This window comes from Mobula hypostoma, chromosome 20 (genome assembly GCF_963921235.1).
Source record: "Mobula hypostoma chromosome 20, sMobHyp1.1, whole genome shotgun sequence".
NCBI classification, from domain to species: Eukaryota; Metazoa; Chordata; class Chondrichthyes; order Myliobatiformes; family Myliobatidae; genus Mobula; species Mobula hypostoma.
The window spans coordinates 10,824,550-10,896,638 of record NC_086116.1 but is presented as its reverse complement, the minus strand read 5'-3'; the positions used below and the strand labels follow the sequence as shown (position 1 = coordinate 10,896,638).

The following is a 72,089-nucleotide window of genomic DNA, read 5'->3' as shown; positions in this document are numbered from 1 at the left end:
GGATCAGCTTTATTTACCATATACACGTATTAGGTATTTGCTGTGGTGTGTTGGCACCACATTCATCATAAAGCAACAACATTCAACAACTACAGTACAAAGCATAAAGAATTATATAAGATAAAGTGGGAGATATGGAATAAAATGTGCATAAATCCATACACACAGGCATGTATTTACATGTAAGCAACATTATAAAAAGTAGTTTAAAGTGCTTGCAGTGCGGTGACAGAGGTAATAGACACGGTGTGGGGGGACATGGGGGGGCAGGGAGCGGGGAAAGAGTTGATCAGATTAAATGCCTGTGGAAAGAAACTTGTAAGGTGGTGTGAAGTCTTTGTTTTGTAACACAATGGCACTTTCCGGAGAGGAACATTTCGAAAAAGCAGTTTTCTCCTCATAACCTGTAACCCCTTTACCGATCAAGAATGTATCAATCTCTGCCTTAAATATACCCAATGACTTGGCCTCCACGATCCTCTGTGGCAACGAATTCCATAGATTCACCACCCTCATCGAGTCGCTTTTAAACAGACACCCCTTTATTCTGAAGCTGTGTTCTCTGATCCTAGACTGTCCTACCAAATGGAAAATTCCGCTCCAAAACCATTCTATCCTGATACTTCAAACTCTGGTTTTAATGAGGTTCCTTCTCCGACCCGCAACATCATTCTGAACGAGGTGGGCGTGCACGGGCAAGATGGGCCGAATGCCCTGTTTCCATGGCGCATTCTTTATGGCATTATGAACTGCGAAGTAAAACATGATGCTTTAAATCATTCCTCTGTCTTCTCTCGGATGTCCCATAACCGGACAATAGCAACAGTGGGCCTGTAATTTAATGAGATCGGGGTGGGAAACTTGAGTTTGTCCATTTGCTTGCATCATCCCTTTTGAGTTTTCTTTATGATGGTGTCATCCTCTCAACTTCAGTCGTTGTAAACTCCACAAAGTGATTGTTGACTACAGTGGCGGCGCCAGATATTTTTTCTTGTTGGTGCTACGGAGGGGCAAAATGATTCAGTGATGAATCCCTTCAGTGCTGAGAGATGCACTGTATGGTAATATATATTCGCAAGGCCAGACGTGGCATTAAAAATTCAGTTTCAAGCATTATGTGCCTACTATAAATGCCTCTGTTGATTCACAAGCAACAGCAATTGATAGGTCTAATATAGAAGTGAACTGTTACAGCGTCAACGGCATCAGAGACAACCTGGGCTACACGGAGCGTAAACAAACAGAGCATCCGAGCAACAGCGGACAACGTGAATCACGCAGCAATCCCGCAATCAGTGTCAAATGCGTGCTTTTGAACTGATAAACACAACACGAACCCACTGCTATTCGCATTACATAGACAGCAATGCCAAAAGATACACCGTTATTAAAGTCAAATAAGGCAAACAACAGATGCAAGGCTTTACCAGGAGTTGGACAAATCATACTCAGACCATGTAATACCTCAATTAATTGAATTTGAAACAAAAATAAACAGAATCACCATTTGGAAGTCTAAGCAAAACCAGTAGGCTTAATAGCAGTAAATGTAATGTTTTAGGATTTGCAGGAAACATAAGGACTATGGGGTATCCACCACAAAATATTAATAACAATAATCAGCATTAGTCTTGGCCCAAGTTTTTAAAAAATCAATTTCACTCACCATTAATGTTTTCAGAGAAGCACAATCCGTCTGTTGTTGTGATTGGTGGTAAAAGCCTCAATAATTTTCTGGATGTCAAGTGCTTTGGCCCTCTGGCTGTTTATGGCCAACAGGGCCAAGTTGCTGCTCCGAGCATCGCCGCTGCTATTCCTTAAGTAGTTTTTGACACGTCTGAGGCAAGAGAAACTCTGTTCGCATGAGGATCTATACTGACTTATACACACGTTCTTATCAATAACACACTGGGCGAGTGTCTGTCCAATGCTTTTAAGAAGCGACTCTGCATCCAACCCTTCTGCTGGAGTGAAGTGCAAGAATTCTTCAAGCACTGTTTCATTATTCAAATACCGCGCCACCACTGATATTTGCTCCTTTTTACTCAAGTCTTTACTTTCATCCACCATGATGGCAAAATATCCAGCCTCCTTGATTTCTGCACTTATTTGACGTCTGACCATATTTGCCATAATACCCATAATTTCCTTTTGGATATCGTGATAGGTGTTTTTTGCATTTCCAGGATTGTCCTCTATATTTTTAGCTACAGTCTTATCTAACTTCCCAATTACACTGAACAACTCAACAAAGTTTCCCCTATTGCCAGATCCATCATTCTCCCGGTGTCCTCGCTGGGCAATGCCTTGGCACACAGTATAGCGTAGAGACTCAACCACTGCTCTCATATACTCACCATTTTCTTGGACAACCTTTGCATGTCCTTTATCAAGCATATTTCCCAATCTTGAACCACCTTGTTTTCTCAATCTGAATTCGGCCCGTGCCTCCATCGCAAACTTATGAGCTGCACTTACATGGTGGGTTTTGAAAGCTGTTGTAGCTTTCCACCAGTTGCGGTAACCGGTGACAGTGAAGGTAGACTCAGAATGGAACCCATGTCCTCCACGCAGGAAATGCCTGCATGCGAAGCAGAATGTAGCATCTTTTGTGATTGAATATTCCAGCCAGGAGTACAGGTCAAACCAGACACGAATAAAACTCCTTTGCTGATTGCCAAACTGTTGCGAAGGGTACTTTTTCAATGCTGGTCGATGGAGTCCTTCCTCAGGCTGCCGGCTAACATCGCTAACAGTATTCCCACTCGCACCAAGAGCAGCTTCATCCACGTTCTCTTCCTAGTCTCGCTTCATTTCTTGTTCCTCTACTTCGCCCTCACACTCCTTCGATGAACTGCTATCGTCCTCATCCCCACTTATTCCTTTCTGCATGTCATTTTCAATTAAGACATGCTCAGGCTGAAACACCACTGATTCCTCTGGATGAGGTCGTTTTCTGACTAAAAATCGATCCATTTTTCACGCCCGCCAAAATAATGCACGTGCCAGGTCGACGCCAGCTTGTAAAAGCACAATGTGTGCGTGTGTGGCATCCGTTAGTCTCGCGAGACCACGGATCTGCGCCTGGATGTATACTATCAATCTCTCGCGTGAGTGAGAGTAAGTGACATCACCACCTTAAGTGATCTTGGATCAGCTTAACTGATCTGAGGACAGCAACGCCAAGACATTGACAACGAACGAATAAGCAGAAGTGTAGGGTGGATCTGACAGAGTTTATAACTTTATTGCTGCGTGGGTGCTATAGTAATTGGGGGCGCTGTTTCACTAGATCAGCTGGAGAAATAAGCTGTATTCAAAACTATACAGAGAAAGCAAAGCAGCTGCATTTAATTTCTTGGTGGTGCTATGGTGGGGCTATTGCAATTTCTGCTGGGGCTATAGCCCCAGCTAGCACCACCTTAGCTCCGCCCCTGGTTGTGGTTGGCTATGAATCAAGTACCTAACTCTGCCGTTGCCACAACTGTTGAATCTCCGGATTTGACCAAGACATTTAGACTGGTGCAGTACAGCCCATCTGCAGGTGCCGCTATTGAGTTGACACCTGCACTTCAACCAGGGCACTGACTGCTGCTTTTAACAAGTTCCCTCACTGGGTGTCTCTTCATCTGGCTGACATTAAAATAACACCGAGAGGTGCCAGGCTTTAAAAGACCCGAAGCAGTCGCCAGCAATGAGAAACAAGACAAAAGAGCAGTAGTTTTCAGCTTGCTGTCATTCGGGAGTGTCTGAATGCTAGTTGATGCTGCTCCCTATATAAGTAGCTAACACATCTCACTCCAAACTGAACTCCCTCTCAAAATGCCCACCTCTATTCAGATTCAGTCCAGTTCCCATCTCCCTTGTTCTAAAATCCAGATACTCAGAATGAATGATCCTAGCTACGATGAAAACGTTAATGATCTTTTTTGTTTATGGACATTTGTTAGTGGATGTTAAAGAAAATGCATTTCATTGTATATTCTACAATACAGCGGTCTGAAGAATTACTATTTAAAATTATTGCAGATGGGAAATATCGCAAAATAACGCAAACATTCAATGCTTACGGCTGAAATCCGAATTATAACCCGTTTCTTCGCCTTTACCAGTAACCTGGGTGCGGTAGGAGTTGTTCCAGCACAAGTTAAGGAGGGTTGCAGTCTGTCGCTGAAAGTTTCTCCTAACATCTTCCTGCTTGTTTGTAACTCCGCATTTTAATCATGAACTGTCTGAAACTCTTCACCGTCCTCGTTGTCGCCTTTGTGTTCCACCTCAGCTCGCTGGACGGAGTACGGGCTATCCCAAGCAGGTCTGTGTATCATTACCACTTTCCCTGGATTATGTATTGATCGATGATGCTTAACATGAATACAATGCAGGTATTGATAATCACACAGTAATGGTAACTTATTTATAGAGCGCTTTTCATACAGACGGTGTAGTTCAAAGTGTTTTACAATGAAATAAAGTGCAAAGGACTAAAAATAAAGATAAAAATGAAAGACAAAATGATGTTAGTTAAAAGCAAGGTTAAATACATAAGTTTTGAGCTTCCATTAGAAAGAGTCAGCTGTGTCTGCACCCCACATAGTTTTAGGTATTGAACTTCATAGTTTAGGAGCATAGTTCAAAAAAGCTCACCTGCCAATTATCTTTCGAGAGAGTCCGACAGAAAAAGACTTGAGAACTGGAGCAGGATTATAAAACGAAAACGATTCTGTGATGCACTCCGGTCACATTGACAGCTTTCAAAAGAAGTAAAGGAACTTTAAAATCAACTTTAAATGTTACAGGAAGCCAAATGCGGAATAGCTAGGATGCTATATTAGTATATGCTATCGATGTTTTCAATGATGTAAATACTTGGCCATTGCCGATACAAATTATCAATAAATCATTTTCTTGTTAGCAGTGGGAGTACTGGTAGCCAACAAAGGATTGCGAGAATTTAGCAGCAAGTTAATTGTACTTTCTGTGATCACTCCAGGACAGAGTCCCAGGAATGTCCGTCACACACAATATAGTAATTATATTGTGAGATTGTAGTTACGTTGTTCTTATGGGTTTTGTTTCTTTTAAATTGGTGCAAAGGTCTTCAGAGAAATGGAAGTGTTAGCAAGGATCTTAATAATATCAATTAATTCAATATCAGGCAGATATACAGGGGAACCTATGTCTTATTTTCCTTACCATCTCTATTAAGAGTCATTATCTGCCTGTAACCCTCTTACTTTCTTCTTATTTTGACTGGAATTATTACTGCACTTAAACTTGAAGCAAAGCTTTATGGGCATTTACAGGAAAACGAGTTTGGTTTACTGGTTTAAAATAAATGAGGGGTCACAAGTACCGCAAAGATGGATGTTTTCCTGGAGATGCTTCCTGGTACTGTGTTACTACGAAATTTGCTCTTCATTTACAATGCCATTATATCCAACTTTCTCCTTGGATCTATGCTAGCTTTCCCTCAGTGTTAGCATTGGTTCACTCTGTTTCTGACTAACACTCACACTCTCCCTGGTGATGAATTGTCTCTCTCTCTTTCATTCTCACCTAATTGCCTATTGGGATATTTAAACCACTGCAAAATAATTTCATGTGTAGATCTGGTGATTTTCTGGTCCACATGTTATTTTAGGAATCCAGGAATGAGTAAAACTTGTTGCTTTATGATCATTTATTTGAAGCTTAGAGAAGCTTTCCCTTCACCACTTACACCTCAGACTTCAACTACTGCACAGAGTCTTGTCATCTTCAGAAGTTTTCTGATGACTCTGCCATAGCTGAATGCATCAGCAAGGGAGCTGAGGCTGAGTACAGGGCTATGGTAGGAAACTTTGTCACATGGTCTGAGCAGAATTATCTGCAGCTTAATGTGAAAAAGACCAAGGAGCTGGTGGTAGACCTGAGGAGATCTAAAGTACTGGTGACTCCTGTTTCCATCCAGGGGGTCAGGGTGGACATGGTGGAGGATTACAAATACCTGGGGATACGAATTGACAATAAACTGGACTGGTCAAAGAACACTGAGGTTGTCTACAAGAAGGGTCAGAGCCGTCTCTATTTCCTGAGGAGGCTGAGGTCCTTTAACATCTGCCGGATGATGCTGAGGATGTTCTACGAGTCTGTGGTGGCCAGTGCTATCATGTTTGCTGTTGTGTGCTGGGGCAGCAGGCTGAGGATAGCAGACACCAACAGAATCAACAAACTTATTCGTAAGACCAGTGATGTTGTGGGGATGGAACTGGACTCTCTGACGGTGGTGTCTGAAAAGAGGATGCTGTCCAAGTTGCATGCCATCTTGGACAATGTCTCCCATCCACTACATAATGTACTGGGTGGGCACAGGAGTACATTCAGCCAGAGACTCATTCCACCGAGATGCAACACAGAGAGTCATAGGAAGTCATTCCTGCCTGTGGCCATCAAACTTTACAACTCCTCCCTTGGAGGGTCAGACACCCTGAGCCAATAGGCTGGTCCTGGACTTATTTACTGGCATAATTTACATATTACTATTTAACTATTTATGGTTTTATTACTATTTAATTATTTATGGTGCAACTGTAACAAAAACCAATTTCCCCGGGATCAATAAAGTATGACTTATGACTATGAAAGGAACAGAGACAGAGCTTATGAAACTGGAATGAAGATAAAGGCGAAGACAAATACAAGATGGCAATTTATGCAGAGACTGCCACTTTTTTGCTGTGTTAAGGCCACATTCCTGAGATAAATGAAGGGCCAATCAAAAGGTAGAGTAGCACAGCAAATGTGTCATGTGCTATCACCTAGCCAATGAAAAATGAAAAAGTTATCAACAGTTATGTAACTGCTATACCACTTTGCCACCAGTTGGCAGAGACTAACACCACAAATTGTGAAAATATACACGTTTAAAACACACAAACTGCTGGAATAACTCAAAAGCGATATCCCTGTTCACACCATCCAGAACTGCTCACCAAACTTCCTCTCAGGCTGCTTTGTAACTCGATACAGACATATTCAATAAGGGCATCATACTGTTTTCGCACTCACTCATTTAACAGAGATTCAACTGCTAAACGTTTATTGTCTTTACCGCACCGTCCCTTCAGCATTTCTTCCTTCTCCTCCAATTGATTTAGTTAGATTATTTACTCGTTCGGTGCTCAATTCACACAACTCTGTGTTATCATGTTTAGATTCATTCGTGGCTTGGCATGCTTACTTTTTATAGCTCTGATAATACTGCAAGCATCCAGCCAGATATGTTTATTTCTCGGCAGCATCTTCTGAATCTTTTTCCCTATCTTCTCAACTTTGGCCATTGTTTTCAGTTCAATTTTAATGAGTACTCTTCACTTTAGACGTCAATCAGAATAATTAGAAAATGTAATTACAGAGTTATAACCCAAATAATGCCTGCAGCATGGTTTAATAGAGCCTACAGCCATCTGTGCCTGAAAACTTAATAGAAACAACCCAAAATATTTTTAATAGAGGAAGCCCATAAATATCTTTTAATAGAGCTGTGCCTAAAATAGATCACAACCCAGAATATTTAACATGGATCTTTCACAAATGACAGTAAAAGATAGTTTTCTTCTCACTCTGAAACTTCCTTTAGATGGAATACTGAAGAAGATTCAGACGATTTCTCTGACTATTCAGTTACAGAGGAAGTTTTTATCTCCTGTGAGGTGTGCACTAAAAGTTTCTTCTTTGTCCGAGGAATTTTCCATAAGGCAATAAGATATAGGAGCAGAAGTAGGCCATTTGGCCCACCAAGTCTGCTCCGCCATTCAACCATGAGCTGGTCCAATTCTTCCAGTCATCCCCACTCCCCTGCTTTCACCCCATACCCTTCGATGCCCTGGCTAATCAAGAACCTATCTATCTCTGCCTTAAACACATCCAATGACTTGGCCTCCACAGCTGCTCGTGGCAACAAATTCCACAGATTTACCACCTTCTGACTGAAGTAATTTCTCTGCATCTCAGTTCTAAAAGGACATCCTTCAATCCTGAAGATGTGCCCTCTTGTCCTGGGATCTCCTACCATGGGAAATAACTTTGCCAGATCTAATCTGTTCAGCCCTTTTAACATTTGGAATGTTTCTGTGAGGTCCCCCTACATTCTCCTGAACTCCAGGAGATACAGCCCAAGAGTCGCCAGACATTCCTCATACAGTAACCCTTTCATTCCAAGAATCATTCTTGTGAATCTTCTCTGAACCCTCTTCAATGTCAGTATATCCTTTCTAAAATAAGGCGCCCAAAACTGCACACAGTACTCCGTGTGGTATCACAAGTGCCTTAAAGAGCCTCATCCCTGCTCTTAAATTCCATACCTCTAAAACTGAATGTCAACATAGCATTCGCCTTCTTCACAACCGACTCAATCTGGAGGTTAACCTTTAGGGTATGTTGCACAAGGACTCCCAAGTCCCTTTGCATCTCTGCATTTTGAATTCTCTCCCCATCTAAATAATAGTCTGCCCATTTATTTCTTCCACCAATGTGCATGACCATACACTTTTCAACATTGTATTTCATTTGCCACTTCTTTGCCCATTCCCCTAAGCTATCTAAGTCTCTCTTCAGTGCTACCCGCTCCTCCACCTATCTTTGTATCATCAACAAATTTATCCACAAGTCCATTAATACCATAGTCCAAATCACTGAATTACATCATAAAAAGCAGCGGTCCCAATACTGACCCCGGTGGTACCCCAGTGGCAGCCAGCCAGAATAGGATCCCTTTATTCCCAGTCTCTGCTTTCTGCCGATCAGCCAATGCTCCACCCACGCTAGTAACTTCCCTGTATTTCCATGGGCTTTTATCTTGCTAAGCAGCCTCATGTGCGGCACCTTGTCAAAGGCCTTCTGAAAATCCAAGTACACCATATCTACTGCATCTCTTTTGTCTACCCTGCTTGTAATTTCCTCAAAGAATTGCAGTAGATTTGTCAGGCAGGATTTTCCTTTCAGGAAACCATGCTGGTTTTGGCCTATCTTGTCATGTGATTTCAGGTACTCCATAATCTCGTCCCTAACAATCGATTCCAACAACTTCCCAACCACTGATGTCAGACTAACAGGTCTACAGTTTCCTTTCTGCTGCCTCCCACCCTTCTTAAGTAGCAGAATAACATTTGCAATTTTCCAAACATCCTGTACAATGCCAGAATCTATTGATTCTTGAAAGATCATTGTTAATGCCTCCACAATCTCTCCAGCTACTTCCTTCAGAACCGGAAGGTGCATTCCATCAGGTCCAGGAGATTTATCCACCCTCAGACCATTAAGCTTCCTGAGCACCTTCTCAGTCGTAATTTTCACTGCACAAACTTCACTTCCCTGACATTCTTGAATGTCCGGTATACTGCAGATGTCTTCCACGATGAGAACTGATGCAAAATAAGCACTCAGTTCTTCTGTCATCTCTGCATCTCTCATTATAATATCTCCAGCGTCATTTTCTATTGGTCCTATATCTACCCTTGACTCTCTTTTACCCTTTATATATGTAAATAAGCTTTTAGTATCTTCTTTGATATTAGTAGCCAGCTTCCTTCCATAATTCATCTTTTCTTTCCTAATGACCTTCTTAGTTTCCTTCTGCAGGTCTTTAAAAGCTTCCCAATCATCTATCTTACCACTAGCTCTGGCTTCCTTGTATGCCCTCTCTTTTGCTTTTACTTTGGCTCTGACTTCACTTGTCAGCCACGGTAGCATCCTTCTTCCCTTTGAAAATTTCTTCTTATTTGGAATATACCTGTCTTGCACTCCCCTCATTTTTCACAGAAACTCCCGCCATTGTTGCTCTACTGTCCTTCCTGTCCCTTTTCAGTCAACTTCAGCCAGTTCCCTCTCATGCCATTATAATTTCCTTTATTCCACTAAAATACCAACACATTGGATTTTATTTTCTCCCTCTCAAATTTCAATGTGAACTCGATCATATTGTGATCACTGTTCCCTAAGGGTTCTTTCACCTTGAGCTCTCTGATCACCTCTGGATCATTGCACAACACCCAATTCAGCACAGCCGATCCCCTAGTGGGCTCAGCAACAAGCTGTTCTATAAAGCCATCCCTTAGACAGTCTTCAAATTCTCTCTTTTGAGGTCCAGTACTGACCTGGTTTGCCCAATCCACTTTCATGTTAAAATCCCCAACGATTATCATGACATTGCCTTTCTGACACGCCTTTTCTATCTCCTGCTGTAAGTTGTAATCCACATCCCAGCTGTTGTTTGGAGACCTGTATACAACTGCCATTAGGGTCCTTTTACCCTTGCCATTTCTTAACTCAACCCATAGAGACTCTACACCTTCTGATCCTATGTCATCCCTTTCTAATGATTTAATATTATTTCTTATACACAGAGCCACACCACCTCCTCTGCCTACTAACCTACCTTTCCGATGCACCTGGGACATTCAGCTCCCAATGGCAGCCATCTTTATTAGCCACGTTTCAGAGATGGTCACAATGTCATACTTGCCAATCTATAGCTGAATTTCAAGATCGTCCATTTTATTCCTTATGCTTGTGTGCATTGAAATAGAACACTTTCAGTCCAGTATTTGTCGCTTTCTGTTTTAACTGCATCACGCCTCTATTGCCCTGTAACTCGTGCCACTGGCTGTGATTAGAGCTCATGTCCTGCCTGTTCTTTCTATAATCTCTGTTGCACGTTATCTATGATTTATTTCTGTTTTCCCCTTCCTCAACCCTATCACTCTGGTTCCCATCCCCCTGCCAAATTAGTTTAAACCCTCCCTGACAGCTCTACTAAATGTGCCCACTAGGATATTGGACCCCTTTGGGTTCAGGCGTAACCCGCCCTTTTTGTACAGGCCGTACCTCCCCCCAGAAGGTGCCCCAATGATTCAGGAATCTGAAGCCCTGCCCCCTACACCAGTCTCTCAGCCACACATTAATACGCCTGACCTTACTATTCTTGCACTCGCTAGCACATGGGACTAGCAACAATCCTGGGATTACTACCCTGGAGGTCCTGCTTTTCAAGTTCCTACCTATCTCTCTGAATTCTCTCTTCAGCTCCTCCTCCCTTTTTCTACCTATGTCATTGGTACCATAGACTTCTGGCTGTTCACCCCCTCCCTTCAGAATACTCTGCACCCGATCTGAGACATCCCGTACCCTGGCACCCACCATGTGGGTACCTCCATCAGGCTGACAGAACCTCCTGTCTGTTCCTCTCACTATGGAATACCCTAAGACTACCACATTCCTCATGTTCCTCTTTCTCTTCTGCACCACAGAACCAGGCTCAGTGCCAGAGACCCGACTGCCATGGTCGTCCTCTGTCGTCACCTCCTTCAACCGTATCCACAATGAGATAAGGATTACTGAGGGGGATGGCCACAGGGTGCTCCCTACTATCTGAGCTCCTCCTTTCCCCTCCCTGACAGTCTAACTCCTCCAGCTTCAGGGTGACTAGCTCCCTGTAGCACCTCCCTATCTACTGTTCACTGTCCCCAATAAGCTGTAGGTCATCGAGCCGCTGCTCCAGATCCCTCACACGGTCTCTCAGGAGCTGCATCTCGGCGCACCTGGCGCAGATGTGGCCATCCGGGAAACTGGAAGATTCCCAGTATTCCTCTGAAACCCTGAGTGAAATACTAACGCTAGCAACATGTTTTCCATTCTTCAAAAAAAAATGCAAAAAGAAACCAAAAATGAAGTCCACCTACCCACTTACCTAGCCGAAGCCTGAATGAGCCAAAGCCTGTCTCTTCTATTCTCAGCACTGGCCTACTCCCGACAATGGCCGCTCCGCTTATCCCTTCTGTACTTTTCTTTAGTTCTTCGAGCTCTGTTGCTGCCGCTGCTAGGACCCGCAGAAAGGACTAATGCCCACGAAGCTCTTGTTTTACATAACTGCCTCTGACCTGCGAGAAGCACTCCTTCGTCGAGCTCATTTGCGGCCGCCGCAAAGAGTTTTCAAACTCTTGTTTTCATAACCATCCTGTTTGCGACACCAAAATTGTGTGATCTCGTGATTCTCCAACCCATGGGCTCTTTTAAGAGTCCAAAACTGAGTGAAAACTAGTTGTTTTAAGTTTAAACAACGGAACAGATACAGATCACATGAAAATAAAAAGAACATGTAAGATGAAGACAAAGGTAGGATGGTGATTTTGCAGAGACTCACACTTTTATACTGAGTCAAGGCCACATTCCTAAGATAAGTGAAGGCCCAATCAAAAGATACACTGACACAGCATATGGATCATGTGCTAACACTGACAGATAAAGAGGAGAAAACCGTTATGTAACTGCTATACCGCATTGCCACCAGTAGGTGGAGGCAAACACCACATATTATGAAAAATATACAGGTTAAAATATTAGTAAAATGAAGTTCAAAGTAAAATTTATTATCAGAGTATATACATGTCACTATATACAACCCTGAGATTCCTTTTTCTGCGGGTATATTTAGCTGAACTATAGAACAGTAACAGTAAAGAGGATCAGTGGACAATAAACAGTGCAAATGCAGATATAAATAAATAGCAATAAATAATGAGCATGAAATAACAAGATAAAAGAGTCCTTAAATAAGTGTGCAGTAGTTCAAGAGCCTGATGGTTGAGGGGTAGTTTCTGTTCTTGAACCTGGTGGTGTGAGTCCTGAGGCTCCCGTACCTTCTATCTGATGGCAGCAGCAAGAAAAGAGCATGGCCTGGGTGGTGAGGATCTTTGATGATGGATGCTGCTTTTCTCTGGCAACGTTTCATGTTGATGTGTTCAATGGTTGGGAGGGTTTTACCCGTGATGTACTGGGCCAAATTCACTGCCTTTTATAGGATTTTCCATTCAAAGGCATTGGTGTTCCCATACCAGGCCGTAATGCAGCCAGTCAGAACACTTTCCACCACACATCTATCGAAGTTTGCCAAGGTTTTCGATGACATGCCAAATCTCCACAGACTCTTGAGAAAATAGAGGCACTGTCGTCTAATATTCTATTAAAAGCATAAAAAAACAGCCGGTTCTAACACATGTAAGAATGTAAATTGGGCAGCAAATCTGACTCTGACAGTCCCTAGACAGGGGCATTAGGTTAACGTCTCTTCAGTGGTTTTTATTATTTCACACTGCTTGTCAAAAGTGAGAGAATAATGGCTCTCTGAAGTTTATTAACTGTGCTGACAATGTTACTATGGAGCCGGGTTTATTCAGCACACATTGGGGAAGGTGTTTGTGCCGGGACTGTGTGGAATGAATGAGTTCCATTTCTTGGGCTGGACGGACCATTAGACGTCAGGGTCCTGAACAGGAATGGACGACAGTCTCCAAGCCTGACATGAGGCTCATCAGTATTCATCTATTATAATATCAGGTCTGCTTGTAAAATTACTGAAGGACATCATCAATTATCTACTGCTGTTTGGTTAGGCTTTGATCATGAAAGATATGCATGCCTTTATAAAAGGACATTATTGTTAATAAGATTCCGCAGTCAGAAGCAACAACAGCAAAATGGGCGGAATGGACTTGGAAAATATGACTGAGTTTTTACTTAGTGATAAATGCACGCATTGTGTGAATTCCATAAAGCTATTTTATTCTCTGTTGTAAAAAACATATACATCGCTGCTTTATTTTACTTAGAGATACAGCACAGAACAGCCACTTCTGCGGCAACAAGCCTTGCCAACCAGCAACTCACCCATTTAACACTAGTCACAGGACAATTTACAAATGGTGTGTCTTTCCACTGTTTGAAAAGACAAGAGTACCTGGAGGAAACCCATGCGGACACAGAGTGAACAGAAAACTTCCTTACAGAGACATCAGCAAATGTAGATTAAAGCTGGTGTAAAAGATGTGGATTTTTTTTTACATCTAGGGGAATAGAATGGAAAAGCAAAGAGATAGAAATATAGTGTCAACGGAAAAAGTGCAGTGCGTTGGGGGTAAGACCCTGATGTCTATCGATAAGGAATGGCACAGGATTGGGTGAACCTGCAGGAAGTTGTAACCTCAGTCATCTCGATCATGGGCTCTGGCTCCCCCAGCATCATGGACACCTTAAAACAGCGTCATCCATCACTGAGAACCACCAAGCAAGGGCAAGGCATACCATTTCCTCATTACTACCATCAGGGAGCAGATACAGGAACTTGAAGGCACACGCAGTTTTAGCAGCAGCTTCTTCCCCTCCACCATCAGAGTTCTGAACAGTTCATAAACCCATGGACACTACCTTACTATTTTTGCTCTCTTTTGTATAAATACATTCCTTAGTGTCTTTTATGGTATATTTTATGTATTGCAATTTACTGCCAGCATAAAACAACAAATTTCACAAAATATGTCCATGTTAGTAAACCTGATTCTTATTCTGAGTTGGGAGTCAATCAGTATGTACTCAAAGTGTGAGGTCCTGACCACTGATCTCCCCTACCTGTCTCCATTCCAGTACAATGTTTTCATATACGTGTAAATGACGACTGAATGAACACAACTGCATTTGCAAGTTTGGCTGAAGACATCAAGCAAGTGACGATAGCTAACAGTTATAAAGTGCCATTGATGGATTTAATGAGTGCCACGTAGTGTTCAGTGTGGGAAAGAGTGACATCGTCCACTTGAGGGGTAAGAATGGCGGAGCTCTGAATGAAGAGACAATGTAATGGGCCCAAGTATTTTAATAAGTAAAAGTCAGTGGCAGGTGAAAGCAAGTTTTAAAGGAAAATGGAATGCCAGGCCAAGTGCCGTAAAATGGAAAGGTTTGGAATTGCATCTTATTGTTTTCTACAATTCTGTTTAGAACACATTTAGTGACATCTCCATTTTTGTCACCACATATCAGCAGACAAATTTACCCAGAATATTAAAATTAGAAACCAGACTACTTTTCTTTAAGTCTAACAGATTTTATGATCCATGTAAAAAAAACATTATAACCATTTAATAATTCTGTAACTACTATGTCCTCTGATTAGAGAACCAAGAACAAGGACAGGTGGACAAACATACTGGATCTAATACTAGGCAGTGTACCTGGTCAGGTGACAGATCTCCTGCTGTATTGTTCTATGTTCTAAGCAGAGACCACAGTAAGATTATAGCTCGGATGATCTGAAGTGACGTCAGGAAACGTGTCTTCATTGTAAGGGCAGCGAACATCTACACACTATCCCTCAGGAAGTTACCGTGGCAGGCATGAACAAAAATGTCAAAGGTAAGATTGTTAGACACTTCTAGATACAAATGCAACACATTTATCAATGGAACTGAGATAGAGAAGGCAAGAACACAAGAAAAAGGAGAAGGAGTAGCCACCAGTTCTGTTATTCAACATGATCATGACTGATCCATCCCAAGTCTCAACTCCTCCGTTGAGCCAGATCTCCACAGATGTTCCAGTAATCTGGCATCCTAAACCTTGTGAGATGAGAAATCTGGGATTTTGCTACATATTTTTATTTAGAGATACAACATGGTAACATGCCCTTCCAATCCAATGAGCCTGCATCACCCATTAATCCACGTGACCAAATAATCTATTAACTCTAATGCTACACCAATCACATTGTTTTATTCTGTCAGTGAGTTCCACACCAGCCATTACACCAAGCTCTTCTTTAGTCACCTCCATCTCTGAGCCCACTTTTTTAAGCATGAATCCTCTGGCCTCCAATCCTCCTCCTGATCTTAGACACTCCACTCTGATTTTCTGCCTGCTCTAGATCTTTTCATCTCTAATTGCTGACATCAACTGGCTCAACTTCAGCACTCCTCTCTCCTCGTTGAATCTTACTCCCTCTGAAAGAAGTGTCCTCCACCCTCTGTGAACCAATCCCAAACTTACCGCTGAGGAAGATAAAGAATGGTAGGGTGAAGGAACCATGGGTGACAAGTGAGGTGGAAAATCTAGTCAGGTGGAAGAAGGCAGCATACATGAGGTTTAGGAAGCAAGGATTAGATGGGTCTATTGAGGAATATAGGGAAGCAAGAAAGGAGCTCAAGAAGGAGCTGAGAAGAGCAAGAAGGGGGCATGAGAAGGCCTTGGCGAGTAGGGTAAAGGAAAACCCCAAGGCATTCTTCAATTATGCGAAGAAAAAAAGGATGACAGGGGTGAAGGTAGGACCGATTAGAGATAAAGGTGGGAAGATGTGCCTGGAGGCTGTGGAAATGAGCGAGGTCCTCAATGAATACTTCTCTTCGGTAATCACCAATGCGAGGGAACTTGATGATGGTGAGGACAATATGAGTGAGGTTGATGTTCTGGAGCATGTTGATATTAAGGGAGAGGAGGTGTTGGAGTTATTAAAATGCATTAGGACGGATAGGTCCCCGGGGCCTGACAGAATATTCCCCAGGCAGCTCCACGAGGCGAAGGAAGAGATTGCTGAGCCTCTGGCTAGGATCTTTATGTCCTCGTTGTCCACGGGAATGGTACCGGAGGATTGGAGGGAGGCGAATGTTGTCCCCTTGTTCAAAAAAGGTAGTAGGGATAGTCCGGGAAATTATAGACCAGTGAGCCTTACGTCTGTGGTGGGAAAGCTGTTGGAAAAGATTCTTAGAGATACGATCTGTGGGCATTTAGAAAATCATGGTCTGATCAGGGACAGTCAGCATAGCTTTGTGAAGGGCAGATCATGTCTAACAAGCCTGATAGAGTTCTTTGAGGAGGTGACCAGGCATATAGATGAGAGTAGTGCAGTGGATGTGATCTATATGGATTTTAGTAAGGAATTTGACAAGGTTCCACATGCTAGGCTTATTCAGAAAGTCAGAAGGCATGGGATCCAGGGAATTTTGGCCAGGTGGATTCAGAATTGGCTTGCCTGAAGAAGGCAGAGGGTCGTGGTGGAGGGAGTACATTCAGATTGGAGGATTGTGACTAGTGGTGTCCCACAAGGATCTGTTCTGGGACCTCTACTTTCCGTGATTTTTATTAACGAGCTGGATGTTGGGGTAGAAGGGTGGGTTGGCAAGTTTGCAGATGACACAAAGGTTGGTGGTGTTGTAGATAGTGTAGAGGATTGTTGAAGATTGCAGAGAAACATTGATAGGATGCAGAAGTGGGCTGAGAAGTAGCAGATGGAGTTCAACCCAGAGAAGTGTGAGGTGGTACACTTTCGAGGGACAAACTCCAAGGCAGAGTACAAAGTAAATGGCAGGATACTTGGAGGAGCAGAGGGATCTGGGGGTACATGTCCACAGATCCCTGAAAGTTGCCTCATAGGTAGATAGGGTAGTTAAGAAAGCTTACGGGGTGTTAGCTTTCATAAGTCGAGGGATAGAGTTTAAGAGTTGCGATGTAATGATGCAGCTCTATAAAACTCTGGTTAGGCCACACTTGGAGTACTGTGTCCATTTCTGGTCACCTCACTATAGGAAGGATGTGGAAGCATTGGAAAGGGTAAGAGGAGATTTACCAGCATGCTGCCTGGTTTAGAAAGTATGCATTATGATCAGAGATTATGGGAGCTAGGGCTTTACTCTTTGGAGAGAAGGAGGATGAGAGGAGACATGATAGAGGTATACAAGATAATAAGAGGAATAGACAGAGTGGATAGCCAGCGCCTCTTCCCCAGGGCACCACTGCTCAATACAAGAGGACATGGCTTTAAGGTAAGGGGTGGGAAGTTCAAGGGGGATATTAGAGGAAGGTTTTTTACTCAGAGAGTGGTTGGTGCGTGGAATGCACTGCCTGAGTCAGTGGTGGAGGCAGATACACTAGTGAAGTTTAAGAGACTACTTGACAGGTATATGGAGGAATTTAAGGTGGGGGGTTATATGGGAGGGAGGGCTTGAGGGTCAACACAGCAATGTGGGCCGAAGGGCCTGTAATGTGCTGTACTATTCTATGCTCTATGTTCTATACCCATCATCCAAAGCGGGTGCTGATGTAGTGTGGTGGATGGACCTCCACCTTGGGGCCAGGTGCCAACCTTCAGACACCTCCTCTCACTTACCCCATATAAAGGACCTTATTCTGGACGATCAGAAAATTGTGTCTGACCCCATCATTAACCACACCAAATCTGGAGATCTCCCAACCTCTGCCGCCAAAATCACTTCCCTGCACTGCTCATTTCTACTTCCTAACCAAGATCCACAATCCTGACTGTCCTGGTAGGCCCATGTCTCTAACTGCTCCTTCCCAACTGAGCCCATGTTCACATATCTCAACTCCATTCCATCCCCCTTAGTTCAGTCCCTTGCCACTTGCATCCATGACAATTCACCTGTTCTCAGTCTCCTCAACAACTTACAATTCACTGGCCCTGACCACCTCATCTTCACCTTGGATGTCCAGTCCCCCATTAAGGTCTTAAAGCTCTCCGCTTCTTTCTCAACAAAAGACCAACGCAGTTCCCATCCACCGCCACCCTTCTCCTCATGGCAGAACTGATCGTCACACTCAACAATTTCTCCTTTAGCTCTTCCCACTTTCTTTGAACTCAAGGGGTAGGCATGGGTACCCACATGGGCCCCAGCTATGCCTGGTTTTTCATTGGCTATGTAGAACAGTCCATGTTCCAAGCCTTCCCTGGTAATGCTCCCAGACTCTTCCAGCACTACATTCACAATTGGATCAGTGCTGCTTCATGCACGCATGCTGAGCTCATCAATTTCATCAACTTTGCATCCAACTTCCACTCTGCCCTTCTCTCCCCTTTCTCTCTGTCTCTATCTCAGGATACAAACTGTCCACCAACATCCTTTATAAATCTATCAATTCCCAGATCCATCTTGACTATACCTCTTCCTGCCAGGTTTCCTGTAAAAAATGTTATTCCCTTTCTCACTTCCTTCATCTCTGCCACATCTTTTCCAAGGATGAGGCTTTCCTTTCCAGGACATCAACAAGACCAACATAATACTCAGGCTCAGACTGAGAATGGCAACTCATACCTAAGCCAAAGAAGGAAGGAGTCAGACTACTGACCCTTGCTATTCAATAGCTTTATCATTACTGAGGTCCCAACTATTAATATCCAGATCATGTGAATTCTGTCTGTCCATGGGGTGGCTGCAATAGCAGTCAGGAGATGAGATATCCTGCAGTTTGTGGATCATCTGCTGACCTCCCAAGGTCTTTCTACCATCTGCAAAGCACTAGTCTGATATATTGATGTAATACTCTCCACTTGCCTGGATGAGAGCAGCTGCATCAATTCTTGAAATTCTTACCACTTTGCAAGGCACAGCATTCTGCTTGACTGCCTCCCATCAACCAACCAAGACATTCACCCTGTACACCACCACTTGCACACAATAGTCTCCGCAGTGTGTGCCATTTATAGGTGCTGCTACTCATTGGGTCTACCCTGACTATGCTTCCAAACCTGTGCCACCAAGGACAAGAGCAGCAGGTGCATTGGGAACATCAAGTATGGGTTCTCCTCCATCATTACTTGGGTCTACACTCAGTGGCCTCTTCATTAGAGACCTCTGTTAAACTCTTCCTCTGCTCCCTCTCAGCTCCCTCCTCCTCCTTTCAGACCTTCTCTCCCTCAGAACTTCCATGTTTAAGCTTTCTCTCTTGCTCAGACCCTCAATCATTCAAACTCGCTCTCTAAGACAGAGAAAGCTATGAGGTACGTGCTGGAAAGTTGGGTGAGTATTGATGAGTGTTCATGGTTAGTGTGGACATTGTGGGTGAAATGGCCTGTCCCCCTGCTTCACACATGACTCTCTGGAAGTGCAAGTCTTTTTTCTTTTTGTCCACGGGCTCTTCCTGTCTTCCTGCAATAAACCTAAATACGAGAGAATAATTAACAACATCTGACTGTGGTTAAAACAGAACAGGGATAACAGGAGAAAGGTACACATACACAGATGAACAGAATGGCTGTGATAGATTTAATAGAATAATTGGTGATGCGGAAATGACCAAGCAATACCAACCCAGGTCAGACTGAAAGAAGCATGAGAGAGCAAAATAAAAGCAGGGCTTAAGGTTCACAATGAAGTGCAAACAGAAAATTATGGTCTAAACTGAGATTAGAGACACTGCCAAACTATTTAAAGATCTGACAATCTAATAGAAGAGAATTAAACTAACACGAAAACTGCTGAGAGATTATTTATAATGGATATTTTTTCCTTCAATATCAGCAACACCAACAAAACCAGTATTCATTTGCCGTTCTGAGTTAACATGAAAACATTGTCAACACCTACACTTAGTGGCCACATTATGTACCTCCTATACCTAATAAAGTGGCCACTGATTGCATGTTCATGGTCTTCTGCTGCTGCAGCCCACCCATCTCAAGGTTCAACATGACGTTCATTCATAGATCCTCTTCTGCATAACACTGTTGTAATGTTACTGATACCTTGCTGTCAGTTTGAACCAGTCTGGGTATTTTCCTCTGACCTTGCTCATTAACAAGGCATTTTTGCGCAGAGAACTGCCACCTACTAGATGTTTTTTTGTTTCTCACACCCATCTCTGCAAACTTTAGATACTGTTGTATGCGAAACTACCAGGAGGTCAGTAGTCTCTGGGATGCACCAACCATCCTGACTGACAACAACAATCATTCTACTGTCAGTCACTTAAATCATATTTCTTCCCCATTCCAATGTCTGGTCTGAACAACAACTGAACATCTTTATCATCCCTGCATGCTTTTGTGCATTCAGTTGTAGGCGTGGTTGGCAAATTAGATATTTGCATGCTTCCTAGCCTGCTGAGTTCCACCAACAATTTTGTATGTGGCCCTGGTTTTCCAGCATCTGCATAATTTTATTTTTATGACTTTAATTGGACTTCCCTTGTAAGTGAATATTTAAAGTATTTGATTGCAACACCTGGGAAAATAATCTCCAAAGCAATACCATAACATAGAGTCAGCTTGCTTCTTATAACTACCATCAAAACCCCTTATAGGATATGCAGAATGGGCAGTCTTGATATTGCACTGGTCTCCTATAGCCCATGAAATTCCAGCTGCACAGTTACGGTATTGCCTGCTTTAGACTTGGAGAGAGGGGATGTCTACCGGAGACTCCAGAATTTCAAGCCATGTAAGTGTCAATAATTAAATTAAAAGCCTTCGCAATAGTGAAGTACGTTAAAAAAGTGACCTGGCCAGGTTAAACCCAATGGTAACCAGGATTATTCTGATATCCAATCACAAAATTAGTGTAGTTAATGTCAAGTGCCTATCTTATGCACACAAGTATAGAATTCAATTATATTAACCACTTCAAACAAATGGTTCTCCTCAGATAAAAATAGATAGAAACATAGAAACATAGAAAACCTACAACACAATACAGGCCCTTCAGCCCACAAAGCTCTGCCGAACATGTCCTTACCTTAAAACTACCTAGGCTTACCCATAGCCCTCTGTTTTTCTAATCTTCATGTATCCATCCAGGAGTCTCTTAAAAGATGGGTAGTTTCTGCCTCAACTGCTGCTACCGACAGCCCATTCCACACACTCACCACTCTCTGCATAAAAAACTTACCCCTGGCATCTCCTCTCTACCTACTTCCAAGCACCTTAAAACCATGCCCTCCCGTGCTAGCCATTTCAGCCCTGGGAAAAAGCCTTTGACTATCCACAAAATCAATGCCTCTCATTATCTTGTACACTTCTATCAGGTCACCTCTCATCCTCAATAGCTCCAAGGAGAAAAGGCTGAGTTCACTCAACCTATTCTCATAAGGCATGCTCCCCAATCCAGGCAACATCCTTGTAAATCTCCTCTGCACCCTTTCTATGGTTTCCACATCCTTCCTGTAGTTTAGCGACCAGAAATGATCACAGTACTCCAAGTGGGGTCTTTCGAGAGTCCTATATAGTTGTCAGCTCTTAAACTCAATCCCATGATTTATGAAGGCCAAAGCTCCATATGCCTTTTTAACCATAGAGTCAACCTGCGTAGCAGCTGTGAGTGTCCTGTGGACTTGGACGACAAGATCCCTCTGATCCTCCACACTGCCAAGAGTCTTGCCATTAATGCTATATTCTGCCATCATATTTGACCTACCAAAATGAACCATCTCACACTTATCTGGGTTGAATTCCATCTGCCACTTCTAAGCCCAGTTTTGCATCCTATCAATGTCCTGCTGTAACATCTGACAGCCCTCCATACTATCCACAACACCCGCAACCTTTGTGTCATCAGCAAATTTACTAACCCATCCCTCCACTTCTTCATCCAGATCGTTTATAAAACTTATGAAGAATAGGGGTCCCAAAACAGATCCCTGAGGCATCAACCTCCATGTAGAATACAACCACTCTTTGCCTTCTGTGGGCAAGCCAGTTCTGAATCCACAAAGCAATGTCCCCTTGGATTCTATGCCTCCTCATTTTCTCAATAAGTCTTGCATGGGGTACCTTATCAAATGCCTTGCTGAAATCTATATGCACTACATCTACTGCTCTATCCTCATCAATGTGTTTAGTCACATCCTCAAAACATTCAATCAGGCTCATAAGGCATGATCTGCCTTTCACAAGGCCATGCTGACTATTCCTAATCATATTATGCCTCTCGAAATCTTCATAAATCCTGCCTATCAGGATCTTCTCCATCAACTCACCAACCACTGAAGTAAGATTCACTGGTCTATAATTTCCTGGGCTATCTCTACTCCCTTTCTTGAATAATGGAACAACATCCGCAAGCCTCCAATCCTCCGGAACCTCTCCCGTCCCCATCGATGATCATCGCCAGAGGCTGGGTTGCACAATGGACTGGACTGTGTGCACAACTTTTGGCAGTTATTGGCAGTCTTGAGAGGTTGACATCTAGCATATGTACTTTGGCATGATTTCCCCTTAGTCTATTGGTTATACGTGTGACCATAAAATCCGCCAACAATATAGGTTACAGCTGAACAAGGAATGTTCACTGCGCAACTCAACAAATACTTTATCAGGGTGAAATCTGCCTATACTTTATACTTTATTGTCACCAAACATTTGATACTAGAGTGTACAATCATCACAGCGATATTTGATTCTGCTCTTCATGCTCCCTAGAGTACAAATCGATAGTAAATATTCAAAATTTAAATTATAAATCATAAATAGAAAATAGAAAAGGGAAAGTAAGGTAGTGCAAAAAAACCGAGAGGCAGGTCCGGATATTTGGAGGGTATGGCCCAGATCCAGGTCACTCCCCAGCAATTCAGCAGCAACTGCAATATCTGATACAGCAGCTCAATTATTATTGCATTTAATGAGTATCAAAGATAATCTAAGTTTGTAAATGAACTATAGTCACTTTGTCATTCCATAATGCAGTCATTCCATTCTATCTGTGCAAAAAGTCTATCATCTCTATAAAGATAAGAAATAAACAGACAATTCAACAGAAACCTCTCTGTGGGTATCATCTGCAAATTGTTTCAGGGATAATGGAGTTGTAATAATAGGCAATTTATGGGAGCTGAACGTCCAAGGACAGCTGGTGTATCAAAAAGGCAAGTTAGTAGGCAGAGGGGGTGGTGTGGCTCTGTATATAAGAAATAATACTAAATCATTAGAAAGAGATGACATGGGGTCAGAAGATGTAGAGTCTCTATGGCTTGAGTTAAAAAATGGCAAGGGTAAAAGGACCCTAATGGCAGTAGTGTACAGGTCTCCAAACAGCAGCTGGGATGTGGATTACAAATTACAGCAGGAGGTAGAAAAGGGGTGTCAGAAAGGCAATGTCATGATAATCGTTGGGGATTTTAACATGAAAGTGGATTGGGAAAACCAGGTCAGTACTAGACCTCAAGAGAGGGAATTTGTAGAATGTCTAAGGGATGGCTTTTTAGAACAAATTGTTGTTGAGCCCACTAGGGGATCGGCTGTGTTGGATTCTGTGTTGTGCAATGATCCAGAGGTGATAAGAGAGCTTCAGGTGAAGGAACCCTTAGGGAACAGTGATCACAATATGATTGACTTCACTTTGAAATTTGAGAGGGAAAAAATAAAATCCAATGTGTCGGTATTTCAGTGGAATAAAGGAAATTACAATGGCATGAGAAGGGAACTGACCGAAGTTGACTGGAAAAGGACATTTGCAGGAAGGACAGCAGAGCAACAATGGCTAGAGTTTCTGCGAAAAATAAGGGAAGTGCAAGACAGATATATTCCAAATAGGAAGAAATTTTCGAATGCAAGAAGGACACTGCTGTGGAAGATAGAGGATAGGGCAGCTTTTAAAAACTTGCAGAAGGAAACTAAGAAGGTCATTAGGAAGGAAAAGATGAATTATGAAAGGAAGCTGGCGATTAATATCAAAGAAGATACGAAAAGCTATTTTAAGTATATAAAAGGTAAAGAGAAACAGAGAAACATAGAAAACCTACAGTACAATACAGGCCCTTCTGCCCACAAAGCTGTGCCGAACATGTCCTTACATTAGTACTACCTAGGCTTAGCCATAGCTAAGCTCCATGTATCCATCAAGGATACATCTCTTAAAAGACCCTATCGTTTCCGCCTCCACCACCACCACCAGCCCATTCCACACATTCACCATTCCCTGTGTAAAAAACATTACCCCTGACATCTCCTCTGTACCCACTTCCAAGCGCCTTAAAAATATGCCCTTTCATGCTAGCCATTTCAGCCCTGGGAAAAAGCCTCTGACTTGCCGATGCATTGGAAGCACTCGACTCTGAGTCCGTCCAAAAACCTCGAGCCTCTGACCAGCCCTCCGATACCGAGCACCGAGTACCATCTCTACCGAGCGCTTCGACCCCACCCCAGCGGCCGAGCAACAAGCAAAGCCAAAGACTCGGGGCCTTCCACTCCGGAGATTCTGAATCACACAGTAACAGCGGCAGCGAAACAGGCATCTCAGAAGTTTCACCGGATGTTCCTCTGTGCTCTCATGTCTGTCTCCATCAAATCAGGATTGTGCATAGCACCCTACTTGACAGATAACAGATATCATTCACCGGAGTGGCCGCTGCGAGCAGCGTCACGATGCCATCTTCTCCTCACAATATAGCTGCAATCTTACCTCTCAGCTCTTAAACTCAATCCCACGGTTCATAAAGGCTAATGAACTGTATGCCTTCTTAACCACAGAGTCAAAGTGTGTAGCAGATTCGAGTGTCCTGTGGACTTGGACGACAAGATCCCTCTGATCCTCCACACTGCCAAGAGTCTTGCCATTAATGCTATATTCTGTCATCATATTTGACCGTCCAAAATGAACCACCTCACACTTATCTGGGTTGAACTCCATCTGCCACTTCTCAGCCCAGTTTTGCATCCCATCGATGTCCTGCTGTAACCTCTGACAGCCCTCCACACTATCCACAACACACCCAACCTTTATGTCATCAGCAAATTTACTAACCCATCCCTCCACTTCCTCATCCAAGTCATTTATAAAAATCACAAAGAGTAGGGGTCCCAGAACAGATCCCTGAGGCACACCACTGGTCACCGGCCTCCATGCAGACGATGACCCATCTACAACCACTCTTTGCCTTCTTAGGCAAGCCAGTTCTGGATCCACAAAGCAATGTCCCCTTGGATCCCATGCCTCCTTACTTTCTCAATAAGCCTTGCATGGGGTACCTTATCAAATGCCTTGCTGAAATCCATATACACTACATCTACTGCTCTATCTTCATCAATGTGTTTAGTCACATCCGCCAAAAATTCAATCAGGATCATAAGGCATGACCTGCCTTTGACAAAGCCATGCTGACTATTCCTAATCATATTATGCCTCTTCGAATGTTCATAAATCCTGCCTCTCAGGATCTTCCCCATCAACTTACCAACCACTGAAGTAAGACTCACTAGTCTATAATTTCCTGGGCTATCTCTACTCCCTTTCTTGAATAAGGGAGCAACATCTACAACCCTCCAATCCTCCGGAACCTCTCCTGTCCTCATTGATGATGCAAAGATCATCACCAGAGGCTCAGCAATCTCCTCCCTCGCTTCCCACAGTAGCCTGAGGTACATCCTGTCTGGTCCCGGTGACTTATCCAACTTGATGCTTTCCAAAACCTCCAGCACATCCTCTTTCTTGATACCTGCATGCTCAAGCTTTTCAGCCTGCTGCAAGTCATCCCTACAATCGCCAAGATCCTTTTCTGTAGTGAATACTGAAGCAATATATTCATTCAGTACCTCCGCCATCTCCACCGGTTCCATACACACGTTTCCACTGTCACACTTGATTGGTCCTATTCTCTCACGTCTTATCCTCTTGCTCTTCATGTACTTGTAGAATGCCTTGAGGTTTTCCTTAATCCTGTCCACCAAGGCCTTCTCTTGACCCCTTCTGGCTCTCCTAATTTCATTCTCAAGCTCCTTCCTGCGAGCCTCATAATCTTCTAGATCTCTATCATTACCTAGTTTTTTGAACCTTTCATAAGCTCTTCTTTTTTTCTTGACTAGATTTACAACAGCCTTTGTACACCATGGTTCCTGTACCCTACCATCCTTTCCCTGTCTCATTGGAATGTATCTATGCAGAACCCCACGTAAATATCCCCTGAACATTTGCCACATTTCTTCCGTACGTTTCCTTGAGAACATGTGTTTCCAATTTATGCTTCCAAGCTCCTGCCTGATAGCCTCATATTTCCCCTGTTACGAGAATACACATAAAATTAAGATGTTTGCTGGCCTGGGCTAGCATCAGTGGCATCAGCAGTTGGTCTGCCACCTGCCCTCAGGGGAAGGAGAGATAAGAAACAATGGAGCAGCGTCTGGAGATGTGTAATGAAGGGATGTGGGAGAGAGAGCTGTCTGGAGCGGCTCCCCCCTTTGAACCCTGAACTGTTTGAAGTGATGGACAGGCGATACCCCAGCAGGGGGATAAAAAGGGACAGGTTCGCTAAGACGGACACACACGCCACCCGAGGTAACGAGACCCTGGAAGCGGTGCGCCTCTCACGAGTGAGTGAGAAGTGCCAGACAACGACAAGGGTGGAAAGGTACGATCAGCGGGAACCCGGTGTGTGTCCGCCCTTGCCTGGGTGCCGGGTTCACTGCAGAGGATCGACCGCATCTGGAGGAGGGGTCACAGTCGGTGACCTCAGGTGACATCACCAAGGACCCGCCCAAAAGTTGCTTGTGAGCAATCTCGCTGATCTGTGAGTGAAGCCGTGCTGAATGATGAGTTGATCCTGTTCTCTCTGTCTCTCTTCCCCCACGTTGTCCATCGCCATGGAAACGATTACTGCGAACTGAACTTTGAGTCATTTTGAAATTTGGTCATTTACCCCTAGACAACGATAGAGCTTGATTGATGCTGTTATCTTAATTCTGTGCACATGTGTGTTTATCATCACTGAACTGTTGCATTTATTATCCTTTCGATTACTGTGTTGCTTGTTTCTTTAATAAAACTTTCTTAGTTCTAGTACTCCAGACTCCAACTGAGTGATCCATTTCTGCTGGTTTGGCAACCCAGTTACGGGGTACGTAACACCCCTTACTCCAAATAAATGTTTCCCTAACTTGTCTGTTCCTATCCCTCTCCAATGCTAGGGTAAAGGAGATAGAATTGTGATCACTATCTCCAAAATGCTCTCCCACTGAGAGACCTGACACTTGATCAGGTTCATTTCCCAATACTGGATCAAGTACAGCCTCTCCTCTTGTAGGCTTATCTACATATTGTGTCAAGAAACTTTCCTGAACACACCTAACAGACTCCACCCCATCTAAACCCCTCACTCTAGGGAGATGCCAATCAATATTTGGGAAATTAAAATCTCCCACCACAGCAACCCTGTTATTATTACTCCTTTGCAGAAGCTGTCTCCCTAGCTGCTCCTCAATGTCCCTATTACTATTGAGTGGTCTATAAAAAACACCCAGTAGAGTTATTGACCCCTTCCTTTTCCTAACTTCCACCCACAGAGACTCCATGGTAAACTCCTCCATGACTTACTCCTTTTCTGCAGCCGTGACCCTATCTCTGATCAACAGTGACATGTCCCCACCTCTTCTGCCTCCCTCCCTGTCCTTTCTGAAACATCTAAAGCCTGGCACTTGAAGTAGCCATCCCTGCCCTCGCACCATCCAAGTCTCTGTAAAGGCCACAACATCATAGCTCCAAGTACTGATCCATGCTCTAAGCTCATCCGATTTATTCATAATACTCCTCGCATTAAAATAGACACATCTCAAACCATCTGTCTGAGTGTATCCCTTCTCTATCACCTGCCTATTCTCCCTCTCGCACTATCTCCGAGCTTTCTCTATTTGTGAGCAAACCTCCCTTTCCTCTGTCACTTCAGTTCGGTTCCCACCCCCCAGCAATTCTAGTTTAAACTCTCCCCAATAGCCTTTGAAAACCTCCCCACCAGGATATTGGTTCCCCTGGGATTCAAGTGCAACCCTTCCTTTTTGTACAGGTCGCACTTGCCCCAGAAGAGGTCCCAATGATCCAGAAATCTGAATTCCTGCCCCCTGCTCCAATCCCTCAGCTACGCATTTATCCTCCACCTCATTCTATTCCTAGACTCACTGTCACGTTGCACAGAGAGTAATCCTGAGATTACTACCTTTGAGGTCCTGCTTCTCAACTTCCTTCCTAACTCCCTGGAGTCTGTTTTCAGGAGCTACTCCCTTTTCCTACTTTTATCATTGGTACCAATATATACCATGACCTCTGGCTGATCTCCTTCCCACCTCAAGATACCGTGGACACAATCAGAAACATCTCAGACCCTGGCACCTGGGAGGCAAATTACCATCCACGTTTCTTTCCTGTGTCCACAGAATCACCTGACTGACCTCCTAACTGTAGAGTCCCCTATCATTGCTGCCATCCTCCTCCTTTCCCTACCCTTCTGAACCACAGGGCCAGACTCTGTGCTGAAGGCGCGACCACTGTTGCTTCCCCCAGGTAGGCCGTCTCCCTCAACGGTACTCAAACAGGAGTACTTATTGTTAAGGGGGATAGCCACAGGAGTACTCTCTAGACTCTGACTCCTGCCCTTCCCTCTCCTGACTGTTACCCACTTACCTGTCTCCCCAGGCCCCGGTGTGACTGCTTACCTATAGCTTCTCTCTATCACCTCCTCACTCCCCCTGACCAGATGAAGGTCATCAAGCTGCATCTCCAGTTCCCTAAAATGCACATACAGATATCTGTATGCTGCCTGAATGATTTGTAAGTACCATGCAATGACTTGTTACTCAACTCCGTAAGACCATAAGATATAGGAGCAAATTTAGGCCATTTGGCCCATTCAGTCTGCTCCGTCATTTCTTCATGGCTGATCCAATGTTCCTCTCAGCCCCAATCTCCTGCCTTCTCCCCATAACCCTTCATGCCCTGACCAATCAAGAATATATCAACTTCTGCCTTAAGTATACATGAAGACTTGGCATCCACAGCTGCCTGTGGCAAAGAATTCCACAGATTCCACAAACTCCCCTCATATCTGAAGAGTCCTGCTGTAATAAGAATAATATCAGCCAAGCTGCAACTATGCATCATGAACCACTTTAGTCTGTACATTTTCCAAAGGGCATGTGCGAAGAATCTCTCCTGAAGCCTTTCCTTGTCTAGAAGAATTCAACGTAAACTTTCAGCTCCTGAATACACAGCCTTGTTCAAAAGGAAGAAGCAGCTAGATTGGATGGTTAACCTCAACCATTTTCCTCACTGTAGAAGCCAATTACAATGCATTATTGTGCTGATCCTTTCAGGCCGAATAAACTATGAACACTCTCCTCAACAGTGATCACCATTCAAGATTCAAAAATGTTTATTGTCATTCTTCAGAACACAAGAGTAAAGAAGATCAAAATGATTGTTACTCCAAATCAAATGCAGCATAAAAAACCCAATAAACATAAAAACACAATAAATATAAATATAAAAGCAATCCTATAAAACACAATGTACAAGTAACTGTTGAGTGTGGCCTTATATACAGAAGATCAGCTAATATACATAGGCTGCATGCATATGTACAGTACATAAAGTGATTAAGTGCAGGAGTATCTGTACATAAGGTGACTGACAGGAGGTGATAAAGGGACAAGTGACTTCTGACAGGAGGAACTCTTCTATCGTAGGTAGCGGCAGGCCATATGAAAACACAGGACAGTGACTGACAGTTTAGGTATGAGGTTTGCAGTCTAATCGAAAAGCGGCAGTGAACAGGAGGATGAATGGTGCAGTTAATCCATCAGCATAAAATCTCCAGGTTCCTGACCAGTTTTGACTTCACATGAATATAGGTGACTTGCAAGTCAACGAAAAATTGCAGGTGTTGTAAATGTAAATAAAAACAGAAAATGCTGAAATACCCAGCAGATCGGGAAGGGTCTGTAGAGAGAGAAATAGTGTTAACATCTTAAGCCAACACTCTTTATCCTCATTTTGATTGTTGTGAATTCAATGTGACACAATAAGCACACCAGACGATGATTTTCCTTGATAACAACATTTTTTTATTATCTGTGTTTAGTTTCAAACAATTCAAATCTCTGAACTTTGAAACAATTCAAAGACATACTGTGTGTGTTCAAGCACTACCTGCTCTGATGAACCTAGCCAGCACTTAATGCAGCAAATTCTTCTGTGAGTCCCTGACGCTGGGATTTCTGCAATGGGCAGTCTGTACAGTCTGTAGAGTCGGTGCTGTCAGTTATCCCATGAAGCAACTCATCACACATTGTCTCCAAGACAGAGCCTGGTTCTTTATCGCCACTTGCATGGCTATAACTCCTTTCCACACACAGTGTTTCTACAACTTCCAGCTGCCACCATTCCATGGTTAATTTAACCACAACTTCTGTGATTATGAGGTGTTATTTTACACCTTTGCACAAGGTGATTGTCCCCAGAATATCCTTACCTACTCGTTTTGTCCTCAATGCCAGCTTACAGATCTGTGTTGATACTACACTACTTTCTCACACTGAAGCTGACCAGATGTCCTATTATCAATCGCTTGACCAGAACATTGCTGCAGGCCTTACCAAGGGGCCGAAATCTTGCAGAGCGGTGACTCAAGATCAATAGTAGATCAGCTGTGACCTCATCATATAGAGCTGAACAACGCTGCTCCCTTTGATTTTTGAGGCTTTATAAAGCGTTGGTCAGAATGCACTTGGAGTATTGTGAGCAGTTTGAACCACTTTTCTCAGAAAGGATGAGATAGCAATGGAGAGGATCCAGACAAGGTACACAGCAATCATCCCAAGATGAAAGGGTTAACATATAGAGCATTTGGAGCCTGAGGGAATTAGAGATGGGCAGGAAATACTTGGGGCTCTTGAGACAGGGTTGGTAAAACCTGGGACGGACATGATGCTTTTGAGACAAGGCTGAAAAGTCCTGCAGCAGACCTCACACTCTTCAGGCAGTGCACGTACAGTTCGGGAACAGCACGCGTACAGTTCTGGAATAGTGCACGTACAGTTCGGGAACAGCACGCGTACAGTTCTGGAATAGTGCACGTACAGTTCAGAAACAGCACGCATACAGTTCTGGAATAGTGCACTACAGCTCGGGAACAGCACGCGTACAGTTCTGGAATAGTGCACGTACAGCTCGGGAACAGCACACGTACAGTTCTGGAATAGTGCACGTACAGTTCGGGAACAGCACGCGTACAGTTCTGGAATAGTGCACGTACAGCTCGGGAACAGCACGCGTACAGTTCTGGAATAGTGCACGTACAGCTCAGGAACAGCATATGTACAGTTCTGGAATAGTGCACGTACAGCTCAGGAACAGCACGTGTACAGTTCTGGAATAGTGCACGTACAGCTCGGGAACTTTGCACTGCATACAGCTCAGAAACTTTATGTTACATACAGCTCAGAAACTTTACGTTACATACAGCTCAGAAACTTTACGTTACATACAGCTTGGAAACTTTACGTTACATACAGCTCGGAAACTTTACATTACATACAGCTTGGAAACTTTGCGTACAACATGGGAGACCTTACAAACCTTGTCGAGCCAAAGAACCTTAGGAAAAAAAATTCTTGAAAGTAGATTGGAGAACCTCGGACTGAAACCTCGGGGTGAAGCCTATGGGATATGAACTGAGTAAAGGAGGCATCCTCACCTCCAGCCGACCTATGTCCAAGCTGCCGTAGAACCTCTGCTGGGTCCGTTGGAAGTGGAATACTTCTGCTGCAGTGCGCGCTCACAGGAATAGACCCAAATGCAGAGGAACAGCAGACTCTGTCTCTGTTACAGTGAGTTTGGCAAGGGTTGAGAGACTGGTGTAGGGGGCAGGGCTTCAAATTCTTGGATAATTGGGATCTCTTCTGGGGGAAGTATGACCTGTTCAAAAGGGACAGGTTACACCTGAACCCGAAGGGGACCAATATCCTGGCGGGAAAGTTTAATAGAGCTGTTAGGGAGGGTTTAAACAAATTTGGCAGGGGGATGGGAACCGGAATGATAGAGCGGAGGAAGGGGAAAACAGAAATAAATCTAAGATAGTGAGCAGTAAAGATGTCAGGAAAGACAGGCAGGTGATGGGGCAAATGTGTAGCCATTGGGATGAGTTGCAGTGCAATAAAGTTGCAGTGAAATCAAAGCAAAAAGTATCAAATACTGGTTTTAAGGTGTTGTACTTAAATGCACGCAGCATAAGAAATAAGGTGGATGATCTTGTTGTACAGCTACAGATTGGCAGGTATGATATTGTGGCCATCACTGAGACCTGGCTAAAGGATGCATGTCTCTGGGAGCTGAACGTCCAAGGATACACGGTGTATCGGAAGGATAGGAAGGTAGGCAGAGGGGGAGGCATGGCTTTATTAGTAAGAAATGATATTAAATCATTAGAAAGAGATGATATAGGATCGGAAGGTGTAGAATCTTAATGGGTTGAGCTAAGGAATAGCAGGGGTAAAAGGACCCTGATGGCAGTTATTTATAGGCCTCGAAAACAGCTGCAGGGATGTGGACTACAAATTACAACTGGAAATAGAAAAGGCTTGTCAGAAGGGCAGTGTTATGATAATTGTGGGGGATTTTAACATGCGAGTAGATTGGAAAAATCAGGTCGGCACTGGATCTCAAGAGAGAGAATTTGTAGAATGTCTGCGAGATGGCTTTTTAGAACAGCTTGTTGTTGAGCCCACTAGGGGATCGGCTGTACTGGATTGGGTACTGTGTAATGAACCGGAGGTGATTGGAGAGATTGAGGTGAAGGAACCCTTAGGAGGCCGTGATCATAGCATGATTGAATTCACTGCGAAATTAGAAAAAGAGAAGCCGAAATCTGATGTGTCGGTGTTTCAGTGGAGTAAAGGAAATTACAGTGGCATGAGAGAGGAACTGGCCAAAGTTGACTGGAAAGAGACACTGGCGGGAATGATGGCAGAGTAGCAGTGGCTGGAGTTTATGCGAGAAATGAGGAATGTGCAAGACAGGTATATTCCAAAAAAGAAGAAATTTTCAAGTGGAAAAAGGATGCAACCGTGGTTGACAAGAGAAGTCAAAGCCAAAGCTAAAGCAAAGGAGAGGACATACAAGAAAGCAAAAATTAGTGGGAAGACAGAGGATTGGGAAGTTTTTAAAACCTTACAAAAGGAAACCAAGAAGGTCATTAAGAGAGAAAAGATTAACTATGAAAGGAAACTAGCAAATAATATCAAAGTGGATACTCAAAGCTTTTTCAAGTATATAAAGAGTAAAAGACAGGTGAGAGTAGATATAGGACCGATAGAAAATGATGCTGGAGAAATTGTAATGGGAGATGAGGAGATGGCAGAGGAACTGAACGAGTATTTTGCATCACCGGACACTCAAGGGTGTCAGGGAAGAGAAGTGTGCGCAGTCACAATTACGACAGAGAAAGTACTCAGGAAGCTGAATAGTCTAAAGGTAGATAAATCTCCCGGACCAGATGGAATGCACCCTTGTGTTCTGAAGGAAGTAGCTGTGGAGATTGCGGAGGCATTAGCGATGATCTTTCAAAAGTCGATAGATTCTGGCATGGTTCCGGAAGACTGGAAGATTGCAAATGTCACTCCGCTATTTAAGAAGGGGGCAAGGAAGCAAAAAGGAAATTATAGACCTGTTAGCTTGACGTCGGTGGTTGGGAAGTTGTTGGAGTCGATTGTCAAGGATGAGGTTACAGAGTACCTGGAAGCATATGACAAGATAGGCAGAACTCAGCACGGATTCCTTAAAGGAAATTCCTGCCTGACAAACCTATTACAATTTTTTGAGGAAATTACCAGTAGGCTAGACAAGGGAGATGCAGTGGATGTTGTATATTTGGATTTTCAGAAGGCCTTTGACAAGGTGCCACACATGAGGCTACTTAACAAGATAAGAGCCCATGGAATTACAGGAAAGTTACATACGTGGATAGAGCATTGGCTGATTGGCAGGAAACAGAGAGTGGGAATAAAGGGATCCTATTCTGGTTGGCTGCCGGTTACCAGTGGTGTTCCACAGGGGTCCGTGTTGGGGCCGCTTCTTCTTACATTGTACATCAACGATTTGGATTACGGAATAGAGGGCTTTGTGGCTAAGTTTGCTGACGATACGAAGATAAGTGGAAGGGCCGGTAGTGCTGAGGAAACGGAGAGTCTGCAGAAAGACTTGGATAGATTGGAAGAATGGGCAGAGAAGTGGCAAATGAAGTACAATGTTGGAAAGTGTATGGTTATGCACTTTGGCGGAAAAAATAAACGGGCAGACTATTATTTAAATGAGGAAAGAATTCAAAGTTCTGAGATGCAACGGGACTTGGGAGTCCTCGTACAGGATTCCCTTAAAGTTAACCTCCAGGTTGAGTCAATAGTGAAGAAGGCGAATGCAATGTTGGCATTCATTTCTAGAGGAATAGAGTATAGAAGCAGGGATGTGATGTTGAGGCTCTATAAGGCGCTGGTGAGACCTCACTTGGAGTACTGTGGGCAGTTTTGGTCCCCTTATTTAAGAAAGGATGTGCTGACGTTGGAGAGGGTACAGAGGAGATTCACTAGAATGATTCCAGGAATGAGAGGGTTAACATATGAGGAACATTTGTTCACTCTTGGACTGTATTCCTTGGAGTTTAGAAGAATGAGGGGAGACCTCATAGAAACATTTCGAATGTTAAAAGGCATGGACAGAGTGGGTGTGGCAAAGTTGTTTCCCATGATGGGGGAGTCTAGTACGAGAGGGCATGACTTCAGGATTGAAGGGCGCCCTTTCAGAACAGAAATGCGAAAAAAATTTTTTAGTCAGAGGGTGGTGAATCTATGGAATTTTTTGCCACGGGCAGCAGTGGAGGCCAAGTCATTGGGTATATTTAAGGCAGAGATTGATAGGTATCTGAGTAGCCAGGGCATCAAAGGTTATGGTGAGAAGGCGGGGCAGTGGGACTAAATCGGATAAAATGGATCAGCTCATGATAAAATGGCGAAGCAGACTCGATGGGCCGAATGGCCTACTTCTGCTCCTTTGTCTTATGGTCTTATGGTCTTATGGTTCAGCCCAGGAGTGGAGGAACAGAAGACTTCCCAAGAAAAGATGGAAACAGGAGTTTAGTCTGAAGAAAATAACAGAGCATAGGAGACATGACCAAACGATACCACTCTACGTACACTGAATGAAAAATCATTCTCCACCGACACACAGTAGGACTCCGCTTACAGAGCACAAAGAGAGTCCCCTTGAAATAACCACAGAATGTTGGAAACACATGACAGTCACAATTAAATTTACAAGATCAAACAGAAAGCATCTCCATGGCTCCATCAGTTCAGGGGAGGTGCATTTTAGGAAGGAATAGCGGGGAAGATGGGTATTCCGGCACCTGAGGCAGGGATGGTTCTTGTAGGGCCCTGGTGAACTTTTTAATTAAAGCAAGTTTGGGAGGCAAGATCTGAACCCCTCCGTGGCTCCTGTCACACTCCATTACAGTTGGTTGCGGTAATGCACCATACCGATAGGGGCAAAAGAAGAAGCGCATTTGCTTAACAGCTCAAATAATGAGGAAAGACAGGTGCTTGAGAAACCAGAAGCCCAAGCTCTGGGGTAGGCCGCAGAGGCCCGCAGAGCTCTTTGCAGTACCTGCCTCCGTAAGGGTGATACCTGAAGGCCCAGGGAACTCTGCAAAATAGAGAGAGGGCTGCAATAACTGGGAGAGGCCTGCTGCCCTTCAGACAATGTGCATACGGCTTGGGAACAGTGCAAGAACAGCTCAGGAACTCTGGATTACATACAACTCGGAAACTTCTCATACACTTCGGAAAAATGGCATAACACGGGAGACCTTCTGAACTTAGTCGGCCCAAAGAACCTCAGAAAACGATCTTGAACGTAGACTGGAACCCGAGGAACAAAGCCATTGGGATATGAACCAAGTAAAGTTGGAATTCTTGCCTCCAGCCGCGCGGTGTCCATGTTGCGATGGAAGCACTGCCGGGTCCATTGGAAGCAGAATCTTTCTGTCGCGGTGCGCGCTCGCAGGATCGGACCCAAATGCAGAGGAATGGCAGATTCTCTCCGTCACGGTGGTCGCTGGTACTGGCTCAACCCAGGAGAGAAGAATGGCACACTCTATCGCGGTGCTCCGGCAATGACTGAACCCAGGAGTGGAGGATCAGTGGACTCCCCATAAAGAGACGGAAACAAGAGGTAAGACATAGGCATACCAACAGAGCATAGGAGGCACAGCCTTGCACACCATGAGACAAATCATTCTCCACCAACACACAGTAGGACTCCGCTTACAAAACACAATGAGAGGCCCCTTGAAATAATCATAGAATGTGGGAAACACATGAGAGTCACAATTAAATTCACAAGATCAAACAGAAAGCACATGCACTTAACAGCTCTAACAATTAGTAAGTGTAGATGCTCTAAATACCAGAAGCCCAAAGCTCTACGGCATGTTGCAGAGGCCTGTAGGACTCATGGCAAAACTTTCCTCCCCAAAGCTGACACCTGGTGGCCAGGGAGCCCTGCTAAAACAGAAACAGGGATGGAAAAACCTGGGACAAACTTGATGCTCTCGAGACAGGGCTGGAAAACCCCAGTGCAGATCTGATGCTCTTGAGACAGGGCTGGTGAAATCCGGGGCAGGCCTGGTGCTCTCAGTGTACGTACAGATTGTGAACCTTGCATTGTGGGAAGCTCAGAAACTTTGCCCTGCGTACAGTTCGGAAACTTTGCATACAGCTCAGAAGCATAGGATAACATGGGAGGCATTATGAACCTTGTTGACCCAGAGAACCTTGGAAAAAGTCTTGAAAATGGACTGGAGAGGCTTGGAAGGAAGCCATCAGGGACCCTCGGAACATATCCTTCAGGGACCTTTGGAAAGAAGTCTTCATTACATGAACATAGTAAAGACAGCATTCTCGCCTCCAGCCGACCGATGTCCAAGGCGCAGTAGGAATTCTGCTGGGTCCATTTAAAGCAAAATCCTTCTGTTGTGGTGCATGCTCACAGGCCTGGAGCCAAGTGAGGAGGAACAGCAGATTCTCTATGTCACAGTAGTCACTGGCACTGGCGCAGGGGATGGCACACTCTGTCATGGTGAGCTCTAGCAACAGCTCAGCGCAGGAATGGAAGAACAGCAGACTTCCCATGAAAAGATCGAAACAAGAGGTTAGACACAAGAAGACCAACAGAGCCTAGAAGGCACAACTGAGTGACACTGCAAGAAAAAGTAATTCTCCACAGTACGACTCCAGATACAGAGCATGGCAAGAGTCCCCTTTAAATAATTGTAAAGCCCTGGGTAGGATTTCTACTGCTATGCTGTGAGGTAATTCTTTAGTTTAGCAGTTTTCTGTAATAGCAGTGAGTCCTGCTAGAGAGAGGCTGTTTTGGCTTCAGTTAAAGATAAAGAGTCATGTTGTTCAACTTAGGAATGTGGTGTCAGCCAATCTGGGTTGTCTTGGTACATGTCGTAACTTTCTGCCCAGTGGAACATCCGAGAGTATTGGGCGGGAGCAGATTTCTGAAGGACAATATTCCGGCTCGGTTTATTTTTGGCAGGAGTTGCGGACTGGGACACAAGCGAAGATGCCGCAGAACTCCATTTGAAGGAAAGTCCCCCTTGTAAGAAGTGCTTTGTGCAGATGTCTGGCTCCAAGGAGTAAAGGCCAATACTTTTGAGAGGGCCAGTTTGTTCAAGATGGTTTCGAGGGAAATTTGGTCTGTGGCTGGTGCCTTTACGCAAACTCTAGGTTCCGCACGTGAGCAAAACGATGCCCCCGACTACTCCAGAAATGAGCTCCAACATTTATGTGCACATTTAGACTGGTTTAACAGTAATGGGCCCTTCTAAATTTCTTTAACTATAACTGTTTGTTAAAATTGAAAAGTTGGTAAACACATTTCTTCTGTAACTTTACACTGGATCTGTTAATTTTCTGGCAGCAATAACTTTACATGGAGCCGTATTTATACAGCATTCACCAAAATTCATTGTTCTCCCTGGAACATTCCACCTTTCCTGTCTGGTTGAAACACTGACCCTCGATGTGTATTGCTTATGAAAGGTGACTGTCCCACCGTTGAGTCACGTGGCTGTTAGTAGAGTTAGCTAACGAGCCAAGTTTGTATATGAGCCCAGTGAGAGGGTTGCATTTGTGGGGTGTCGTCGGGGATCGGATGCTGTGTGAATGCCGTATAAGGATTGGTTAAGTGGTGTATTTGTGTGTTTAAGCCGGTGTTTGTAGAGAGTTAGGAATGTCATAATTAAGGTACTTTATTATGGATGCCGCAGAAATTAAGTGATGGTGCGATTTGAAGAAGATATATACAAATAACAATTGTGTTCTGAGCAGGATGGATATTTGAATTCATGATGAACTGCTACTTAGAGTGCTGAGTTTTGTAAAAGTTGGGGAGAGTAATGCTGATTGATTGGCATTTTTATCAATCAGATGGTAAGGATGTCATGTTATTCCTGACTACCAGTGATGCAACTGAAATTACACTGTCCAATAGGATAGGGGTGCCTGGAGAGGCGGGACGATAGGCAGTCCGTATTTTTAGAGTGGGAGGAAATGTAGTTGAGGGTGAAGACGTTAAAGACAAGTTGTTCTTGCTTCTGCAAAGTGAGGGAAAGGATTTGTCTGATTGAGAAGTATAAGTCCTCGAGCTTTTGATTTAAGATCTGAGCTGGTTTCGGCTATTTCATCACTGGTTGATAAATGCCAAAGTGTATCTGTGGAGAGCCAACGTTTTTGGAGGCTGAGAATGTTCTCTGGAACATTGGGGAAGAAGAACATGAGGCTTGGGCTGAGCTGCTGCTGGATTTATGGCAATGCTCAGATAATATGAATAAAACTGAGACTGGAAGAAATTTTAAAGGGTCTGCCAGCTGATATAATGACACTCCCAAAGGCGGAAAATCCTTTAGCCATGTGAGCTAATTACCTACAAGCACTGGAAGATGCTTTTGGCACTACTGAATGATTAGCCAATCTTAGGAAGAAGTTTAGGCAGGCATTCCCGCAGGAAGGAGAGAAACTGTCTGCCTACCTTTTCGGATTGGAGAAATCGCTGCACCATTTGTGCCACAAAGGGGGCATTCTGCTGTCTGAGAGAAATTGCTTGAGGGTGGAGCAAGTTGTGTAAAGTGTGCTGTCACATGCTATAATTGCTCTACATATTCAAATGACCCATAAGGTATGCCCTTGTCACAATGGGCGGGGCATTGGGAGCAAGGGTGGACCCAAATGCAAGACACATCTTGTGAGGTTACTTAGATTTACTTTATTGTTCGATATCAGGAGAGCTAGGCAGGAGCAGGAGTAGCGAACTGGACAAGGACTGAGGACTACGACTAGGCTGGGACCAAGGGTCTGGGCTAGGACTCGGAATCGGCTCCCAGAACTAGAGGAGACATGAAGAGGCTAGGGTATGGACTCCGAGCCCAAGACTGGGCAAGGACCCAGTACCTGGGTCTTGCCTCAGGCTCGGACCTCAGAACCAGGCATGGACATGACATGATCTAGGGAGAGGAGGAACATGGGAACACAAAGCCTCGGTCTTGGGAGAGCAGGTACATGGAACCATGGACACATACACAGAACACAGAGTCGGGACCCCTCCTTGGGTACAGGACATAGGGCCGGGACTCATGACCCTCCACGGGGCAACGGCAAGACGGCCAGACTTAACCCACGGAGGCGAGGACCAGACAAGACAAAACATGACCCCTTGCAGAGCAACGGCAAGGTGGCCTGACTTATCCCACGGAGGCAAGGACAAGACAAGACAAGACCAACACGAATGAACACCAGACAGCACCTATCTAGCTCCGGCAATGGAACTAGACCGAAGTGCAGGCGGGGGTTGCAGACGAGGGCTAGAGGCGAGAGGGGCAGAGAAGGGATTCAGACAAGGGGGTGGGACAGAAATCACAGACTGCTAGGGCCAGGACTTGACTCAGAACTGGGAAGCCACCAGGGACAGGACTTGACTCGGTGCTTGAATGCCGCCAGGGCCAGGACTTGACTTGAAACTTGAATGCCCCTGGAGCCAGGACTTGACCTGAAGCCTCTGGGCAGTGGCGAGCTCTTGACTCGACCCGGGAACAGTAGACAGCGGTTCTTGATTCCCTCCGGCGGGTTAACTGACAGACCCACCTTGATGAAGAAACTTTGCAGGCTGGCTTTGGTGAGGTAACTGGACAGGGTTGCTCCAGTGAGGAAGGGCGAATTACCGGCATTCGCTTCGGCAGAGACTAGGCTTGCTCCGGCCTGATGACATCGGCACGCCGTACCTTGGTGACTTTGCAAATGCTCCCGCGCCAAATGGCTGAAAGCCAGAGACTATAAAATACCGGTTCAGCCGAGTGTTAATCGCCTCTAATCACCAAAGTCGAGGGACACAGGAAAACAGGGAATTAATGGTCCGGATCATAAAATAAACAAGGTAAATTTAAAGGGACCCCGATCCGGACCATGACAGCCCTGTTCCATCTTTTACTGAGTTACTCAGAGAAGTTAGAGAGGAGGAAAACATGACTGAGAAGTGGACCATTTCCGAAAGCCGAATAGTGTCTTCCGTGGCAGCTTCTGTTGCTAAAATGACCCCTGATGCCACAGAGATAGAGCTTTTGAGGAATGAGGTGAAAAATCTTTGAGCTGTGCTGACCTGACGGATGTCTAGTGATGTTTCAGCTAACCATGACATGTCCGTTGGGAAACCCGACCCACCTGTAGGACTTACTAAGCAGAGGAATGCTGCAGAAAACCGTCTTTTGACTGGAGAGGCAACCAGTATTTTCTGTTAAAACCGTGGAGAAGGACATTTCAGGCAAGACTGATGAGGAAATGGGACAAGTTGAAGTTGGGGAGCAAAGTTTTATACAGGGACGTGTCTCCTCCAGACTGACGTCGACGTTCCCAGTTGGTTTTGCCTGAGAATTACTGGAACGTTGTACTAAAGTCACTTCATGATGATTCGGGTCATTTGGGGTTTGACAAGACCTACAGGTTAGTCCGAGATGAGTTCTATCGGCCCCGAATGAAGCCTGTGTTTGAAGAGTACTGTAGGCCGTGCATCCGATGTATTCACAGGAAGACACTGCCCATGGGAGTTGCTCCATTATCTCTTTTACAAAGTACGGGACCACTTGGTTTAGTGTGTGTGGATTTCCTCTCCACAGAGTCTGATTCCAGGAACGTTGCAAATGTCTTGGTCACTACACCAGATATGCTCGAGCCTTCCCCACAAAGGATCAGAGAGCGTCCAGTGTTATGAGAAAAGTATTTTGTTCATTATGGCCTCACAAGAAGGATACACACTGATCAGGGAAGCGATTTTGAGAGTTACTGAGCATGCTTGGAGTCAAGACCACGAGGACCACTCTATATCACCCTCGAGTGACCCTCAGCCTGAGATGTTCAATCGGACATTGCTAAACATGCTTGGAACCCTGGATGGAACAAGAGGAACAAGTGGAGTCAGCATATTGGGGATTTGGTACACTGGTACAATTGCACACAGAAGGACACTACTAGCTATTCACCATACTATTTGATGTTCGAATGCAAAGTGAGATTACCTGTAGATCAAGCAACACACATCAAAGTTGGTGGTGAATGCAGCAGGCCAGGCAGCATCTCTAGGAAGAGGTACAGTCGACATTTCGGGTTGAGACCCTTCGTCAGGACTAACTAAAAGAAGAGCTAGTAAGAAATTTGAAAGTGAGAGGGGGAAGGGGAGATCCAAAATGATAGGAGAAGACAGGAGGGGGAGGGATGGAGCCAAGAGCTGGGCAGTTGATTGGAAAAAGGGATATGAGAGGATCATGGGACAGGAGGCCTAGGGAGAAAGAAAAGGGGGAGGGGGGAAAACCCAGAGGATGGGCAGGGGGTATAGTGAGAGGGACAGAGGGAGAAAAAGGAGAGAGAGAAAAAGAAAAAGAATGTGTGTATATAAATAAATAACAGATGGGGTACCAGGGGGAGGTGGGGCATTAGCGGAAGTTTGAGAAGTCAATGTTCATGCCATCAGGTTGGAGGCTACCCAGATGGAATATAAGGTGTTGTTCCTTCAACCTGAGTGTGGCTTCATCTTTATAGTAGAGGAGGCCGTGGATAGACATATCAGAATGGGAATGGGACGTGGAATTAAAATGTGTGGCCACTGAGAGATCCTGCTTTCTCTGACGGACAGAGCGTAGGTGTTCAACGAAACGATCTCCCAGTCTGCGTCGGATCTCGCCAAAATAGAAGGCTACATCGGGAGCACCAGACGCAGTATATCACCCCAGCCGACTCACAGGTGAAGTGTCGCCTCACCTGGAAGGACTGTCTGGGATCTCTGTTTTGGAACCGGTGATGAAGACTTGCCACAGAAGACGTATCTCAAGTATGTGTCTGACATGAGGAAAGAACTGCAAAAAGCTAGCAGTGGAATCTGCTACCAAGCCAAACCAAGGAAATAAAAGAGGAGATATGATCAAAAGATTAGGGTCTCTTAAGCAATACCTGGAGACAGAGTTTTAATAAGAAATTTAGGGCTACAAGGGAAGTATAAGTTGACCGACCGCTGAGTTTCTGCGCTGTACATAGTGGAGAGCCTGGAAATTTGCCAGTTTTCCGGGTGAAGCCAAAGAATGGGAATGGTCCCATCAAAATTCTCCATCGGAATCACCTGTTACCCCTAGAAGAGGAGGTACATATTGACCCGGAGCATGACAGGGAAGATACACCTAGTAGGAAAACGCTGCACAGGAGGAGAACAGGAAGGCAACAAGCTAACAATAGTGTGATTTCAGTGGGAAGACCTGAAGAGGGACCAGCCTCTGAGCTCTGTACAGACTCAGAGGATGAGGAAGTGGGTGTGTTGTATGCTTTACCTGATACAAACTCCCCAAGAACTGATGAAGAGATGTTTGAATCTGCCAGCCCTGACTCAGATATAACAGGGAGGACTACCGGCTGATAGTCAGACGTTATAATAGACAGTGAGGGGAAACTGGGTTCCAATATAGTTGGGGATGAAGCTGAGTTCAGTCAGGTGGCCAGGGGACCTGAGTTGCTGGAAGGTACGAGTGAGTGACGGGGAAGCATCCCTTTAGTAGACAGGAATGGTCACAATGAGTGGTTGAAGCTGAAGAAGCCAAAGGTGCGATGAGGAGGTCTCGGAGTAGGGAGACCCCAGATAGGCTGGCAAATGATGCACCGTAGAAACAGTGTTGCATCCATCCCCATGGTGAACTATGGCAGCTATGGGGGTCCACAAATCACAAATTTCATTTGAATACTGTGTTATTAATGATGGCTTAACAAATTCCAAAGTCATGATTATTTTTGGTGGGAGGAGTATGTAACGCCCTAGGTAAGATTTCTACTGCTATGCTGTTAAGTCTGTCCTGAGCCTTATAGGCTTATCAGGCTGGTACTTATGCCAGTTTCCGTGATGTGAAGCGACTGAGAGTATGAGACTCACCTCCACCCCCACTCCCCCGTGGATAGGACGCCAGTCTATCACAAGGTTAACCCCCAGCATTTTGCCGGTACCCATTTTTCGGCTGGATGGACTGGAGCAGTGTGTGCTTAAGTGCCTTGCTCAAGGACACAACACACTGCCTCGGCTGGGGCACGAACTCACGACCTTCAGATCACTAGTCCAACGCTTTAACCACTTGGCCACGTGCCACACTACTGCTATGCTGTGAAGTATTTTCATTTTAGCAGTTTTCTGTAAAAACGGTGAGACCTGTTAGTATGAGCGTTTTGGCTTCAGCTAAAGATAAGAAGCTATATTGTCCAAATTATGAATGTGGTGTCAGCCATGCGGATTTGTTTTAGTACGTGTCATAACTTCCTGCCCGTTTGTACATCAGAGATTGCCGAGCAGGAGCAGATTTCTGAAGGACAGTCATCTGGTTTGTTTGTTTTTTTTTTGGTGGGAGCTGTGGAGCAGGGTACAAGGGAAGATGCCACAGAATGTTGTTCATAAGAGAGTCCCTATTGTAAGAAGTATTTTGTGCAGATGAATGGCTCCAAGGAGGAAGGGCCAATATTCCTGAGAGAGCCAGTTCGTTCAAGATGATCTTTGAGGGAAATTTAGACTTTGGCAGGTGCCTTCACACAGACCATGGGTTCTACTCCAGAAATGAGCTCCATCATTTATGTGCACATTTAGACTAGTTTAACTGTAATGGGCCCTTCTAGATTTCCTTTCTTTTACCGTAACCGCATGGAGCAGTATTCACACGGCATTCACCAAAAATTCATGTTTCTCCCTGGGGCCTCCACCTTTCGAACCCCAAATCATACTGACCCTCGGTGTATATTGCTTATGAAAGGTGGCTGTCCCAGCGCTGAGTCACGTGGCTGTTAGCAGAGTTAGCCAATGAACCGAGTTTGTATACAAGCCCAGTTAGAGGGTTGCAGAATAATAGAATGCAGGAAATGTACGCCAGTCACAACTAACATGACAAGATCAAACCGAAAGCACCTAGGCTTAATGGCTCAAACAATTAGTAAATACAGGTACTTGAGAAACCCAAAAGCCCAAAGCTCTGAAGCAAGCTGCAGAGTCCTGTGAGGCTCATGAGATAGAGGACACAGCTGCAGAGTACAAGGATGACACTTTGTAATTGAAATGTAAATCTGTGGAATTACATTTCAATTACAAAGCCAAGTCATTGGGTATATTTATTAAGCAATGTTTGATAGGTTCTTTATTAGTAAGGTCATGAAAGATTATAGGGAGAAGGCAGGTGAACTGGTTCAAGAGGGATAAGAAATCAGCCATGATTGAATGGCCGAGTAGACACAATGGAGCCTAATTCTGCTCCTATGCCTTAAGAGAGATTTGATGGTGGAACAAAGAGAAGGAAGTACTGATTTCTGGAAGCGCACTATAATTAAGCTGGCAGCACAACCAATGGCTCTGCATGCTATTACATAGAGTAACACTACACCAAACAGGAGAGCATTAACAAGCGTGCCAACGTGCAGAATCAGATAAAACCGCCAGCTCCATCTTCAGTATTAGATTCTCACCATCAAATAAATCTTCAAAAGGTGAATCCTCAAAAAGGCAGCATCCATCATTATGGTCCACCACCACCCAGAACATAACCTCTTCTCAGTCCTACCATCGAAGAGGAGGTATAAGACCCAAATGAACATATTCAATTTTTCAGAAACAGCTTCCTCCCCTCCACCATCAGATTTCTTAATGGTCCATGAACACTACCTCACATTTTTGTTCTCTTTTTGCACTACTTATTACTTTATTATACATTTCTTACTGTAATTTATAGCACTTTTATATATTATACTGTACTGCTGCTACAAAACAAAAAAATTCACGACATCTGTCACTGATAATAGATCTGATTCTGATTCTGACATGTTTCGCACTGGGTCATTGATTCTGCAATTTGCAACTCACCCAGTGCACAGAGCTTCATCAGCGGAGGTCAGCAGCCAAAGGATTTCATCGCAGCACCAGCCTCCACTCCTGGGAGTGCCAGGTCCACCAGGGCCACTCTTAAGGATCAGAACAGAAGTTAGACAAATTAAAACAAACGCAAACTTTTCATCCAAACCAGACATCTAAGGTTTCACTCAAAGTCAGAGTAATTTATTATCAAAGTATGGATATGTCACCATCAACTACCTTGAGATTCATTTCCTTGCCGGCATTTACAGTAGACACAGAAATATAATAGAATCAATGAAAAACTACACACAAAGACTGACAAACAACTAAAAGAAAACATTTTACTTTTTTCTTGAACTTGGAAGGAGGCAAACTATGCAAATAAAAAAAATATGAGAACATGAGTTATAGAGTCATTGAAAGTGAGTCCAGAGGTTCCTGAGTCAATTCTACCTTGCCTTGACACTTTAGCCCTCACACCTCTAACACAACAGCTTGACGCCAATCACTTCATCATCATTACCTTGTATAGATATCTCCAGTCTCTGAGTCAATGAGAAGCAGGGCTTTGCCATTCAGCAATTTTTGCATTGATTTTGCATATTGTGTTTAATACAACTAAGTGCTACTGTAATCATGATCTGCCTTTCCTGAAACTTCGTTTAAACCATCTCCCCCACTGACATTATTTTATTGATATTGAACTATTTTCATGGTTAAGGGATAACAAGCAGTTGCAACCAGAAGTGAAAGCAGTATATTTAAAAATGTAATTTGGTTTAACCAGGATTGAGTGCCCTCATCTGTCACATCAAGAGAGAATGAAAATTAAAACAAGAGAAATTTATTAGTGTAACTAACTGATTCAAATAATGTCCCAGCTGTGGCTAAATTCTACTTGCAATAATTGCTTTGATTAACGTAGCTAAAGTGATGGCATGAACAGGAATTGTGTGCAATACTGATCACCCCATTGCAGGAAGGATGCAGACGTTTTAGAGACGATGCAGAAGAGGTTCACCAGAGTGTTGCTTGGATAAAAGCGTATGAGCAATGAGGAGAGACAGGACAAACCTGAATCATTTTCAACCTGATGAAGGTATGAAGGCAAAGATAATGTAAATGGAATCCAATTCCAAAGGCAGAAATATCAAAACCTAGAGGATATAGCTTTAAGGAGTGAAGAGACAGTGAGAAGGGAGATGAGTGAGGCAGGTTATTTTTCCACACCCAGAGTAGTAAATCCCTGGAATACAGTGGGAGGAGTGGCAACAGAAGCAGATATTTCAGGGGCATTTTGAGAGCCGCCTGAACACAGAGGGAATCGATGGATATGGTTCATATGCAGGCGGAGATGTTGAGTTTAATCTGGCATTATGACCAGTACAGACATCATTCGCCAAAAGAATTATTCCTGTGCTGTACTGTTCTGTGTTCTAACATGTATTTTTTAAAAATTAAATGCAGATGTTTTATATTTCTTACCTTCATATGACATGGAAATGCCTTGCATACCATTGTTAAAGCCATGATTCTTCACAATGCAGGTATTTGAATTGTACGAAATGTACAATGCCAATTAATCTGAGAGTTTACTCGTGTTTTTAAAATGCAACTATACCATTCCAAACAGGCAAGGTTTTTGATGCTTTTTTTAATTGTGTCTTTTATATTTAACAAAAATAAAAACAAATGTTATTTACTTTCAGCATCTGTAGGAAGAGGTACAGTCGAAGTTTCGGTCCAAGACCCTTTGTCAGGACTAACTGAGAGAAGAGCTAGTAAGAGATTTGAAAGAGGGAGGGGGGGGGAGATCCAAAATGATAGGAGAAGACAGGAGGGGGAGGGATGGAGCCAAGAGCTGGACAGGTGATAGGCAAAGGGGATATAAGAGGATCATGGGACAGGAGGCCCAGGGAGAAAGAAAAGGGGGAGGGGGGAAGCCCAGAGGATGGGCAAGGGATATAGTCAGAAGGACAGAGGGAGAAAAAGGAGCGAATGAAAAAGAACGTGTGTGTATATATATATATATATATATATAATTAAATAAATAACGGATAGAGTACGAGGGGGAGGTGGGGCATTTCTTCCAACCTGATGCCATGAACATTGACTTCGTAAACTTCCGCTAATGCCCCACCTCCCCCTCGTACCCCATCCGCTATTTATTTATATGCACACATTCTTTTTCTCTCTCTCCTTTTTCTCCCTTTGTCCCTCTCACTATACCCCTTGCCCATCCTCTGGGCCTCCCCCTCCCCCTTTTCTTTCTCCCTGGGCCTCCTGTCCCATGATCCTCTCATATCCCTTTTGCCAATCAACTGCCCAGCTCTTGGCTCCATCCCTCCCCCTCCTGTCTTCTCCTATCATTTCGGATCTCCCCCTCCCCCTCCCACTTTCAAATCTCTTACTAGCTCTTTTTTCAGTTCGTCCTGACAAAGGGTCTTGGCCCGAAACGTCAACTGTACCTCTTCCTAGAGATGCTGCCTGGCCTGCTGCGTTCACCAGCAACTTTATGTGTGTTGCTTGAAATTCCAGCATCTGCAGATTTCCTCGTGTTTGTTTTATTTACTTTCAATGCATTTTGTCTCTTTATCACAAGAGTGTGATGAAATAGTGTAAAGGCAGAGGAGGCTGGTGCTGAAACAATTAAGAACATCAGGCCAGAATATCTCGAGGTAAGTTTAGAGCATTTTGTCAATGACATTGGATAAACATTGGAGTCAGGAAGCTATCCTTTATGTAAAAATGTCATGTTATTTGCAATGTTGCCATAGGTACAGTGTCCACAATTTCCATTGCTTCTCTTCACTGATGTTTGTAATTGGGGATGAGGCTGTTACTTTCAAGAGGGTGGCACTCTTACAATTTATGGCAATACAGGGTACTGCAGGTCCACATTTTTCATTAATCACCAACCTTGTCAGAGGTCAGTGAAGATGTGTTCCTAATTAAACTTGAAATTACCTTGCTTTGGATATCATAAAAGGTTAATTACATGAATTCAGGTGCACACATAGAAATTTTTTACTTAGATGGATAACTATAGTGGCATGACAGTGTGACAGCCAGTATAACACTTTACAGTGCCACTAATCACTGATCAGGGTTCAATTCCTGTCTCTGTCCTTAAGGAGTTTGTACATTCTCCCCGGATTTCCTCCTGGTGCTCTGATTTGCTCCCAGATTCTAAGTACATATGGTTAGGTTTAGTGAGTTGTGGGCTTGATATGTTGCCATCAGAAGTGGGGTAACTTTTGTGGGCTGCTCCCAGCATAATCCTCACACTGTGTTGGTCATTGATGCTGAAAGATACATTTCACTATATATTTTGCTGTTTCAACTTGCGTGTGACAAATAAGTATAGTTTTTAAATAACCTTCGATAAGTGTTTGAGTTTTTAGAGTTAATGAATAAATTACTAATTTTCAGGTGTTCCCTTCTATCACATCAATTCCCTTCATTGTTTCCCAAGAAAGTTGTTTATCTGCTCTCTAATGAAGGAGAGAGGTGTTTCTTTCAAATGCAGGAGATGTTGTGATGGTGCAAGAGGAAAATTGAGCTAAGCATTTAAAATTTTCTTAAATTCTGTCTATCAGAGGCAGCCTACAACAATGAAAAATATTTCAGATTATCCTCCTATTTCAAACATTGGGAATATATGCAGATAATTGTAGATAATTCCATAACTCACCCAGGAACAACAAGATGACCTCAGCTGTATCCAGTATTTTTTTGTCATCCAGTTTGTGATATTTGTCAGTGTTCATGAATGGTGTTTCTACACAAGGAAGAAAAACTTGAACACACTATTTTACTGATTGCAATTTTAAAATAAATATTGTCATTCTATTAATTTTGTTCTATCAATGTACATTAAAGTTTTATTCAATTTTAAGTGTCAGTAAATAGGCAAAGGACGAAAAGAAACTCACTTTTAATCTTTGGAAAAGACTGTACCTCTTGGCATCAGAACAGTGTATTCCGAGAGGAGCTTAGAAGGGATAATGGTGCCTAATGGCGACTCCTTTGTTTGCATCTTCGGAAACAGCTCTATTTCTACCTTTAATATCTTTATTTTTCCCTTTCAGTGTTCTCTTGAAGATGCTGACCTAGAGTTACACGCAGGCTTAGGTTCTTTACGGGAATGGGACCCATTCTCGGGGTTCCACGACTAGCTGTTATTCGACATGCCAAAGGATTGGCCTGAGAGTCTCGATCTGTTCAGAAGCTTAAGACTTCAGGGCTCTGGAGATGGGCAGATCGAGGGTCGGTGTCACAACAGGAGACTCATGTGTCGTTGGGGAGGCCGGAAAACCTTTTGCTGTGGGCCCGAAGACCTGAGGTCTTTGCGATCTTCGGACACAGAGCTCGAAAAAAGTGACAAAACAGACTTTTAACATCGTAAACCAGGGGCTTTTGTTATGTCTCCAGCTCGCTGTGAAAATGAGGGACACCTCCCTCTCCCTTGCCAGGGAGAGAGAACCTGTGGTTTGTTGAATGTTGGATGAAATCCGAAGCCTTTGCAGTAACCTTGGTCTGAGTCTTTGCTATTGCTTAGCACACGCTTGGGCTCAGTGATGGTACCAATGCACTTTTGCTTTGCCGGTGGAGGGAGGTGGGGGTTGTTGCTCGCTGCCGCTTATGTGCAGGAGGGGGGAGCTGGGGGGGGGGACTTTGGGACTCACACATTTAACTGTCATTCAATCTTTGGGGCACTTCTCTGTTTTTGTGGATGTTTGCAAAGAAAAAGCATCTCAGGATGTATATTGCAAACATTTCTCTGACATTAAATTCGACCTTTGAACCTTTGAATTCATCTCCAAACCCTATCAAATGGCATTGACCAATCTGTGGAGAACTTTGCTGATATCAAATAATTTTGACAAACTGTCTGGGGACAAGGCAATTTTCATTCAGTAGCTAAGCATTCTGAGAGGCAATGTAGTTATTCTTATTGGTTATACTGAATTCATTTACACATTGTTCAATGAAGTTATATCTGTTCTGATATCCTGTTTGTACTCGCTGTCTTGTAACTGCAAGGGCTAGGACACAAGCCGTGGTGTCTCCTGTTTACAATGGCCTGGGAGAGGTGTCGGAGCCAGTGCACTCCATCGGGGGCAGTGCGGCGTGGTGTCCAGGCTGGAGTCACTGCTGCCCCGCACCTCACCCCCAGTGTTTGCTTTGTAGCAGACAAGCTCTATTGTGTTTGTCTGCAGATTTCTGCAGTGCTGGATGGGTTGAGTTTGGACTCTTTTATTGAGTGTCTTTATCTTTCTATCTTGTACGTGCTATGTGTGCTTTGTGCTATGCGTGACTGTTGGTATTGTGTTTTGTACCTTGACCCTGGAGTAACACTGTTTTGTTTGGCTGTATTCATGAGTATCCATGTATGGTTGAATGACAATCAAACTTGAATTTAATTTAATTGAAGTTCATTCATTTTCAATAGATTAAAGAGTCAAATATTAAGAAGGCGTTCTGCCTCGTACAAAATCCAATCTGCAGTCAAAGTCCAAATGTGGACACATTCATATGCATTAATGTCAGATTTTAACTTTGAAGGTTTTTGTATTCTCAGTGTGAAAGTTGTGCTGTGATACTGACCTGAACATACTGGTGAAGGACTTTTTCACCATAAACTGCTGAATTTTTCTTCTGCTGCATGAGCAAGATGTTAGAGTGAAAAACTGTGGGAAAACATTTGAAGAAATGTCTAATGAGATCTCCAGCCAGCATTTGACTGCTAGACGATCAATTAATACACCCACATAGACAGTTAGTGGCAGGTCCTAGGATCAATTGACTGCATTTAGATTGGGATGGGGTTCAACAAAAAACAGAGAAGCAAATAAATTCAAACTAAAAAAAAAGAGAAAATGTAGGAAACTCTCTTCCTATTCTGCTGAATGTTTCAGATATTTCCTACTTTTATATCAGATTTTCAATATCTGCGTGTTTAGAACATAGAACAGTACCTACCCAAACTTCTCCTCTAATGTATTTGCCTCTACCACCATACCAGGCAGTGCATTCCAGGCATCCTCCACTCTCTGAGTAAAAAAACTTACCCCTCACATCCACCTTGAACCTACCCCCCTCACCTTCAAAGCATGCCCTCTGTATTACACATTTTAACCCTGGGAACCAGATACTCTCTGTCTACCCTATGACTCGCATAATCTTGTAAACCTCTATCAGACCTCCCCTCAGCCTCCAGCATTCCAGCGAAAACAACAAAAGTTTATCCACACAAACACGAGGAAATCTGCAGATGCTGGAATTTCAAGCAACACACATAAAAGTTGCTGGTGAGTTTATCCAGCCTCTTGTGATAGCACATGCCCTCTAAACCAGGCAGCATCCTCAGAAACCTTTTCTACACCCTCTTCAAAACCTCAACATCCTGCATTTTCAATTCTAAATCGATACAGGCATCTGACTAGCCATCTAGCATTTATTCAAACCGCCCCCCCCCCCACCAAAAAAAAGTTCAGGTACCATATAAAGTGGTTTGCTTTGAGCTGAGTGGAATATTCATGCTAGACAGAAAGATACGGGTAGCATGTCAGATACTCTTCAATAGATGGACCTACTCATTCAAAGCACAGTTGGTTGTTTACCACCTGTGTCTACACCTATGCTCTGTCTGCCAGAGAAAGCAGGTTGTCCCAGTGGCCACACAGTTTAATTCCACGCCCCATTCCCATTCTGATATGTCTATCCACGGCCTCCTCTACTGTAAAGATGAAGCCACACTCAGGTTGGAGGAACAATACCTTATATTTCATCTGGGTAGCTTCCAACCTGATGGCATGAACATTGACTTCTCTAACTTCCATTCATGCCCCACCTCCTCCTCGTACCCCATCCATTATTGCCCATCCTCTGGGCTTCCCCCCTCCCCCTTTTCTTTCTCCCTAGGCCTCTTGTCCCATGATCCTCTCATATCCCTTTTGCCAATCACCTGTCCAGCTCTTGGCTCCATCCCTCCCCCTCCTGTCTTCTCCTATCATTTTGGATCTCCCCCTCCTCCTCCCACTTTCAAATCTCTTACTAGCTCTTCTTTCAGTTAGTCCTGACGAAGAGTCTCAGCCCGAAAGGTCGACTGTACCTCTTCCTAGAAATGCTGCCTGGCCTGCTGCGTTCACCAGCATTTTTTATGTGTGTTGGCTGCTTGCCCCCTGTTGAAGTCATTACAATAAATTCTAATGCCATGAAATTTTTACTTTAGTTCCTTACAAAAAGAAGGGAAAACTGGTGAAAAGTTACTTCAAAGAATGTTCCATGCATTGGTTACATTAAGAATTAGATATTCAATATTTTAATGCTGTTTAATAGAACCATTCTCCAAATTCAACATTCAGTTTTGATTCTTACTTCATGCCAGACAAGTATTCATCAAATCTTCAAAATATAAACTTATCCAGCATCCGAGGTCATGAAGATATGTTCCAGATTTTCACCACCTCACGCAGCAAAGAACTGCCTACTTACTTTATTTTTTAAATGGGTCAGATCAAATTTTAAGATGTATGTTCTGGATAGCACACGAGGAAAGTTAATTGACTGTGTTTAACAGGTCAAGTTCCCTTAATGCTCTAAAGATATTGATTAAATCAACCTTTCAAACACTAAGGGTTACAAAGTTTATACAGCCTGCTCACGTTAACATTTTAAATGCCAAAAATTAATCTAATGAGAACATATCAGAATTCTTTCAATCCCAATATGTTTTTGGTGTTCAAAATCAGACTAGATCTAAGTCCTGTCTCCAAGCAATGAAGGGCTTTGGTTTTAACATAGAAACATAGAAACATAGAAAATAGGTGCAGGAGTAGGCCATTCGGCCCTTCGAGCCTGCACCGCCATTCAGTATGATGGCTGATCATCCAACTCAGAACCCCGTCCCAGCCTTCCCTCCATACCCCCTGACCCCGGTAGCCACAAGGGCCATATCTAACTCCCTCTTAAATATAGCCAATGAACTGGCCTCAACTGTTTCCTGTGGCAGAGAATTCCACAGATTCACCACTCTCTGTGTGAAGAAGTTTTTCCTAATCTCGGTCCTAAAAGGCTTCCCCTCTATCCTCAAACTGTGGCCCCTCGTTCTGGACTTCCCCAACATCGGGAACAATCTTCCTGCATCTAGCCTGTCCAATCCCTTTAGGATTTTATACATTTCAATCAGATCCCCCCTCAATCTTCTAAATTCCAACGAGTGTAAGCCTAGTTCATCCATTTTTTGGATATCCTCAAGTTGATCTGGTAACTATACCTCCATAATATTGTAATGAATCAATTTATTAGCACATAAGACTGCTATGAATAGAACAATTACTAAAGATAGATAGATAGAGAAGGGAGGAGAGAAAGAGAAAGAGAGAGGGGAATAGTTCTGACATTTGCAGGAACAATATAAACTATGTGAAATGTTTGTATTTAATACTACAGTTAGTTTCTTATAGTTTAATTGTTTACAGCGATTTAGCCCCACTAATATGATGAACTGAGATTGAGGCTTGGGCCTCCTCCAGCTGCACTGGGGAGCAAATCTAAGGACTCAATCTAGTTTGTAATGCTGTCGTTTTCACCTATTGTTTCATTTTTGTGTGTGTTTTTCCCCTCTTTGCACAGTGATTATGCTCTTTCTCTTTTTTCTTGGATTCTTTGGGTTTCTTGCTTTGTGGCTGCCTGTAAGCAAACAAATCCCAAGATGTATACTTTATACATTCTTTAATAATAAATGTACATTGAATCTTATATACCTAATAATGCAGTTCTACATTATAGTAGTCAAATTAAATTTAGTATTGAAATACATATACGTCACCAGGTACATTCCTGTGATTCACTTTCTTGCAAGCATTTACATGAAAATAAAAAAAATACAATAGATTAATAAATACAAGCTATACATAAATAATGACCATAAAAAACATACTGAGGAGTTTGAGTTGTTGTTCAGACCAAACATCCGAATGCAGAAGGATTACAATCTAAGTGACTTTGACAGTGGAATGATTACTGGTGCCAGATGGGGTGGTTTGAGTATCTCAGAAAATGTTGATCTCTTGGGATTTTCACACACTAGAGTATATAGAGTTTACAAAGAATTGTGTAAGAAACATTCCTACATGACTAGAGGTTCTTGGGGCTTACATAACGGGGTTAGAGTTTCTACAGGGAAGGCAGAGAATGCTATTCATAATCCAGTTCTGTGTTTCTCATCAGCAAACCTTTGGCGGATGTGAGGGAATTTTGAAACTGTACATATAGTTGCATTGTGATAGCAAGAATAAATGGGAAAATTTGGATTACAATTGGATGTTCACATCTGGCCAACGACCAGGACTAGTGGAAGTAAGACAGGTGTGGAGGAAATATTTGGCTGTTCAGGGTGTTTACCGTGTGGCTGAATTCAGCAAAAGACCAAATAGTTTTGCAAAATAGTGCTTCTTTTGTGCGCATTTCCATTGCTGATCTTCTGAGACCTGAAACGAGTTTCCAGCTGGGGCCATTTGTCACAGGGTCGTGCAGCATGGAAACAAACCCTTCAATCCACTGAGACCATACTGACCATCAAATAGTCATCGATATTAATCCCATGTTTCTATTCTCCTCCCATTCCCTTCAATTCCCCTAGATTTCACACTTGGGGCAATTTACAGTGTCCTTTCACCCTACCAAGCTTTCTGTCCTTGGGGTATTGGAGGAGATCACAGCACTGGAGAGAATATGCAAACAGCAAATAGGGAGCAGCAGAGGCCAGGAATGAACTCAGGTCACTGGAGCTGCAAAGGAGCAGTTCTAACATCTGCCTCACTCTGGAAACCTTCTTTGCATTGCTGCCCCTTCATAGTCATAGTCATACTTTATTGATCCCGGGGGAAATTGGTTTTCGTTACAGTTGCACCATAAATAATTAAATATTAATAGAACCATAAATAGTTAAACAGTAATATGTAAATTATGCCAGGAAATAAGTCCAGGACCAGCCTATTGGCTCAGGGTATCTGACCCTTCAAGGGAGGAGTTGTAAAGTTTGATGGCCACAGGCAGGAATGACTTCCAATGATGCTCTGTGTTGCATCTCGGTGGAATGAGTCTCTGGCTGAATGTACTCCTGTGCCCACCCAGTACATTATGTAGTGGATGGGAGACATTGTCCAAGATGGCATGCAACTTGGACAGCATCCTCTTTTCAGACACCATTTAAAAGGGTCCCTCAGGGCTGCTCTTTCACTCTGAGTGTGGTGGGCAAGTGGTACGAGTTGCCAGTGGAATTTGTATAGGTGGGTACAATTACAATATTTAAAAGACATTTAGACTGGTATGGAGATATTAAAGTTTTAGCGGGATATGTGCCAAATGCAGGCAAACGGGACTAACTCAGGTAAGCTTTATGGTCCACTTTAGACAAAAAGTCCATAAAATATAACAGTTGATTAAAGCTATTTGGTCCAATTGATTCTGTTCTGCTGACTATTTCTTTTCTGGGCCCCACTTTAACACCTTCACAAGCATCAACTCATATTTATTCACCATATACATTTACATGTATTCGGTATTTGCTGTGGTGTGTAGGCAGCACATTCAACATAAAACAACAACATTCAACAATTATAAAAATAAAGATAGAAGAGGGAATAAAATGCATATAAATACATAAATATTGGCATGTATTTACAATGTAAACAGCAGTATAAAATGGGGTGTCAAGTGTTAACAGTGCTGTGACGGGATACAGTAATAGATACGGGGGTAACGAATGGTTGATCAGACTAACTGGTAGGGAAGAAACTTTTAAGAAGGCGTGAAGTTTTAGCCCTATGACATTTTCCAGAAGGGAGCAGTTTTGTCCCCATTACCTTTAATCCCTTACCAGTCAAGAATCTATCAATCTCTGCCTTAAGTATACTGAAGGACTTGGCCTCCACAACCTTCTGTGGCAATGAAATGCAAAGATTCACCACCCTCGAGTCGCTTTTAACGAAACACTCCTTTATTCTGAGGTTGTGCCTTCTGATCCTAGACTGTCCTACCAACGGAAAATTCCTCTCCATTTCCACTTTATTCTGATACTTCAATCTTCGTTTTTAATAAGGGTCTCTCTCCGACACGCATCATCGTTCTCAACGAGATGGCCAAGATGGGCCGAAGATCACGTTTCCTCTATGGCATCATGAAAATGAGGAGGGGAACTTGACGTTTTAAATCTTCCCGGAGCCAGACAATGGTAACAGTGGGTCCGTAACTTAATGAGATCAGGGGTGGGGGACTTGAGTTTGTCCATTTGTTTGCATTACCCCTCGAGATTTCGGCTTACGTAGTATCATGCTCTTAACTTCAGTTGTAAACTCTGCGAAGTGGTGTTGGTTGTGAATCAAGTACCGAGCTCTTTCGTTGCAAAAACTGTCCCTGGATTAGATACAGCACGTTGCCTATCTGTGGGCTCCACTGTTAATGAGCTGACGCCTGGACACTAACTAGGGCACTGACTCCTGCTTTTATCCACGGGCGATTTATCAAGTTCCTTCACTGGGTGTCTCTTCAGTCGGCTGACGTCAAAATAACACCGAGAGGTGCCGGGCTTTAAAAGACCAGAGGCACTCGCCAACAATGAGAAACAAGACAAGAGAGCGGAAACCCCCAGCGTGCTGTCGAGAAAGGGCTGTCTGAATTGCAGGTGAGATCTTGGCGTTGCTCCTCATAAGTAGTTAGCACATCCCTGTCAAAATGCCCACCTCTAATCGGATGCGCGTCCAGTTCCATCTCCCCTGTTTTAAAACCCCAGTACCCCCGAATGAATGATGTCCCACACCCTAGCTCGTTGCCATGTCTACAGTTAGAACGTTAACGATACAGTATTTTAAAGTTTATCGACATGTGTTAGTAGATATTAACGCACGGCTGGACGGAGTACGGGCTATCCCAAGCAGGTCTGTGTATCATTACCACTTTCCCTGGATTATGTATTGATCGATGATGCTTAACATGAATACAATGCAGGTATTGATAATCACGCAGTAATGCAGCGGTCTGAAGAATTAATATTTAAAATGGATGGGCTTTGTAATTGGCAGACCGGAAATAACGCAAACACTAGAGTAATTCTTAACATTCAATGCTTACGGCTGAAATCCGAATTATAACCCGTTTCTTCGCCTTTACCAGTAACCTGGGTGCGGTAGGAGTTGTTCCAGCGCAAATTAAGGAGGGTTGCAGTCTGTCGCTGAAAGTTTCTCCTAACATCTTCCTGCTTGTTTGTAACTCCGCATTTAAGTCATGAACTGTCTGAAACTCTTCACCGTCCTCGTTGTCGCCTTTGTGTTCCACCTCAGCTCGCTGGACGGAGTACGGGCTATCCCAAGCAGGTCTGTGTATCATTACCACTTTCCCTGGATTATGTATTGATCGATGATGCTTAACATGAATACAATGCAGGTATTGATAATCACACAGTAATGGTAACTTATTTATAGAGTGCTTTACATACGGACGATGTAGTTCAAAGTGTTTTACCATGAGATAAAGTACAAACATGAAAAAAGTGAAAATAAAAGACAAAAAAAGTTAGTTAAAAGCTTTGTTAAATAAATAAATTTTGAGCTGGCATTTAAAAGTATCACGTGTCAGCGAGAGTGAAGGTTTTCATGGAGATGCTTCCTGGTACTGTGCTGGGGATAGTGATTGCTGAGAAATTTGTTCTTCATTTGCAATGCCAATATATCCAACTTGCTCCTCGTACCTATGCCATCTCAATAGTAGCATCCCAAAAGACCAGGCATGTGCTGGTTCAAGTGTGGAAACAGCTGCCATATCAGCTTCCAACAGTTGCTGTTGCACCTATCACCCCGTTTTTTCTTTAAAAAAAGCCTTGCAAATCTCCTTTAAACTTTCCCCCTCTAACATTTGTCATCTCGTATTTGTCATTTCTGCCCTAGGAAAAAAAGGCTCTGAAAGATTACCTTATCTATTTCTCTTAATTTTATACATTTCTATCATTTTGCCGCTCAGCCTTCGAAGCTCAAAAGAAAACATTCCATTTATGTCTAATCTCTTGCCTCTGCCACAATGATTAAGCCATAGCCCATGTTCAATATCGCACTAAGTGAGTACTTCACTGACAGAGGTCATGATAACTGGGTGAGGCTTTAAACACTTGCTGCTCTCTTGGCTGGCTGTAAAAAAACTCCAAGGTATACTCAAACCCAGCACCATATTATCAGACTATTAATCTTATTGTTGTTGGAGGAACTTTAAATTGTTTGTTCTCTTTTCATTAGCCGAGAAACTTGTTTGTTCTCTTTTCATTAAACAATTTCATTAGCCGAGAAACACTGAGATCAAAATAAATGTCAAATGAAATCAAAACGTAAAGGAAGTTCACAACAGGTCAGACAGCATCTGTGGAGAAAGAAACAGAGTTTATGCAGCAGATGGAAGGTTCTTTATCAATCCTGAAATTCAGGGCCACCCATTTTAATTCTACCTCCCATTCTCATTCCAACATATCAGTCCATGGCCTCTTTTACTGCCTTGATGGAAGAGCAACTTTTCATTTTCCAACTGATGGCATAAATAATTCCTCAAACTTTGGAAATTTCTCCCCCGCTGCCTTCTCTCTCTTTCCACTCTCCATGCCCCATTCTGACCCCCTCTTATCCCTTCTCTTCTCCTCAACTGCCTATCACCTCCCCCTAGTGCCCCTCCTCCTACCCACGTCCCAGGTCCACTCTCTTCTCCTGTCAGATTCCTTCTTCATCAGCCCTGAACCTTTCCTACCTGACATCCCAGTTTCTTCCTTCATCCCCCTCCCTCTCCTAACATCACATTTTACCTTCTAGTTTGTACTACCCCCCCCCGAACATTCTGAATCTGCCTTCTTCCTCCTTCCCTTCCAGTCTTGATGAAGGGGCTCAGCATGAAACATCGACTGTTTATTCCTCTCCATAGATGCTGGGTTCCACCAGCATTCTGTGTGCAGAATCTGATGTGTTTCAGTCCTGCAGAAGCATTATTGGACTTATGAAACTTCGCAGTGAAGCCTTTTTTTCTGTTTTGCCTTTCCTGGATGCCACTTGACTTGATGAGTGTTTCCAGCATCTTTCTGCTGTTATTTCAAACTTCCAGCATCTGTAGTTTTTGATTTCTGTAATGAATGCAAAGAGCTTTTTCCTATTGCTCCAATCTGCTGTCTCACATAAGCAGTGAATTAGCTTCAAGCATGTATATTTTATGTGAAGGAAGTTGGAAAATGGTGCAATACACTACTCCCTAGGCAGAAACACAGCCTGGGCTTTATTTTCCAGAGTAGGACTTTAACCAGCTGAAATACAAGTGCTGTCATGGTGATTAAGACACATCAGGGCATTCCATTGCATTTTTTTTACTTTAATTGCCAAATAAAACAAAATTAAGAATTGCCTTAGAATTGAGCAGGGACTTTTAGACAGGCATATGGATCACAGAAAAATGGAGGGCTATGTAGGAGAGAAGGGATAGATTGATCTAAGAGAAGGTTAAAAGTTTGGCACAATGTTGTGGGCTGAAGGGCTCGTACGCTGTTGTGATGTTCTATGTTCCGAGGCACTGATATTGAACTGATGTGGGGAGTAAGTTCATGTCAAACTCTGACAACAGGTAGGAGATGGGGCACCAAGACAGTGATACCAGACTCTGTCATCTCGGGAGAGTAAACAGTATCTCCCTGAATCTCACTTTCCTTAAATTTGCTGAAGAATTGTCTGTACCTTGTAGGAGATTTCTCTTTGCCGTATTTGAGGTAGAATAATGAATACTTTAAAGAGATTACTTTGAGGTCTGTGAATGCTTTTATCAAGGAAAAGTAAAATCTTTAAAATATTAATTAAAATGTATAGGAAAATATATCTTTTATATTAAGTTTTAAATAGTATTTAAAATTTAGATGGAACTATACTGGGCAACTTGGATTGCTTATGTAATCAGAGAGAGTGTTAAAAAAGATAATGGTAGAATGTTTCACAAAACAGAAACTGATAATATGATACTGTGTTGGTATATCACACTCCAAAAAATGAACATCTTGCATTTATATGGTGTCTTTGACAAGATAAATTTTCCACTCTATGCCACAGGGTTAATATTAGGGAATGATTTATATTTTGTCTTGTGTAGGTTATAGTAATTTATTAAAGTACTGCTGTCGCAGAACAACAAATTTCACATCATGTGTGGCATTGAAAGTAAACCTGATTCTGAGGCTAACACTGAGCCAATGAATGAATTGTGTGTATTGGGAACCATGTACATGATCAAGTGAGTGGGGTTTAAACATAATATTAAGGGAAGAGAGAATGATAGGGAGACAGGTTTACTGGATGGCTTAACAATGCTTGACACCTAAATGGTTAAAAGCATGTTGATTAAAGAATTGAGACACAGAGACGGATTTGTTATCCTTTATGGGGAAGGGCAGTAGATGGCAACTCGGATCCAATCTGACAGGAACAGAAGGCAAAATATATTACTCCCCTCGGAGCAGTCCACAAACTATTTCCTGCTTTGTGTTTTCTTATTTTTTATTTATTTAGGAATACAGTGTTGTATCAGATCCATCCAGCCCATTGAGCCTGGGATGCTCATTTACAGTGTATTCTTCTGAGGGAGGAAAGCAGAGCACCCAGAGGAAACACAGACATTCATGGGGAGAACGTACAAAATCCAGGTCACCGGCACTGTATTGGTATTATGTTAACCTCTACATGACCATGCCGTCCTTAATAGCTTTGCTTATTGTCTCTCATCAAATCAGGTACTCTGCTGTTCCCCGTGAGTCAGACACCGTGCTCCCTGAGTGGTACTCCTGGCAGATCCCAGTGCTGAGGAAGAGATCTCCCACTGGCGGGTTGGCTGCATTCCCCGTGCAAGAGCCTTTTAAGCCAAAGAGGTACCTTCACCACATCCTGCACGATCCTGAATAACCTTCTCAATTAGCTGGTTCCGCTTTGCTCTACAGCATCCTGATGTGAAGGGCCTGTAAAATCAGAAACTGAGATTACAACCAAAACATGCGGTACCAGGAGGGATGGGTTAACAATTCAGTTCTACGCTCCACTTCATAGCTGAAATGATGAAATATATGCTTGCACATTAACAATATAGGGCAGGGGAGAGATCATGAATACATGTAGGCCTGTATTGTGCAAGTTCTGATTTGCAAATTTCCGCAGAGAAAGCAAATACAAGATTTATATACTATAGGACAGGAAGAGGCTACGGAGCCTGCAGAGTCCACGTCAGTTCCCGATGGTGTGATCCCACCAGTCCCATCGTTGTCTCCTGATCTCACCACAATATATCCCCACCAATTCTCCTTTGACCCTATTCCGAACATAAACTTTAAAAACAGAAGAAAGTAGGAGCAAATGTAGGTCTACTTCCTCTAAAAATACCCCCAAAGATCTATAAAACCACGTATGAGAGAGAATTTCAGAGATCCACCACCCTCCATCAGAATAACCAGCAGCTGAGTGCAGAACTAAGACGTCAAAATGGATTATTTAGAGAAAGTTGCCTTTAAACTGTGAGGTGCTGTGCTTAGACCACGGATAGAAAACGCCTGTGAGATAAATGCTCAAGTGAATAGAATCACTTTTTAAAACAGATCCCTACTGTTGGAAGTCGAATTGATAAGCTTTCATTTTGATAACTTTCATTTTCAACAGAAACACGTTAGTTGATTTCATTGTGAAATACAAGGATAAGTACTTGGGGAAAAAAATAAAATGAAATTTGGGATATTAATTCAGACTAAATTGAGACAAGAACAAGACAAATACTCATCTAGAATAATGAACCGTTGATCTGATCACACAAGAAGTGACTATACTATCCAAATGTTTTACATACAATTCATCTTTAAACACATAAAAATAAATTTCACTTCATATAAGACAGTGATATTAACACCTGGTTCTAGTTCTTACTGTTACCTCTTCCTTTTGCTAAATTTCCTCTTATGCTGTAGATGCATATTATGGAGGGTGTTCTTCTTGTATTAGTATGGTTATTTCCTGAATAAGCACTCTGATATAACTGAATATAATCTATATACAAGCAACACACACACAAAATGCTGGAGGAACTCAGCACCTATGAAAAAGAGTAAACAGTCACTGTTTTGGGCTGAAACCCTTCATCGGGACTGGTTTGTAATCCATATGCATAACTGAATATGACGGACCATTCCTGTGCTGTGCTGTTCTGCGTTCTATAATTGGTCTAATCGAGGGCACTTATTTATTTAATTTATTCTTGCAGCTTCCGTGTGGAAAAGAGAATGTGCAACACTGCCAGCTGTGTGACACAGCGTCTCGCAGACCTTCTGAGTCGATCCAAAACATATTTGGGTGCCTTTTACACACCAACAAATGTGGGTTCAAACTCTTATGGCAAGAGAGACAGCATGGGACTGTACAACAGAGAATTCCTCAGTTACCTTCAACGCTAGAACACGGAGCAATCCTGGGCTATTTTATAAAAGTTAGTGGGTTGTTGCTATAGCTCCAGTCTCGGTAGAGGTTGAAAGTGTCCGTCTGTTTTAGAATTTCAAGCAGTTGTGCCTGTTTGACTATTCCTGGCTTTTTTTTTGCATTGGAACATTGCATGGATATATCAGGTTTATTGTGTTATGTAAGAAGTTCCCTGCATGTTTTCAATTTAAATAAAGCCGCTGGTACCACACAAATTATCTGTAATAATTAAATTATTTGGATTCTATTAAAGACTAATATTGAGAATTTTTTAAGAAGCTGGACAATATTTGTATTTCTGTGTGGATAACCCTGTGGCAATGTGAAATACCCATTTGGCACACAATAAGATGTAAGGCATGCGCAGAAGCTTGCTATTCAGTTCTGAAATTCCCAAACCAGACAGCAGAGAAATTATGCATCTGCTATTCTTTTTGCTGCTGCAATATACACTCTCTCAGGCTTTAAAAGAAATTCATGCAGAGAAGCTTTAACTTAGTGAGAGGTGGGATTCATTGGTTCAGAAGTATGAAATGACATTTTCTTGAGTATTAGCAACTAAAGCCAGCACCATGTTTAGATAAGCTTCATTCTATTTGCTTTATCATTGGAACTAAGCAGCCAGCAGGACACTGGTTGCCTGCATCTTGCCAAATAGGAAGAACCTGAGGCCACATTTGCATGTCTCCCCACTGATGAGATGTGAGAAATTGCCATGGGTTAATAGCACTCGCAAATTTCTCAGACCTAAAGTTCTTTAAATATTGAATGATGCAATTACGCAAAGGACTGCTTCTTTCCTGACTCCAGGAGTGAGTTTTTAGCCAGTTAGTCCCGAAGACGGCCAGTGAATAGGTTATTAGCCCATTAGTGAGCATGGATCTGAGCTCTGGCTAGGCTATCAGCAGGCATGTTCTTCCGAATCCAGGCATTCCCAACTGTTCTACACTTCCCCCATTTTATTTGGTAGTATCCTTAAGATTTAGAAATTTAAGGAATCAATAATTTTTCAGCACATGCAATTGAGGTTTGGACCTGGATTAACATATATAATTCAACACTATGTCATACAGCAGGCCCTGAGCCTACTATATCTATGTTGACCTTGTGCCTCTCTACACTAACTCCCGTTACTCTCATGGATCCGTGCCTCACCCTGTCATGTCTGCACCCTTTTCGTGTTGCCCAGTTCACTTCCAGTTACTCTTTGGCCGATTCCTGTTGTTAATTCTTTGCCCCTTCACTCCGTACAGCCCAACTCCTGATTCACCCTACATGGTCCACCTGAGTCACACATTGCCTCTCCCCTTCAGGTACCCATGAGCTCTGCCCTGCTGCATTCCTTACAGTTCCACCTGAACCACACACCCAGCCTTTCCCCTCCAGTCTGCTTGAGCTCTGTCCTGCTGTATTCTCTCCAGGTCCACCTGAACCACACACCCAGCCTTTCCCTTCCAGCCTGCCCGAGCTCTGTCCTGCCGTATTCTCTCCAGGTCCACCTGGGTCAAACCTGATGCCCTAGGTCCACTGTGCTAGATCCACACCCAATTCATATCATTCCGCTGTCTCTGGTGTCCCCTGCCTCCCACTGCTTCGGCACCCTGGAAACTCTCTCTCACCACTCTGTCTTCTCAGGCTGTTCACACTTCCCCCTACCTGGCTTGCTGCCTCATCACCTAGCAACTCTCTACCTCCCATGGTCCACTTACTCCGCCCCACTCCGCTCTCGGTGTGGCTGATAACTGTTGTTACTCAGTTACTCTACTACTGTACTCAATTCTGTTCATCCCTGCTTCTGGTTCACCCTGGATTCAGCAGTTTAAAGGATTAGACAGGAGACTCAGACTGCTGGCAGAGGTTATTGCAAATACTGGTTGACTGTCAATATCAAAGACAGTGACCTCAAACCTTGCTGTGTCGTCCTGCCTCTGAGCATCCAAAAACAATCACTATAATTGGATGACTGGAGGCATGAGTAAATATTGTATTTGAATCGAAGAAATGACCTTATTTTCAGTCCAGTATCTCATTCATACTGAGTTGGCAAACTGTGGAGAATAGATAGAAATTGCTGATGAAGTATGATTGAGATTAAGCTCAAAGGCATGACAAGTGCTGTCAACTGAGTGAGAAAGCTGGAGGGGGATCTCCTCGGGTAAAAGTTGTGACATCTGTGGTCAGGAAAATTGGTCTGTGTCCCAGTTGTAGATACAACATACCTTCAAAACTTGTCTTGCAAACTAATCGTCCGGAGCTGTCCCTTTAAGGACAAAATGGTTAGCATAGCTGAGCCCTCAACATATTGGAGTGTTTTGTAATTTAAGCAGAGAGTTCAGAAGCAGAATGGGAAAGGGAAAATAAAGGGGAACAGTTCAATGAAAGAATGGTATGAATAATGACAGGAATTGGAGAGGGGGGTGAGAGGGAAGGGGACAGGGATAATGAAATTAGAGATGGGAGGGGAGAAGGATTGAGAAATTAATGGGAAAGTTAGAGGGGAAGAAAGAATCAATAGGAAGGGTAGGAAAGAAGAGTACAAAAAGAAATTGGAAAGGGATGGAGACAGAAGAAGAGCATAAGCTATCGGAGCAGAATAAGGCAATTTGCTCCATCAAGTCTGCTCCGCAAATCAATTGCGGCCGATATATTCCTCTCAACATTATTCTCCTGCCTTCTCCCTGTAACATTTGATACCCCTGCTAATTGAGAATCTGTGTTATGTGTGCACATAATAAAGAACTTCACTTCCCAGTGGGCATTCTGGTTGGTTCAACCCAGAACCAGAGATGATGTTGGTGAGCTGGTCACACATGATCATTGTGAAGCTAATACCAATCTGTAAATAAAATGTTCTAACATTAAACCCACGCTAAGTTTGTCTTTATTAAGAACAAACATAACAGAACCTATTAACTTTTTTAAAAATATACCCAATAACTGAGCTACCACAGCTGTTTGTGGCAATGAATTTCACAGATTCACCACATTCTGTCTAAAGAAATTCCTCCTCATCTTCGTTCTAAAGGCGTCCTTCTGTTCTGAGGTAGCGTGCTCGGGTCATAGACCCTCTCTCTCACTGTTGAAAACATCCTCTGCACATTATCTAGGCCTTTCAATATTAGTAGCATTCAATAAGTTCCCTCTTCATTCTTCTAAATTCCGATAAGTACGGGCCCAGAGCCATCAAACACACTTCATACATTAACCCTTTCATTCCCCAGATCAATCTCATAAATCTCCTCTGGACTTTCTCCAATGCCAGGACACCCTTTCTTAGATAAAGAGCCAAAACGGTGACACAATACTCCAAAAGCAGTCTGAGCAATGGCCTATAAAGACTCAGCATTATATCCTTGCTTTTATATTCTAGTCCTTTCAAAATGAATGCTAACATTGCACTTGCCTTCCTTACTACCGACTCAATTTATGAGTTAACCTTTAGAGAATCCCGCACTAATATTCCCATTTCCTTTTGCATCTCTGCTTTCTGAATTTACTCCCTGTTTAGAAAATAGTTTTTATGCCTATATTCCCTCGAACAAAGCCTGTGATTTTATTCCATCTGCCACTTCTTTGCCCATTCTCCTAACCTGTTTCAGTGCTTCTGCAGACTATCTGCTTCCTCAACACTATCAGCCCCTCCTCCCATCTATGTATCATCCACAAAGCCATCGATTCCATCACCTAGATTATCACCATATTACATGGGAAGTAGTACACTTAACTCCAACCCCTGTGGAACACCACTCATTACAGATAGCCAACCAGAGAAGGTCCCTTTTATTCCCACTCTTTGCATTCTGCCAGCCAGCCAATTTTTTGTCCATGCTAGTATCTTCCTTACAATACAATGGGCTCTTATTTAGTAGCCACATGTCAGCACCTTGTCAAAGGTCTTTTGAAAATCCAAATAGACAACATCCACCAACTCTCCTTTGTCTATCCTGCCTGTTATATCCTCAAAGAATTCCTACAAATGAGTCAGGCAAGCTTTCTGTATGCCGACCTTGATGTATTTTAACATCACTATAATTGGGTGACTGGAGGCATGAGTAAATATTGTACTTGAATCAAAGAAATTACCCTATTTTCAGTACTTAGTAATGGACTTTGATGTCTTGCCAACCACTGAAGTAAGGCTAACAGGCCTATAACTTCTTGTCATTTGCCTCCCAGCCTTATAAAGCCTTAGAGAGGAGGGTTAGCAACCACCTCAGGAGATGGCCGGGGCTGCCAAAGAGCCTGAGCAGCATCGCACTCTATGGACACCACAACAAACTGCAACTGCCCTTCAAATCCTTGGAGGAAGAATTCAAGGTAACAAGCGCCAGAGAAGTGCTACAGTATAGGGACTCAAGTGACCCGAAGGTGGCTAGAGCAGGGATCCAAGTGAGGACTGGCAGGAAGTGAAGGGCAGAGGAAGCTGTTCAGGAGGCAGAGGCGAGGCTGCGTCACAGGAGGCTGGTAGGAGTGGTTACACAAGGCCGAGCTGGGCTAGGATCCTTTCCAACTCCCCAAATGGACATCAGAGGGAAGGAAAGGCGTCGTCTAGTTCAGGAGGAGGTGAGAGCAATAGTGGAGGAGATGAGAGCCTGCAAGGCGGTGGGAATGAAGCAACAGGGAGCTTGGACAAGATGGGAGAATGCGGTTGAGAGGAAAGTGACCTGGGCTGATCTTTGGAAAGCTGAACCACACTGCATCCAATTTCTCATCCAGGCAGTGTACGATGTGCTTCCAAGCCCATCAAACCTGCACACATGGGACAAGGCAGAGTCATCTGCGTGCCCATTGTGCTCCAAGCGAGGAACCCTGGAGCACATCCTCAGCGGCTGCGCAAGGGCACTTGGTGAGGGACGGTATAGGTGGAGGCATGATCAGGTTCTGAAGACCATCGCTGAAGCCGTCAGCACAGGAGTTGAGTGGGCGAAGCGGTCCCGACCCTCCAAGCAGACCATTGCTTTTGTCAGAGCTGGGGAGCCGCCAATACCTGCCAAAAGAACATCTGCAGGCATTCTGACCTCTGCAACGGACTGGCAGCTGTTGGTGGACCTCGAAGGGCAGCTGAAGTTCCCCAACCATATCGCAGCCACCACCCTGTGACCAGACATTGTCCTAGTGTCTGAGTCTACTAAGCAAGTGGTGCTGCTGGAGCTGACACTCCCATGGGAAGATAGCTTGGAAGAGACCTTTGAAAGGAAGCTCTCCAAGTACGCAGGACTGGTCAGCAACTGTCAGCAGGCTGGATGGACAGCGAGGTGTCTCCCAGTGGAGGTTGGTTGTAGGGGATTCATAGCTCGTTCCTTAGTTAGAGCCCTCAGCATTTTGGGCATCGAGGGAGAGAGGAAGAGGAGAGCCATCCGCAGAACCACCGATGCGGCAGAGAGGGCCTCAAGATGGCTGTGGCTCAAAAGAGGGGAGCCATGGAGTCATAAGTAGCTAGCCATCTGGACACAAGCTGGGGTCTGATCAGCCCCAGCTGGGTCACCTGGAGGAGGTTGTATGATGTTGAAAGACCCGAAACACCCGATGATTCCAGGAACATCACTGAAGATGTGTCCAGAAGAATCAATAGATGTATGTACACGGCAGTCAAGAAACTGTAGCACTGCTGCCCTACCGTCATCCCTGCTAGAGTTCCTCTCCAATGAAACTTTAGCCAAGTCTTCTCTCACGCATCTCTTGTTACCTTTACTCAACTGTAATACAAAACAACCAATTTTAGCTATGGGGTGAATTCTACCATATTATCACTGTCTCTCAAGGATTCCTTCACCTTAAGCTCCCTAATCAAATCTGGTTCATTACACAACACCCAATCCATATTTGTCTTTTTCACAGTGAGCCCAATCACAAGCTGCTTTAAAAAACCTTCTCGTAGACTTCATACCAAATCCTCCACTTGGGATGCAGCACCAACCTAATCTCCCCAATCTATGTGCATATTGAAATCACACATGACCACCGTAACAACACCCTTTTGACATACCTTTTCTGTATGTCATTGTAATTTGTAGCCACACCATGGCTACTGTTCAGAGGCCTGTATATAAGTCAATTCCGGGTCTTTTTGCAGTTTTGTAATTTTACCCACAAGGATTCTACACCTTCTGATCCTATGTCACTTCCTTCTAACAATTTGCTTCAATTTTTACCAACAAATCCACTTCCCCTCACTTTCCCACCTGCCTGTTCTTTAGGTATGATGTGTGTCCTTAAGACCATAAGATATAGGAGCAGTATTTGGCCATTTGTCCCATCATGTCTGCTCTGCCATTTCATCATGGCTGATCTACCTCCCTCTCCTCTCAGCTCCAATTTCCTGCCCTCCCCATATCCCCTTATGCCCTGACTAATGAAGAATCTATCAAACTCTGCCCTAAGTATACCCAATGACTTAGCCTCCACACCTGCTAGTGGCAATGAATTCCACAGGTTCACCACCGTCTTGCTAAAGAAATTCCTCCTCATCTCCATACTAAATGGACGTACTTCTATTCTGAGGCTGTGTCCTCTGGTCTTAGTCTCCCCTACCATAGAGAACATCCTCTCCAAATCCACTCTGAGGCCTTTCAACATTCAATAGGCTTCAATGAGAACCTTGCAGTCTTTTGAATTCCAGTGAGTACAGGCCCAGAGCCATAAAATGCTCCTCATATGAAAAGCTTACAATCCCAGAATCATTTTCATGAACCTCCTTTGAACCTTCTCCAATGTCAGCAAATTCTTCCTCAGCTAAAGGGACCAAGGCCGCTCACAATACCCCAAGCAAGGCCTCACCAGTGCCTTATAAAGCTTAAAATTACATCCTTCCTCACCGCCGAATCAATCTGCAAATTAACCTTTAGGAAGTCCTGCACAAGGACTCCCAAGTCTCTTTGTACCTCAGATTTTGAATTTTCTCTCAATTTAGAAAATAGTCTATGGGTTTATTTCATCTGTTAAAGTACGTGACCACACACTTCCCCACTCTGTAATCTATCTGCCACTTCTTTACCTATTCTTGCCAAACCTTCCCACAAAGCCATTAATTCCGTCATCTAAATCATTGATATATAACACAAAAAGAAGTGGTCCCAACACAGACCCCTGTGGAACAACACTAGTCACCAACAGCTAACCAGAAAAGCTTCCTTTTCTTCCCACTGTTTGCCTCCTGCCAATCAGCCAATTGCTCTGTCTAGGCTAGTATCTTTCCTCTAATACCATGGGGGCAGGTAAGGGATGACTGTATGAGCAGCTGGTGCATATCTCAAATCCTGGTTATGCGATCACTGATGCCAGGCAGACAATTCTGATAAGTAGTGATAAGGGCTGTGGTAATGTAAAGACACTGCCCAGAACAAGGCAATGGCAAACCACTTCTGTAGAAAGATTTGTCAAGAACAATCATGGTCATGAGACCATGATCAACCGCGACATGGCACATAATAATGACGATGCTGAATCTAGTGGGTGTGACTGCCTTCTGAAATGCAGTGTCCAGGTAACTCTTTTCCTCCCAGACGTACCACAGTATTTGAAGCCCAGATTTTAGGTCACCAACTTTGATACTGAGTTCCTCGAGCAACTAAACACCTACTGCAGGTGTGGCCATCAGGAACCACAAAGAGGTCCACCAGCTCCCATATCATGCTGCTACAGCACATCACCTGATCCTACATTCCTACCTTAATTAGTTGTAATTTGATGTCTTTTTAGTTAACATCGATAAAGAAGACAGTAGCTGTCCTTACCTGCTACTCAGCTGTGCTTCTTTCCCAAAATATCTTGACTTAAAGCCTTAGATATCAGATTCCTACACTGGCACATTCATAAAATGTCTGCTCCAAAATGGCCTCTGGAATCTTGGCCTCCACCTCTTCTCGCCAAAGCCTCTTGAAGCAAAGCTTCAGTTCCCCACTCTAACTCTGTCCACATCCACAATGGCTGCTTCCACAATGGCCTCTCCCCTTAAACGTAACTGCTTTTTAGGGGAGCGACAGATGGAGAGAAAGGACAAGAGATGTACATAGAGGGGAGAAAACACAGCAAAGATACAACCTGTCCCATGTGAGATCCAGGTCAGATACCCTGCCTCAACCCTTTTGATTTCCAGCTGAGGTTCATAATAGAAGTAATGGATGGATCTACCCAGAGAAACTGCCATCTTATTGTCTACCTGTACTGTGCTTTCTCTGCAACAAGGTATATTGAAAACTTTGTCTTATATTCTGCTGTTGTTTTACCTTGTACTCTTTCAATGCATCGAGTAATCATTTGATCTGTATGAACTGAATGTGAGAAAAGTTTTTTAACTGTACCTCAGTACATTTGGCAATAATAAACCAATTCCAGTTCTAATTTGCTCTCTGCTCTAACCACTGCTGAGGATAACATGAGGCTCGAGACTGATGGAAATCTGTCTCCCATTCTCTTTTTCATTCATCTTTCACTCTTCCTACTCATTCCTTCATGACCTTTGTTCTTGCCTTACCTACCCACCTCTCTCTGCCGCCTCTCTGATCTGTTCTCCCTTCTCCCTCTCCACATCAGAACCGTGATTCCATCCCACCAGCTTCTCTGCCTCACTGTGGGTCTACTGATCCACCAGCATCTAGTTCCAGTCAGTGTTCATTTGTATGCTTACATCACCAGGGTTGGACGCTGCTCACTTTACCAATAGCACCTGAACCATTGGAGATGTTGGATCCTGATTCTTCTGGGATCCAAAGGTTCTTCAGAAGTCAAGATGAGGCATGAAACTTGTTCACAGACATTTTATTAA

General features: G+C 43.5%; 1 protein-coding gene and 1 long non-coding RNA gene across 2 annotated transcripts in view; one reads left to right on the top strand and one right to left on the bottom strand.

The window, feature by feature from the left end:
* Nucleotides 1–12,131, bottom strand: part of LOC134359165 (uncharacterized) — a 24,116-nt gene extending 11,985 nt beyond the window's left edge. The window contains exons 1-2 of the long non-coding RNA XR_010021053.1: nucleotides 11,726–12,131; nucleotides 4,645–4,748 (exon numbers count right to left, since the gene is read on the bottom strand). This is a non-coding gene — a long non-coding RNA (uncharacterized LOC134359165). The remainder of the gene's footprint in view (nucleotides 1–4,644; nucleotides 4,749–11,725) is intronic.
* Nucleotides 12,132–58,094: 45,963 nt separating this feature from the next.
* Nucleotides 58,095–63,303, top strand: LOC134359164 (islet amyloid polypeptide). Its single transcript, XM_063072117.1, has 3 exons — nucleotides 58,095–58,183; nucleotides 61,606–61,740; nucleotides 63,114–63,303. The coding sequence occupies exons 1-3, from the start codon at nucleotides 58,095–58,097 to the stop codon at nucleotides 63,301–63,303; spliced, it is 414 nt and encodes a 137-aa protein (XP_062928187.1).
* The last annotated feature ends 8,786 nt before the right edge of the window (nucleotides 63,304–72,089 follow it).

Coding starts and splice junctions, on each gene's coding strand:
- LOC134359164 (XM_063072117.1), top strand. CDS start 58,095: ATGAACTGTCTGAAACTCTTCACCGTCCTCGTTGTCGCCTTTGTGTTC. Junction 58,184..61,605: donor GTACGGGCTATCCCAAGCAG/GTCTGTGTATCA, acceptor TCATCAAATCAG/GTACTCTGCTGTTCCCCGTG. Junction 61,741..63,113: donor GAGCCTTTTAAGCCAAAGAG/GTACCTTCACCA, acceptor TTATTCTTGCAG/CTTCCGTGTGGAAAAGAGAA.